At 46.8% G+C, this 72,089-nt stretch overlaps 1 protein-coding gene across 1 annotated transcript; it reads left to right on the forward strand.

Annotated features, from left to right (window-relative positions):
* Positions 1 to 5,651: 5,651 nt before the first annotated feature.
* On the forward strand, positions 5,652 to 35,629 carry LOC132573472 (uncharacterized; the record flags this gene model as incomplete). The annotated part of the gene is made up of 4 exons (XM_060240962.1): positions 5,652 to 5,757; positions 5,852 to 6,456; positions 8,337 to 8,459; positions 34,811 to 35,629. Coding segments are annotated over exons 1-4 (1,653 nt in total), but the record flags the coding sequence as incomplete, so codon positions are not given.
* Positions 35,630 to 72,089: the final 36,460 nt, after the last annotated feature.

A 72,089-nucleotide genomic window follows, 5' to 3' on the forward strand; every position in this document is an offset into this window, starting at 1 on the left:
GGGCGGGATATAAAATATTATTATTATTATTATTATTATTATTATTATTATTATTATTATTATTATTATTATTATTATTATTATTATTATTATTATTATTATTATTATTATTATTAAGAGGGGCATGTCAGCATGAACTGAGAAAAGTTGGACAAAAGCAGCTCTATGCTGTACATCTACTACCTCCCCTGCTAGGCAGAGTACCCCTACAGCTGACTGTTAAGATGGAAGTCATTGGACAGATGTTTGGCCCCTCTGGGAGCGGTAGGCACATGAGACAGGACACAACTCTTCTGTAACTAAGCTGTGCTGGGGAAAGGAGCTGGGAGAGAATGGTTGGTGAGCTGAGTGTTAATTTTACTTTTCCTAAACTGCTGGAGAGCATTAACTGAGGTTGCTGTGTGAGAAAACTATGTGAGCGCTTGGAGCCTGCTGGAGATGGATTTCTGACAGCTTCTGTGTGTCTTTTGTCTGTTTTGTCTGCTGAGAGAGAAGGGCCTCTTTGTGTGGATGTGGTTGCTGGCCTTGCCCTCTACTGTTGCTCTGACTGTGATGAGACAGAGGTGGCGGCTGTGAGCCTTTAAATTGCAAGGCTCCTACTCGCCTGCAACTGTTAACCTGGTGTCTGGCCTGAGGGCCCTGTAGAAAGGTGAGTGACTCCTCACTAGTAGTCTTAGAAGGCAGTTTGTCAGTATAGAGTTATCAGGGGCTGGGTACAGATGGACAGCTTGGGGTGGCAACCTCCTGGCTCAGAAAAAAAGCCGGCAGAGTCCAAGGCATCCCATGTGCCCCACTGTCAGAAGAGAAATGGGCTGCATGCGCACCAGAGGAGCCACTTCCCTGACACTCCTTTGGCATTCAGACAGGGCAGCACTTCGAAGATTTTTACGGCACCAGAGAGGAGCCAGATGATGACATAAGGGTGGAAGTGAGGTGGGAACCAAGATGTGCACATTTGAATGGGCAATTTAAATCTGGCTGTGGGGAGTTCCTGTGTTGGCCCAAATAGGCCGTCTCTATTCAGTCAGGGAGGTATAAGAAAATCAGTACTGATTTAGATTGGATAGGAAATTTGAAATGGATTGCAACAGCACGGCTGCTGAAGGAGCAGAGGCAATAACATGCAAAGTCTGTGGCATGTTTGTATTTTTACCTGAGGGTAGCAGCAAATACACTTGCAAGCAAGTGTGAGTTGGTAGTCCTGCTGGAGGAGAAGATGCAGGGACTTGAGGCATGCTTGTTCACACTCCAGTTTATAAGGGAAGGTGAAGATTTCATGGATAGAGCCCATGAAGTGCTCTTGAGACGGCAACAGGAGCAGAAGGAAAAGGTAACCTGCAGAAGCAGGATGATCAGGAGACACTCTGAGCCTCTGTTGCTAAGCAATCGGTTCGAGGATCTCTCCATAGATATTGATTCTGGACCACTGGAACAAGAGTGACTCTCCCTGTCAGACACTGGAGAATCTTAACACTGTGTTATGATAAATATTACTGAAATGCAATGTGTAGCTTGACATGACTAACTCCATTTTGAGCATTTACTACCAACCATGAAGCAGAGGCCTTGCATATCAAAGTAGAAACAGAGATGTTACTAACCCCTGCTGTGAATTCCTCTACATAGTACTAACAAAAACAACAGCCCTTTGAAGATAGCATGCCTCAAGGAGAGCCAGCAGGGCTCCTCCGTGAGAAGAGAACCACAAGAGATAAGGGAGAGGGAAGGTGTTACATGTATCTGAGAAGTGTGAGAATGTAGTATTGTTTAGAAACCCTTTTGATGTACACTGCTTAAAGCCTTGCTTTTCCTGCCAACTGGTATCAGTTCCAATGCTCCTTTGTCCAGAACCTTGAAATATCAAATAAACATCTTAACATTGTAACAAATGGAAGTCCGTTTACTTTGAACCTCCATCGTCTGACACTCCCAGCTTCCATAAAGCTTGACTTAACAGAAATTTCTCAGGCCCCCACGGATGAGAGGACTTGAGCTTTTCATCCCCAATATAGGAGAAGGTGTGTGCTGGTAACTGGAGACTCCCTACTCAGAGGGGTAGAACCCAAAGTGTGCTGACTGAATTTGCTGCCTTGAGAGGTATTCTGTCTACCAGGTACGCTCATCCAGGACATGAGTGAAAGAGTAGGAAGACTAACAGACTATTATCCTTTCTTAGTGATCCATGGGGAACAAATGATGCTACCTGGAACAGTCCAGAACATACTAAAAGAGACTATGGGGTGTCAAGTTCCGTGCAGTCCTCATTAACTCAACCTCTTTGATGTAAGCCAAGTAAGGCTTTATTTAAATGAGCATAATGTCCACAGTCAAGACATTCTTTGTTAGAACTGACCCCTCAGGAATTGGATGAGGAACTCCTACAACAGATTACAAAATTCTCAAAGAGACAGGACATAGTGGTCATAGGATATCTCAATAACCCGAATATTTGTTGGAAGTCCAATTCTGCTAAAAATGCAAGGTCAAATAAATTCCTGATGTGTCTTGCTGACAACTTCATTTTCCGGAAAGTAGACAGGGAAACAAGAGGATCTGCTATCTTGAACCTGATTTTCACCAACAGGGATGAACTTATTGACAAGGTGGAAGTTGTGGGCACCTGGGTAGTAGTGACCATGTGATTTCAGAATTTACATTGTCATAGTGACTATGTGATTTCAGAATTTACAGTTCCTACCTATATGCAGAACTTTACATTTATCACTGTTAAAATTCATTTTATTGGTTTAAGCCCAGTTTTCCAGCCTATCGAGATCATCCTGTTTCTGTCTTCTACTTTATTTGCAACCCCTCCCAATTAATATCATCTGCAAATTTAGTAAGCATTCCTTCTATTCCTTCATCCAAATCATTTATAAAGATGTTGACAAAAACAGGTCCCAGCCAGGACAGATCCTTGAGGCACTCCACTTCTCTCCAAGAGGATGAGGAACCATTCACAAGCACTCTTTGGGTGAGATCTGACATAAGAACATAAGAGAAGCCATGTTGGATCAGGTCAATAGCCCATTCAGTCCAACACTCTGTGTCACACAGTGGCCAAAAAACCCCAGTGTGTCCAGATCACACTGTGGCTAATAGCCACTGATGGACCTCTGCTCCATATTTTTATCTAACCCCCTCTTGAAGCTGGCTATGCTTGTAGCCGCCACCACCTCCTGTGGCAGTGAATTTCACATGTTAATCACTCTTTGGGTGAAGAAGTACTTCTATCCATTTTAACCTGACTGCTCAGCAATTTCAATGAATGCCCACGAGTTCTTGTATTGTGAGAAAGGGAGAAAAGGACTTCTTTCTCTGCTTTCTCCATCCCATGCCTAATCTTGTAAACCTCTATCATGTCACCCCGCAGTTGATGTTTCTCCAAGCTAAAAAGCCCCAAGTGTTTTAACCTTTATTCATAGGGAAAGTGTTCCAAACCTTTAATCATTCTAGTTGCCCTTTTCTGCACTTTTTCCAATGCTATAATATCCTTTTTGAGGTGCGGTGACCAGAATTGCACACAGTATTCCAAATGAGACCGCACCATCAATTTATGCAGTGGCATTATGATACTGGCTGATTTGTTTTCAGTTCCCTTCCTAATAATTCCCCGCATGGCGTTGGCCTTTTATTGCTGCAATCGCACACTGTCTTGACATTTTTAGTGAGTTATCTACTACGACCCCAAGATCTCTCCCTTGGTCAGTCTCTGCCAGTTCACATCCCATCAACTTGTATTTGTAGCTGGGTGTCAAGCATTGTATATTCATCTTCTGTTATAGTATTCAGAATTATCGATTTGTTACTAACCCTGAATTAAACCAAGGCACATCAAAGTAGCAACATCCACCTTTCTTCTCTCGCTTCTACTAACAAATGCAGGAATGTCCTCTTTGAAGATAAGACCTCCTGGAACTCATTCTCAGGCTCAGCCAGGCCTGAACCTGGGATGTGCTAGCCGCAAGAAAGATAAAGAACCTAGCGTGTGAATTTCACACGTGAATGTAGAATTGTTTATAGAACCTTTGATGTGCCATCTTAAAGCCTGTATTCTGCTGTTACAAAGTATCAGTTCCAATTTCTCCCAGCTTGGATGAGCCAATTATCAATAAACCAAACTTTGTTTCAAGATTCAAGGACTGGTTATTTTGAGATCTCATGCTTGACAATTTGGAACTGATCCTTTATTAAGAGTTCAGCTGACCTGGCAACTTTCAAGCCGAATAGCTGAAAGAGCACCAGTTAACAGAGAACCTACTGATCCATTCGAAGGAGTAGAGGTGCGGACCCCCCCCCCCCGGCACATCATTGGGACTCGGAGAGTTGGGGGGCGTGGGTCCCCTCTGCACGTACAACAATTGTTCATCACCCCTCAAAAGTGGGAACCGCGCACCTCCACAGCCCTGATGGATGAAGCACCAGCACGCCATGAAATCATCCTGTCGAGACCAGCACCAGGAGGCAAGGGCGGTGGGAACCCTGGGGAAAGATGGGAAGATTGCCCCCCGAGAGATGAGAATGAGTGGGGTGGACCCCAACCAGAGGACGGCCGTCTAACTGGGTCCGAGTCAGATAAGGAAGATGGAGGTAATCCGAAGGAGCCAGACGTCCTGGAAACCGTGAGAGGGAAGATGACTACCATGGCGAGGGAACTACGGGACGAGATCCAAGCCAATGCCACCTTCATGGCGCAAGAGATGCAGAGGCAAATCGATCGGCTGCTGAGGCACAACCCAGAGAGAGCACCGCTGGTTCCACTGGTTGCACCAGCACCAGGACCACAGGTACCGCCACCCGTACCGGCACCTCAAGCACCCCCAGTGGTGCCTGGGCAACCAGGAGGCCCCGCACCACTGCCGGGACCCCCGGCCCCTCGAGACTATGGGAGGGGCCGAGAGCTGGACGCCACCTTCGACGGTGACCCAGAGGAGATAGAGTATTTTACCATTCAAGCCAATAGCTACATGTACTATTGGGGAACACGTTCCCTGATGAATTCAGCCGAGTGTACTACCTTGGTTTGAAGTTGAAGGGGGCGGCCAGGAGGTGGTACGTAAGCCTGTACGAGACGAGGGGCCCCGAGCTTGACACCGTGACTGGGTTCCTGCAGGCACTGCTGACCCAGTACGAAGATCCCCTCCAGGCCATAACCACCTTACGCGTGATGCAACAAGGGGCAAAATCCGTGCGGGAGTATGCAGCTGATTTCAGGGCCCACTCGGCCAAAGTACGAGGTTGGAGCGAGATGATGAAGATCGAAGAGTTCCAGAGAGGGCTAAATGCGAGTCTACTGGACTGAGCCCTGCAGCAAGCCCGACCCACCACACTAGTGGGATGGGTACAGCTGGCAGGCGAGGTTGAGACAAATATGAAATGAGTGGCCCTCCAACGCCAACTGCAGCAAGGGGGAAAGGGGGGATGTGAGGCAGATGGGAAGAAGAGTATAACCCGGGGGGGACACCTAGAAACCCCCCCGGTGCGCAAATGCTTCCGATGAGGTGACCCAAACCCTTAGCGGCTAATTGCCCCCCTCCTTACTCCGAAGCTGACCACAGTGGGACCGAGGAAGGCTACAACTAGACCCAAAGAGTCGGTTCGAGGAAGCACCGCAAAGTCGACGGTGCTAGACGAGGATACTATAATCTTGGATGATTCACGTGAGGAGCCCTGGGGAACAGAGCCGGCGGAAAACGAGAGTGACCTGCACTGAGGGGTGCCGAGAGGCAGGTCGTGGATCTAACGGCACCATTGCAGGTGAGAGTAACTGGATCTTTATTCTTTGTACCGTTGACATTGCTGAACCAAAAGCTTAAACGCTTTATCCATGCAAGAGCTCTAATTGACTCAGGGTGCACGAGGGAAATTATCACCCCGAAATTAGTGGACGCTTTGGGGCCTCTACCCCATCCGATCCAATTCAAGCAAATGGATGAGTCCGTAACGAGGGGAGAGCCCTATGTAGAAGAGGCCCAGGGAGTGCCGGTGGGAATAGAAGATCATTGGGACATAGAAATGTTTGTGATTGCTCCGTCATCCTCCTTTGACGTAGTGTTGGGAGCCGGGTGGCTAGCTAAGCACCAACCGGATATACAATGGGGAAACCAAACAATAGACTTCACTGACAGGAGGTGTAAACACCATCACTGGTTGGGGAGCTGGGGGCCTAATCGTCCCCCCTGGAATGAGAAAATGTACGTGTCAGTGGAAGAGGTCCAATCCATTCCCAGAGAGTACAGAGACTTGCGTACAGTGTTCAGCGAGGAGGAGGAGGCGAATGAGCTTCCCCTGCATCAAAGCACTGACTGTGCGATTGAACTAATACCCGGACAGGAGTTGCCCAAAGCCAAACTATACTCCATGGGGTGGGCAGAGAAGGCAGAACTAAGAAAGTTCATAGACAAGAACCTCAAGAGAGGCTTCATTCGACCGGTCACCACCCCGCACGCTGCACCGGTGCTTTTCCGGAAAAAGAAGGACGGGAGCCTTAGGCTTTGCACTGATTTTCATGGGATAAATAGGATCTCAATGTCCAATGCGTACCCCATTCCCCTTATCAAAGATCTCCTGAGTACAGTGTCCGAAGGATCCATTTTCACAAAACTAGACCTGAGGGAAGCATACCTTAGAGTGCGGATCAAAGAGGGAGACGAATGGAAGGCCACGTTTAACACTCCAATGGGGCAGTTTGAGTACCTCGTGATGCCTTTTGGATTGCAGGGGGCTCCAGGGGTATTTATGAACATCAATGAGGTCCTGAGAGAATACCTGTACAAGGGGGTAGTGGTGCTACCTGAGCCTGCCTTTGGCGGGGGAGGGCGGGATATAAAAATAAATTTGACTTGACTTGACTACCCGGATGACATCATTATCTATTCGAAAAACATAGCTTCCCACGTACAGTTAGTGAGAAAGGTGCTTTCCACCTTGTACGAGCACAAGTTGTATGCTAAATTGTCCAAATGTGAGTTCCATTGAACCGAGCTTGATTACCTGGGATTCAGAGTTTCTGGGAAGGGACTCACCATGGATCCTGCTAAGATACAGGTGGTATTAGATTGGGAACCCCCAAGGACATGTAGACAGCTACAATCCTTCCTCGGGTAAGCAAATTTTTATAGGACTATCATTCAGGGGTTCGCCCAGGTGATGTTTCCCCTGATGGACCTACTTAAGACTAAAGGGAAGGGGCCTGAGGCAAAAAAAAAAATGGGGGTGAAGCTGGCATGGACACCAGCATGCCAGAAGGCGTTCAAGGAGCTTAAGCGATTGTTCACAAGTGAGCCGATATTGAGCCATCCCGATGAACTTAAGCCCTTCCTGGTTCAATGTGATGCCTCCGATGTAGCTGTAGGAGCCATACTAATGCAAAAGGACTCTGAGGGGAGATTGCGACCCTGTGCCTACATATCTAAAAAATTCTCACCAGAGCAACACAACTGGTCAGTGTGGGACAAGGAAGCGTTTGCAGTGACTTTTGCATTAAAAACATGGCGGTCCTGGCAGGAAGGAGCAAGGGTACCATTTGAAATCTGGACCAACCATAAAAACTTAGAAGCTTTGATCAACTGTAGGAAATTAACTGAGAAGCAGATCAGGTGGGCGGGGTTCTTTGCAAAGTTCGACTTCACCCTGAGACACATACCTGGGCAAAGAATTTCTTGGCTGATGCGCTATCCAGACTGCCCCAACATGAGAGTCAGAGGGAGGAAGTGGTGGACTCCATCATCCCTCCCAGCGCGGTGGCTGGCGCCATAACCACCCGGTCGGGGAAGAAAAAGAGTGCGCCAGAGCCGTGGGGGGGGGGGGGGAATAGACTAATAGAGGAAATGGAGCAAGAAGGTGCTGAAAAACCAGAAGGATTAACTAAAGGGACAGGGGGGGGGGGGTTGGTACCACGATGGAAAGCTATATGTGCCAAAAACACTGAGGTAAGAAATACTACAATACTGTCACAGTAGTAAGCTGTCTGGCCACTTTGGATATGTAAAGACGTTGCACTTGTTCAATAGGCAATTTTGGTAGCCTCAAATGAAAAAAGACATTTCAGAATTCGTAACCACCTGCCCAGTGTGCATAATGGCAAAAAGGCGGGGCGGAAACCCCCCCCCCCCCCGGTTTCCTTCAACCCACTCAAACCACAGAGCGCCCATGGTCGGTGGTATCTATGGACTTTAGAACTGCCTACTTCTCAGGGTAGGACAGTAATACTAGTGGTGGTGGATACTTTCTCAAAGCAAGCACATTTTATTCCGTGCAAAAAATTGCCTACAGCAAAGAAATTGGCATATTTATTTTTCCAACACATTGTTAAAGTCCACTCCTTCCCCGTTAAGGTCATTGGTGACTGCGGCCTGCAGTTCGTTGCCAACTTCTGGCGGGAGTTCTGCAAACTAATAGGCATGGAGCAAGGATTGAGTTCCGCCTATCACCCTCAAACAGAAGGACAGACGGAATGTGTAAATGCGCTCCTAGAACAATATTTACAATTTTATGTAAACTACCAACAGACCAATTGGGTGGAGCTACTACTGTTTGCTGAATATGGATACAATAATAGCCTCCATAGCTCAACCAAAGCATCTCCCTTTAAAATTGTGAATGGCTATGAGGGGAAGCCGTTCCCCATGTTACCCGGTGGCAGCGAGGACAAGCCCACTTCCTCTTGTCGGCAATGGTGGGAGACGTTGGGGAAGGGGTGGTCAGTTATTCAAGAGAATCTGGAAATGGCTAAACAGGACTATAAAGCACATTATGACAAAAAGCATACCCCGGAATGGGATTTTAAAGTGGGGGAAACTGTGTTCCTATCTACAAAGAACTTGCCATTGCCACAAACCTCCAGGAAACTGGCGTACAAATACCTGGGACCCTTCAAAATAAAGAGAGTGATAAATAAAGTGACAGTAGAGTTAGAGTTGCCAAAAGCGTTTAATAAAATTCACCCTGTTTTCCATTGCAGCCTTCTGCGGCGAGATCCGGGGGCTACGAATTGGCATCCTCACCCCCCGGAACCCAAACCTATTCAAGTGAAGGGTCAGAGTCATCATGAGGTGCAGGAGGTGTTGGATGCAAGAGTAAAAAGGGGTGTGTGTTGTACTTCCTAGTATGCTAGAAGTATTTTTCCCCCAGTTGCGATGAATGGGTGAAAGCATCCGACCTCCGAGCTCCGTTGCTTCTCAAAAGATTTTACCTACTGCACCCAGACAAACCCCGAGCAAGAGCTTAGGGGGGGCAATATGTCAAGCATTGTATATTCATCTTCTGTTATAGTATTCAGAATTATCGATTTGTTACTAACCCTGAATTAAACCAAGGCATATCAAAGTAGCAATTCCCACCATTTTTCTCTCGCTTCTACTAACAAATGCAAGAATGTCCTCTTTGCAGATAAGACCTTCTGGGACTCGTTCTCAGGCTCAGCCAGACCTGAACCCAGGATGTGCTAGCTGCAAAATAGATAAGGTGCCATCTTAAAGCCTGTATTCTGCTGTTACAAAGTATGAGTTCCAATTTCTCCTAGCTCAGATGAGCCACATGGATTATCAATAAACCAAACTTTGTTTCAAGATTCAAGGACTGGTTATTTTGAGATCTCATGCTTGACACTGGGATTCTTGGCCCCAATGTGCATTACTGTGCACTTGGCCACATTGAACCTCATCTGCCGCATTGATGCCCACTCATCCAGCCTCAACAGATCCCTTTGGAGTTCCTCACAATCCTCTCTGGTTCTCACCACCCTGAACAATTTAGTGTCATCCGCAAACTTGGCCACTTCACTGCTTACTCCCAATTCCAAATCATTTATGAACAAGTTAAAGAGCATGGGACCCAGTACTGAGCCCTGCAGACCCCACTGCTTACCATCCTCCACAGCAAAGACTGCCCATTTATACTCACTCTCTGCTTCCTATTACTCAGCCAGTTTTTGATCCACAAGAAGACCTGTCCTTTTACTCCATGACTCTCGAGCTTACTAAGGAGCCTTTGATGAGGAACTTTATCAAAAGCTTTCCGGAAGTCAAGGTAAACAACATCTAATAGGTCCCCTTTGTCCACATGCTTGTTCACCCCCTCAAAGAACTGTAACAGGTTAGTGAGGCAAGATCTTCCCTTGCAGAACCCATGCTGAGTCTTCCTCAATAACTTGTGTTCATCAGTGTGCCTACTCATTCTCTTCTTGATAATGGTTTCTACCAAATTTCCCGGTATTGAAGTTAGACTGACTGGCCTGTAATTTCCCGGATCTCCTCTGGAACCCTTTTTAAAGATGGGGGTGACATTTGCTACCTTCCAGTCCTCAGGAACGGAGGCAGATTTCAATGAAAGATTACATATTTTTGTCAGGAGATCCATAAATTCAACTTTGAGTTCTTTCAGAACTCTTGGATGTATGCCATCCAGACCTGGTGACTTATTAGATTTTAATTCATCTATCAGTTGTAGGACCTCCTCTCTTGTCACCTCAATCTGACTCAGGTCTGTCAACCAGTCACAGATCCACTTAACAATAACAGGATCAAAACCACATTTTATGGATTTGTCAACAAGAATATGATGTGGAACCTTATCAAAAGCTTTATTGAAATCCAGATAAACAATGTCTACAGCGGTCCTACCATTCCAGTAACATTTAGCTCAACTTTCTGATTGGTCTCAGTGGAAGACACTCCAAGTTGCCCCACCGATGGCTGTCAAGAACAAGTCCTTAATCATTATAGTGCCCAGATCACATGAAGTGATGGTATCGCTTTACTCTGCTCTGGTAAGACCTCACCTGGAGTATTGTGTTCAGTTTTGGGCAACACATTTTAAGAAGGATATAGACAAGCTGGAACGGGTCCAGAAAGATGTCAAGGGGTCTGGAGACCAAGTCCTATGAAGAAAGGTTGAAGGAACAGGGCATGTTTAGCTGGAGAAGAGGCGGCTGAGAGATGATATGATCACCATTTTCAAGTACTTGAAGGGCTGTCATATAGAGGATGGTGTGGAATTGTTTCCTGTGGCCCCAAAAAGTAGAACTAGAACCAGTGGGCTGAAATTAAATCAAAAGAGTTTCCGGCTCAACATTAGGAAGAACTTCCTGACCGTTAGAGCGATTCCTCAGTGCAACAGGCTTCCTCGGAAGGTGGTGGGCTCTCCTTCCTTGGAGTTTTTAAACAGAGGCTAGATGGCCATCTGACAGCAATGGGGATCCTGTGTATTTAGGGGGAGGTATTTGTGAGTTTTCTGCATTGTGCAGGGGGTTGGACTAGATGACCCTGGAGGTACCTTCCAACTCTATGATTGTATGATTATAACAGAAGGTAGCACTGCTGTTTGTTTTGCTGGTATTATCATCTTTGCTTATTAATTATCCTTTATTCTTAGTTTGTTGTCATTGCATTTACAGAGTGCACCTGGGGGTTTTTTGGCCACTGTGTGACACAGAGTGTTGGACTGGATTGGCCACTGGCCTGATCCAACATGGCTTCTCTTATGTTCTTATTCCCCTCATCCAGCAAGGGAGTCACTTTCTCAAAAAAGGAAATCAAGTTAGTCTGACATGACTCATTCTTGAAAAACCCAAACTGGCTCTTAGTGATCACGGCCATTGTTCCAAGGACTGGCTGATGATTTGTTGTAAAATCTTCCCCGGTATAGATGGCAAGGTGATGGGTTGGTAGCAGTGTTTCCTCTCTGCTGTGTGCGTGAGCAGCCACTCATTACAGAGGAAGCTCCACTCAACGGGAATCTGGAGCCCCTCAGGGTCTTTCACTGCCCATTGCCCATTTAAAGACGACAACAGTTATAGTCTGCTCAGGATGTGAACTGCTCTGCTCAATAGAAGGGAAAATTAGAGGGAACATTTGTCCTCCTTTTCCCCCTTCTTGAAGAGGTCCTCCTTTTTCTTGAAAACAGAGACAACATTTGCCCACCTCCATCTTCTGGCCCCTCACCTGTTCTCCAAGAATTCTTAAAAAGAACAGCTGGAGGCTCAGAAATTACATCAACAAATGATATAGTACTGAATCAGGTCACTTAAAATATTTTCATTATTATTCTTCCCAACTACAGTACACATAAGGAATATTTTAAAAATGTAATTGTTGCTGGGAAGACTGTCTTGGGAGGAAGAGAAGTGAAGACATCATGAGACTTAGCATCTGGCCAATGCCTGTTGGTGACACCCTGCCCCCCCGCTGAGACACATGAGGCTGCTCTAGATCAGCTGACTGTATATGACTGTATTATGGGATTTGGAAATACTTTGATTAACAAGGTTCTGTACTAGTTAGAAAAGTAAATATTCAGCAAAGACTATTTGTGCAATAGAAAATAGTGCCCAGATGTGTGACATTGTACAAACTCAACTGAAACAGCAGCTTTTGAATGTTCTGGGCATAGATGTCTGGAAGTTGAGACTCCTTAAGATGTCCTTCAACATGGGGTCTCAAGATCCTTTCACATAGAAGATATCATACATTTTGCATTTCTTGTAATTCTTCTGGACACTTTCTGTCCATCTTCCTAATTGTGGTTGTGTTCATGCATATTAAAGAGCCCTGTGGTTCAGAGTGTTAAAGCTGCAGTACAGCAGTCCTAAGCTCTGCTCACGGCTTGAGTTCGATCCCCGGCGGTAGCCGGGTTTTCAGGTAGCCCGCTCGAGGTTGACTCAGCCTTCCATCCTTCTGAGGTCGGTAAAATGAGTCCCCAGCTTGCTGGGGGGGGAAGTACAGATGACTGGGGAAGGCAATGGCAAACCACCCCGTAAAAAGTCTGCCGTGAAAACATTGTGAAAGCAATGTCACCCCAGAGTCATGGGGTGCACAGGGGACCTTTCCTTTCCTTTCATGAATATTCCTAGATATGCCCTTGCAACTGTTCATTGCCCAGCATTTGCTTCTGAGTATTGCTACCTTAAGCTCAGCCATTGCTGAAGCATTTCCTTCTCCAACATGCATTTCTTTGCTCCAGCGGCCAGGTTCCTTTCAAGGGGAGAAAAGTTGGGTGGAAGTTTTTGTGTGAGGGGGTATCTCATTCATCTGGGCCTCCAGAAGGGAGGGAGCTTTTGTTTGGAAGGTATTCTTCTCTGTTTGCTTTCTAGCTGTTATTTTTGTTAGCAGGTGTATATTATTCCCCCTAGTAAGTTTGCACTGTACCATTTTTAAAGGTCTTGTTGGTACCCGACACTGCCTGCAATAAAGCCAACATGAGTGATTAATAGCAAAGTCTCTGCCATTTTATTATTAATAGCAGTGTGTTGACTCAATTAAATCCAGCCTGCTTTTTTTGGCAGGCCTCTGCAATTATACATATCATTATGGGCAGCAGCCCAAATGCATCCTGGGAAGAGACCAGAGCTCCACATTAACTTTTCCTGGCACACTCAGGACATTTTGGCAATTCTGCCATTTGCCTCTTACCCAGCCAAGATGCCAGCTCTCTTCAGGGTGGCAGAGGGGAGCTGGGAATGGGATGCAGGGAAATGGCTCCAGTTTTAATTCAGGCTCCTTCCCCAAATCTGGATGTACATTTGAACACACGAGCACATGAAGCTGCCTTAGACGGAATCAGACCTATTGGTCGATCAAGGTCAGTTTTGTCCGCTCAGACCAGCAGCAACTCCCCAGGATCTCAGGAGGCAAAAGAGGACTTTCCCATCACCTACTGCCTGGTCCTTGCAACTGGAGGACTGAACCCGGGACCTTCTGCATGACAAGCAGATGCTCTGCCACTGAGCCACTGCAGCCCCCTCTCCAAATTCTGGAGACTGCTCCACTGACAGAACAGGAGTAGGGCTTTGCCCAATGACAGGTCCAAAGTGCTGCCTTAAAACATCTCTTCAAAGCAATACCAAAAGTGACCAGGTAGATCGGCTGGCCATTACTAACGGCAAGTCAGTAGTTTTCCTCCCTCATATGTACAGGAACCATCCAAATGTTTACAGTATTTAAAAGTCAATTTGAACCTTGTGAATGCTGGTGCCTGAAAGACACTACAAATTTCAGGTGCTACTGACTGTCTCCAAGAAAGTTAAAATGGACATTGCCATCTGGAATGTTGCTACCAGAGGTGGAGCCACATACAACCAAGGCTGTAATGCTCATGCTGCATAATGGGCACTTCCATGGCAGGGCCTGTGTCACATGGGATGGTCTGTCTTCTGGCCTGTCTTGATGCAATATAGGCAACAATTCAAAGGGAAGGGCAATATGAAAGAAGAGGATTTGAGACAGGTCAAAACCAGCAGCCTGTTCCTCTGGGTGATCATTTTGACAAGACTGTAGTAAACAACACTGCTTCCCCTGATGAATGACTCTTCTGACTTGGAGGAGAACTTTATCCTTTATTCCCCAAATGGTGTCCTTGCTCAGAGAGCTTCCCACAGATATCATAGTAGTCACTGTCCCACTGTCCTATTTTACACATTTATTTATTTGGTATATGTTTACCCTATCCTTGTTGAAAGGTCAGTTTTGATCAGACATTCATTTTGATGGCAGAGATTCTACTCAGCCAAGAAATTTTCAGTTTGTTCCGTCTTTGCAAGTCTTCTATGATACTTGTCCATACTTTTTTACAGTTATCTTTGTATAGATTTTTATTTTGTCCAGATATTTTGCCCAGATATTTTACTGATATTATGGCAACAAGGTATCCAGTTAATTTCTGTATTTCTTCTTGTTCTTCATTGGTTGTATTTAATAAGATTATCTTGGTTTTCTTTTTGTCCAGTTTATATCCAGAATGGGTTCCAAAGCTGGTTATCTGTTCCACTGTGTATTTCAATCAGCTATATCACTGTTCACATCATCTGCTTAGCTTTTCATCTTATATCCCTTCTTATCTTCCTTTATTCCATTATCTTGTCTAATTTTATTGGCCATTGTAATTTTATTGGCCAATGGAATGCTAAAATGAATAACAGCAGTGATATCGGGCATCCTTGTCAAGTTCCACTTGCAATCTCAATTTTTCTTGATAAGGAACCATTCACTAAGATTCTGGCACATTGATGGGTATAAATACTTTTAATCCAATTTAAAAATTCATTTCCACAGTCCATGTTTTGTAAAACCTTTAGTAGGAATGGCCAAAACATGTTGTCAAAAGCTTTTTCAGCATCCAGAAACATAAAGGAATGAGTAATGACGTTTGACTAGAGCACAGCTTGTTTTGTGCTCTTTGCTTCTCAACACCAGGGCTCAAAGCCAGGCAGAGTTGATGAACTAAAACCCAACTCCCTCTTTTTTCAGAACATGGGGAGCTTCAGCGAAACTGTTTTGAAAGCATGGAAGATTTTAGGTCTCCTTTAAATTAATGGACTCAAGGTCTCCCAGCATCTGCATTGAGGCTCCCTACCATCAAGTGTGTCCTAAGAATGCTGGTTGGAAAACTGAGTGAGTCTACCTGCCCAATTACTTTTTGTAAATATTTTCAAATGGATCCCATTCAGAACATGATTTAAAAGTTTGTCTTACTAACTTTTATAAGAAACTGGAACTTTATTTTCTTGCTATCTCACTTCTTTAGCAGCCCTGGAGAATCCTAACCAGATTTACTGCTCCTTTCTAAAGGAAATACTTCCCTTCTATCAAGATAGCTCACTTTTTAACTTTTAAATTGGACTAAGTATTGTAAATATAACATTTAAAAGAATTAATTGGATATAAGTAATTATCTGGATCTTACCAGCTTCTTTGATGGTTGCTTCCTTTCCTCATGCTGTTCTACAGCTTCTGTTTTGTTTATCTTCTGAGTGAACCAAAATATTGTTGAACAAGCTTTGGGAGACTGCCACCATTTTTACTTTCTGCTGTTCAGTCTATAACTCCTGTCCTGTTTTTTGTTTCTGTCTTTTTTCCATCAATAAACTGGAATAAACCATCTGCACCTTTTTTCATCTTCCCCCCTCCCCGCCATGCACCATTTGGATTTTATGTTACTTCTTTATTTTGTGGCTATTTTCTGATATCAAATTGGACCCTATCCTAAAAAGATTATAACTTTCTGACAAGAACAACATCATATTAAAGGATACAAGATAAGTACTGATTCACAATCCTTTTCATATTGATTACTTCTGATATCATTTTGCCCCTTCTCACTTGGATTATACATAGTCAATAGAATATTGGCATGCTGAAGAATATGAAATAACTACTGATTTATAATCCTTCTCCATATTGATTACATCTTGTACCATCTATGGAATACGGTAACTTTTTTGTCACTTGAATAGCAATAACAAATGTTCAAATGTTCCCACCACAGTCTCCTGCACCAACCCAAAATTTAAATAGACAAGACTTTAAGCTCTTACTCCTATTTACTGAACAGCATATGCTTGGTAACATACCTGTCTAACAAAATACCTATCTTACCTTTTTTTTTTCAAACTAAGTTGGTCAAGAATTACTGTATATTGTTTTTAAATTTCTACTGAAGACTTGCATCCAATTGCCTGAAATAGCAACTGTAGGCTAAAATTTTGCTAATATTTGATACCAGGTTAATTATATAGTGAAGACAGAAATTGATTGAATATATGAAGTATATATATTATATGCTCCTATCCATTTATATTTTAAAGACTGCTAAGATTGTCTATATCTTATATTGTGTTATATTTTTAAACTGTAGAAGCTTGCATAAGATTATCATGTTATAACTATGTACATTTATGTAAACTTATGTAGTTTTATGGAAAGGCTGTATAAGGCATTTCAGTACAGAAGAAAACTAGCAAAGCTGAGAAAGATGGCATCTGGAACAAGGTTTACAAAAAAAAGAGAGATTAGTTGTAATGAAGATATTCAGATTATAACTAAGAAGTTAGAAAAATTCCTTTCCCAGCAAATTAAAACTTTAACAGCTGAATTTAAACAAGAAAACAGAGGATTATTAACTCAACTACAAGATATCAAGGAAGATATATATAAAAAATAAGAACTGAGTTTTCAACCAGACTGCAAGAGATAAACCAAAAGATTCAATAGCACAAAAAAGAGATTCTCGAAATCAAGACAAAGCAAAAAGAATTTGAAGGTAAACAGGACAAGTTTGAAGCAGCACAATAACATCGAGAACAACATCAAGGACTGAGGTTTTAGAAGTGAAACTCAGAACTAATAATCTATGATTTTGTGACATTCCAGAGTCATTTCATGATAGAAAATGGGTTCAGAAAATTAATAAAAGATTACTTAAAGGTGATTTTCCCGAAATTGAGCAAATCTTCAGTACTAACGCAAGATACTCTCTTTCACTACTAAAAAATCAAAAGACACAATTTTATCACAACACAGGAAGTTGCCACTTATAAATGAAGGTAAAGAAATACAAATTTTTCATGATCTTCCACAGGATACAATCAAGAAAAGGAAAGCATTTGGAAATTTGACACAAGCACTTCAACAGAAAAATATATGTTATCATTGGAAAATTTCATGTGCCTTAGAAATATTTTTGCCAAAGGTCGAAAAATAACAACAGCAGCAGAACAGGCAGAAGAACTCTTACAAGAACTGAAACCAGACCGTGATCAAAGCTCAGGCTCAGGCCCGGATCATCCTTCAAAGAGGGAAAGGCAAAGGGAAAAAGATGGGGGGGGGGGAGGAAGAAACAAAGATAAAATGGATGAGCTTAAAATAACCTCAGCAAATCTTAATGGACTAAATTCCCCATTTAAAGGATCAAGAATCTTCAACCAACTGAAAAAAATTCACTGTAGACACCTTGTGCATACAAGAAACTCACCTAAAGAAGAAGCAAGAATATCTCTTAAATTCCCCCCAAAAAAGGGGGGGGGTACAGTTTACACAGCTTCTGCCCAAACAAAAAAAAAGGCATGGCAATTTATATCAACAATTAAAGTTTAGAAATCCTTAAAGAATTATAAGATCAGAATGAAAGATACTTATTCTGAATATCAGACTTCCAGAAGGACAAACCTGGACAGTGATATAATTTAATTTAATTTACTTTAATTTTTAGATTTATATCCCGCCCTATCCCACAAGCAGGCTCAGGGCAGCTTACAACAATAAAACAACAGAGTTAAACTAATATAATAAAATCAGACATTACAAAATATTAATATTTGCCCCAATTGACAACAAAAGTAAATTCTATGAAAACTTTTATCAAATGTTATTAGATTTTTATGAAGGAGAAATTTAGATATTTGAAGATATCAAAGGAGTCCTCAATCCTAAAAAAGACAGATAAAAAAATATAAGCAGAAAATTACCAACAAATGTATTTAAATACATGGAGACGTTAGAATTGGAGGACATTTGGTGAACCTCCATCCAGAGGGAAGAAGACTTCACATTTTATTCAGACAAATATCAATCGTACTCAAGAACAGACATGTCCTGGTGGATATCCAAGACTAAAGTAGGAAAAGCAGAATTTCTACCAAAAACTCTAGTGGACCACAATCCAATAGAACTAACTTGGAAGAGTGGAAGCAGAAAAGAGATGGAGACTAAATGATAACCTCTTACTACAAGATGAAGTTAAACAAAAATGTAAGCAAGACCTAATAGAATATTTTAAATTTAACAATATTAATGATACAACAGTATCACCAATAAGGGAAGCCAGCATGGCCTACATTAGGGGAACCTTACTGGTGACAGCTGCAAGCAGGAAAGAAAAAAACACTAAGATTCTATGAAAAAATAACAAGACAAAATAAGGGCTTTGGAACAAGAACATGAAAATACTGGCAATAAAAACAAGTTGAGAGAGATCAAACATTTAAAAAAGCATCTGGATCTGCTAGAAGTCGAAGAAATGCAGGAAAAAAATAAAATATTTAAATTGGAGGCATTTTGAATTTGCAAACAAACCAGGAAGATGCTTAGCTTATAGTCTAAGAAAAGAAAGGGAAATGAGGAGAGAATACCAGGAATCAAAAAAGGAAGTCAAGTGTTCTATTTAGAACAAGGAATGATGGACCAAATAAAAACCATTTTTACAAACCTCTATAAAAAAGAACGTGCAAATGATGATCAACTGGAAAAATATCTACATGGGTCATCATTTTAAAAAATTATGCCAGAACATAGAAAAAAGTGATAACAGTACAGGAAATCAATTATGCTATTAAAAACCTAAAAAAAAGGATAAAGCTCCAGGTCCAGGTGGTCTTACAGCAATATCCTATAAAATCTTGTGAAGCTATTTTGACAATACCACTCCATAAGGTAATGAATGAGATCCAAGTGGCAGGGGGAGGAAGCTCTGTGTAGGAGGACAGTCTAATCATGGAGATGGCCACATCCCAGTTTGTTTCCGTGCATCCAAAAAGCCTGGCTTCTTGCTCCCAGCAAGTAGGGTTGCCAAGTCCCCAGCATTGCCTGGTGCAACTTGACTCTTGCTTTGTACCATAGAGTTTTCCCTCCCAAATGGCTAGAGCGTCCGGGAAAACAATAGAGTTTCCCCAGAAGCATCTAGAGTGGCCACCGTGTGATGTCGCCACCACGATGAAATCAGTTCCGGGTGATGTCATTGTGCTGACGATGTCAGGGGAGGTTCCCATCGCTGGCCTAATGTGCTTTGACGGGTTGGGAACCTCCCGGGTGGGGAACCCTTGCCTGGACCAGGTGTGTGGTCCACAACTGAGCTTACAGTCTTATTGTATCATGCATGGAACATCTGTGACTGTATCATACTTCTTTTCAGCAAACAGCTACACCAATGGACTGTATGTGCTGGTAGTAGGTGCAGGGTTTCCACCCCCCCCCCCCCCATTTTCCTCTAGTTTTCATTTCCATTGGCTTCAAAGGGAAGTACATTTCTGATTGAGCCTTTTTTTCCTTTCTTGCAATTGCAAGAATGGCAGGCCTCACCCACCCTTGCTGAATGACAGGAAGAGGAAAGAAAGACTTTCTGGTGTATTATAGGCATATCCCTAACAAGCTGGACTCGGATCCAGGTGGGCAACCGTGTTGGTCTGAAGCAGCAGAACAAAGCAAGAGTCAAGTTGCACCTTTAAGACCAACAAAGTTTGGACTCACTTTGTCCCTGGCCTGAAGCACACAGGGACTCCACTGCTCCCTCAGCAAGGACCCTGCTTGACTGTGACTGGCACAAGAGTGCAGGAGATAGCCCTTTGGCCTGTACCGAGGCCACATGTGTCCCTCCTGTGTCCCAGGACTGGGAGTGCAACCACACTCCTCTGTGAAGTGGTCACAAAAGATGAACTACCGCAACATGTCTTAGCAGTGGGACTCTTAAGGATGCTCTCGGCCAAAGAAGCAAGACGGATCTGCACAAAATTCTTGCAGAAAGTCCACAAGAGGAGCTGGGCTGCTGCCTGCATTTTAGTGTTCTGAGTTAATTGCAGTCTTGTACCCTGTCTCGACAAATAACTGGGTATCTAGCCAGGCTATAGGAAACACAAGGTTCCATGTCTTTCACCAATTGTCCAGCTACTCAAGTCTTTTTTTAAAAAACATTTTATGAAGATACAAAGCAAAACTGACGTTCCTGACTGGGCCTTCTTTCTAGCATCTTGCAGCACCTTGCTATGGCTCTTGCCATGGAGCGTTGTTTGCACTGGCTCGATCTTCAAACAATCCATTATGGTAGGAGGACGTTCTGCACTATCCTTCACAGCTTGGCCTGGCTCCACTGATGCACTCCATCTGGTTTATTTTGCTGGCAGGAGGCAGCCCACAGCTGTGGGACTCTTCATAATAAGGGCAGCAGGAATGCTCATCACAGGCTTTGTCTGCCATCCCGTTTTGCCTTTGTTTTCTCCTGCTGAAGGGCTGGAGACCCGGATTGCTTCTGTGGGAGCAGCTTCTGTCTTCCCTTTTGAAACTTACTGGTTTGCATTTCTTCACTAGAAGTAAGGAAATTGAGCTCTGGTGTTCCATATAAAGACCTTTTAAATGTAAAAAATTGTGTTCATCCATGATATTCCCTGGAATTTCTCAGTGGCAATATTGTGGGTGTCCACAGTGGCCTAGGTCAGAGGGGAAAGGACACACTTCACAGGGTCAGCTTCTCTAGTTAAAAACAGCTCAGATAGCAGGGCCGGAAAAGACACTGGGGAGCTCTGTAGGTCAGGATACGGAAGGAGGTAGCCCAAGAGACACATTCAGTAAAATGCAGCTTCCAGTACTCAGTTTCAGTGATGTATTAATGTAGAAGACCTCTCTAAGTAAATTGCACAGATTGGCTGTTGTAGCACGGTGGCTGTGAGTCTGATCTAGGTAGACACTTGTTCAGATTTTCTCTCTGCCACAAATTCACATGAGTGTTCTTAAGCAAGCCTTTCTTTTGGAATCCCTTATTAGCAATTTGGGGGTAATGCAGGTTTACCTTACAGGGTGTAAAGGTTATTGCGACAAGGTGTGTGAAACACTTTGAACACCGAAAGTACAGGAAAGCACTAAGTGTCACTTGCATACTTAAAGAGAACCCAGCTTCCATTCTGTGAAATTAGAAGTTGGATGCTGAAATGTCTTAAGTCCAAGATGGATGGTGATGATGACACGGACCACAGTTAGCTTTTGAATTAAAGTCCTGACTTCTCAAAAGCCCATTCAGGTAGGAAAACCAGCATTTGTGCAGCATTTTGTTGTGGCTCTTTGAGACCACATTTCAAGTGAACATGGACAACTCGGCAGACTTCACATTTTATTTTATTTATTTTATTTCATTCGATTTATATTCCGCCCTCCCCGCTGAAGCAGGCTCAGGGCGGCTCACAGCAATAAAATCACAATAAACAATTAAAATTTCACAACATTAATGCCTCATGAGGTGAATTCCTGATTGGAACATTTTGATGTTTTTGTTGAAAATTCATTCCAGGTCCCAGGCTAAAGGGGAGGCCAGGCCTTGGTCCCTGAGTGACAAAGGAGGGTGTGGCTGCTTTGCAATCGCACTGCTTGTGAACTGAATCTTCCCACTAGAGGAGAAGGCCTGTGCCTCCCAGGGCCCTGGTTGGACCATCAGCAGGAGCTTCTTGCCATGTGTGGAATCACTCATGATTCACCCCTTTTTTGCACCTGCGCAGTCAGAGGCCTTCTTTGAACTGACAGAGGATACACTTCCGGCTTTTGGGGCCTGTGCAGTCTTCATCACCTATCTTGAAGGGACTGCATGAACTGATCACAAAGTTAGTAATCTAGGACAAGTTGGAGTTCAAACTTTTAGACCAACAAAGTTTTATTCCGTGTGTGAACTTTCACATGCCAAGCACACATCCTCAGATAGAATGAAAGTAATCTAGGTTCATAGGTGGACACAGGGTAATGCTGTCAAAAGGTGTATAGAGACAGTAAGTTTCAACTCAAAAATCTTGAATGCTATTTGTTCCCCTTTTACTGATGTGCTTTTTGTCAGTTGAAGGTGGTAGAAAATGGGAGGGGGGCAGGGGAAAGGGTCACCTCCCAGAAGGCAGCCTGAAATCACATCAATGGACAGGTCTGAATATTTGGATGCAGGCAGGCAGTCTGTCAACGGACGGGCTCACAAACAGGATGCAAGTTGAACTAGAGAGTGACTGAGCATCCCGCTTCCCAGTAGATTGGGCAGTGCGGTGCAGTGGATATAGGTGGGGGAAATGTGAAGGCTCCTGACATCATCCCAGAGATTTAATTGAGGGGGAAAGGGTGGAACAGAAAACATTGCTCAGGAGCCTCAAGAAGAAAAGCACTAATGAAATGTATAGCTGGCATTATTAGCTAAATCCACACTGTCAAGAGGTTAATATCTATTTCAATGTTGAATTTTATATTTATATTGCAGTTATTAGAGGGTACAATAATTTGTCTCAGTGAGTAAAACAGACTATACATAAGGCAATAAATAAATAAAAATCATAAAAATTAATTTAAATTATATTAAAACTGAATGCCAAGAGAAATTGTAAGTCACCATATTTATTCTAAAAGTAACAGGAGAGCAACACCTTTATTAGCACCAAACAAAACATCCTGAAGTAATGAGCAAGCTTTGAAGCTCACCAGAACACTTTTTCAAGGGGGGGGGGATGTATTAGTAACATATGTAAACAAATAAAGGGGTGGGTGGAGGAAAACAAAGATTGTGTTTGGAATGAAGTAGCAAAAGAGCCTGAAAAAAGACTTATAAGACTTGATCAGGGAAAGTTAGAAAAAGATCATGGTTTGCAACAAAAGCGACTGGGAGCACAAGGTCCTAGCATCTCTCAAAATACAAGTGTTGTAGAATAGAATCATAGACAGTCTCCCATGGCTCTCATCTCTTTGTGCAGCTGTTGAAACAGGTCTCTTACTTCCATCTGCATCATCCCCAGCTTGAAGTGTGTGGAGGCCTCCTCTCTGGTCATCAGGAGACTCAGCCGGCTCTTCACCTCCTCCTCTGAGTGATGATCTTTGCTGGCCAGCCTCATCCATGATGGGTTTGCCAGCCCCATGCCCTGTTTGGAGCTGAGGTCTCCCTCACCGAGTAGCAACAGTTGTGCTCGCCAGGCCTTGGCCAGGTTCGACTGGCTTTTGGGGTCATTAATAGTTTTTCATCCCAAAGTAGAGTCCCTTTGTCCTTGCTGTGGTGCTGCTCCAGGATCTGCCATGGGACTTTAGGAATAGTTCCTGAGTCCAGTGGTGGTTTCACAGTGGGTCTGGGCTTTCCGGCCTGGTATCTGGGTTGACAGGATTCTCCCCCTTATCATATTCCTTTGCCCTGCTCATGGCATGGAGGTAATCCAAAACGGGAGCATTCCTGCAAGAGATCTGACACTAGTTTAGCTCCTGAGCAGTCTTCAATAATGAAGCCTCTTGTTGAGATTCAGAAAAGGTTTTATTGATAGACACATTACAGCAGGTATGACTCTCTCTGTCAGATCTGACTATGCCTGGGAGAGCCAGATCTATATATCCTCTCTCCGGGCCGTTAGGAGCCCTCCAAAATTCAGAGCAAAATGCCCATACAAAGCAGCAATAACAGTTTCTCACCCAGCCCCCCACTGTGTGCCACCAGGTGCCAAGACATTCTCTGCTATCATGTCCTTGAGTTCCATGTCCTATTAAGGTAGAATGTGTACTTCATGTGTTACAGATGATAGAGAAGGCAAACCAGGAAAAGCAACTCTGTGCATCCTTCTCCAACATTCCCATCAAAGTTACAGAGAACAGAGAGGCCTATAGCCCCAGCAAATACATGACAAGACCCTTTGACACTGTGAGGTGGGTGGGGCTGAGAGAGCTCTAACAGAAACTGCTCTTGAGAGGAACACCTGTGTGAGAACTTGTGACTGACTCAAGGTCACATCAGCAGGTGTGTGTGGAGGAGAAGGGAATCAAACCCAGCTCTTCCTGAGAAGAGTCTGCGTACTTAACCACTACACCAAACTGGCTCTCCTTGTTGCCCCTTAAAGACAGCCATCCTCCCCCCAGTGAGCATTTCTTTGAAGTCTAACCCCCCCCCCCCTCTTTGGCTAGGGCTTCTTTGATTTTCTCTCCCCAGGGGTTGAGTAGGGTTTTCTCAGATTCTCGTGCACTGCTACAAGTCCCTACTGCCTCTCCAAACTGGGCAGGTATAAACATTGTGTCCACAACCTCCTCCTTTTTGCTCTCGTGTTGAGGAACGTCAAACAATACTGGGACCATGGAGGTTAACAATCAGGAAATGAGAGAAAAGATACTCTCCGTGTTATAAAACAATATCAAAATATAATTACAATACTTTCCATTCACAACATAGCATTACAATGTAAATTTCAGTAACAAATTCAGTGACAAATACCATCCAAAGCACACAACTTCACTACTGTCCATAAGATGATATCAGGTTCTTTCGGAAACAATACAGTCTGACGATGCAAAACCGGTCCGTTCTCATTTCAGATCCTTATGATCCTTCCTCTGGGACCGTCTTATTAATTTTGAATGCAGTAGTCTGATGGTGCCTTATTTCTTTACTATACAGAGTTTTCCAGGCTTTCTCTAATTTCTCTAGTTTATTTGGTGTAGTGGTGAAGTGTGCAGACTCTTATCCAGGAGAACTGGGTTTGATTCCCTACTCCTCCACTTGCACCTACTGGAATGGCCTTGGGTCAGCCATAGCTCTCACAGAGTTGTCCTCTCAGAGTGGTAGAGCTCAAAGTGTGCCGACCAGACTTGTTGTCCTGAGAGGTCTGCTGTTTGCCGGATGCACACATCCAGGATGTGTTGTCAAACCTGGGAATAAGAACACTAAAGATTTTCAGAGAGTGGTGCATACGCTAGGTGACATTAACTTGCAGGCATGTATAGAAACTAAACCCTCAGGATGTATAAAGGATTCTGATGTCTCTACACTAATGGACAGAGTATGGGAAACAAACAGGAGGAACTAGAAGTCCTAACACAAGAAGGAGACTATGACATAATAGGCCTTACTGAAACTTGGTGGGATGACACTCACAATTGGAATATTAGGATTTAGGAGTACAACTTATTTAAAAGGGATAGACAAACGAGAAAAGGCAGAGGTGTAGCAGTATATGTGAAGGAGGTATATACTTGTTAGGAAATATGTGAATCTGAGCATGGCAGCTCAGTTGAGAGTCTCTGGGTAAAAATAAAAGGAGTAAGAAATAACAGTAATATTATGGTGGGGATTTACTATAGACCACCAAGCCAGGCAGAGGACTTGGATGAGATACTCCTATAACAGATTGCAAAGTTCTCCAAGAGAAGGGATACATTGATCATGGGAGATTTCAATTACCTAGACATCTGTTGGAAGTCCAACTCTGCTAAAAATGAAAGGTCAAATAAATTCCTGACTTGTCTTGCTGACAACTTCCTTTTCCAGAAAATGAAGAAGGAAACAAGGGGATCTGCTATTTTGGACTAGATTCTCACCAACAAGGAAAAATTGGTTGATGAGATGGAAATAGTGGGCACCCTGGGAAGTAGTGACCATGTGATTTTGGAATTTACAGCCTTGGAGAAGGGAAAAACTGTACATAGACATATAGGTTGGACTTCAGAAAGGCAAATTTTAATAAACTTAGAACTATGCCGGGTAAAATCCTATGGTCAGAGCAATGGTGGGGCAAATTAGAGAGCAGTTGGAAGGAGATTCAAGAGAACTTGGAAGTAGCGAAGGAGGCTTTTAAAAAGCAGTATGATAAATCCCATGTGCCCATTTGGGATTTCAAAGTGGGGGACTCTGTGTTTGTGTCAACAAAAAACCTTCCACTGAATCAGCCTTCAAAGAAGCTGGCTTATAGATTTCTGGGTCCTTTTAAAATCAAGAGGGTAAATAATAAAGTTACAGTAGAACTGGAGTTGCCCAAGATGTTTAGTAAAATACACCCTGTTTTTCATTGCAGTCTTTTGCGAAGAGATCTGGGTGGTACTCCTTGGCACCCTTGACCACCAGCTCCACAACCTATCCAGATTGGGAATCAGAGTCATCATGAAGTGCAAGAGATATTAGATTCAAAGATGAAACATGGAGTGTTGTATTATTTGATTAAGTGGAGACATTTCCCAGCCAGTGAAAATGAATAGGTAGCAGAAAAAGATGTTTTAGCCCGTGACTTGATGAACAAGTTTCATAAAGCATTCCCTCAGAAACCCCGAGGCTGATGTTAGGGGGAGCAGTATGTCAAGCATGGTGAAATTCCATTGATAATTGATTGTTATAGGGTCCTGCCTAACACTGGTCTGTGAAGTATCATGGAGAACCCAGCTTTGTTAGCTCTGTTATTCTTTCCCTCCCCCCTTCTTGCTTTATTGCCTGAAAAGTAGAAGTAGTGAGAACTGAAACTAACATGAGAAGAAGTAATCAGCACCTTCCCATACATTCCTGGAAGGGAGTGCGACACATCTGGGGAAAGCAAGGACAGAGTCCTGATAACACTATGAGAATGTAGACATTTATGATAGTTTATGTGTGAGAGCTACCCCACACCCCCATCCTTTGGAATCCTTTTGAAGTAAGCCTTAAAAGTATTGTATCAATGTATTTGCAGCATTACTCTCAGGAACCTGTTACACAATAAACGTAGTCTTTGTATCAACTTCGACTCGTCATTGAACGTGCATGCTTGACAGCAAGAGTCAACATGACTCTTGCTTGGTTCTGGGTTCAGTTTAAGGTACTGGCATAATAAAGTCCTTCATGGTAATAAAGTCCTTCATGGTAATAAAGTCCTTCGTTCCCCCTGTCTATGATCCCGTGGCGCAGAGTAGTAAAGCAGCAGTACTGCAATACTGTGGTCTGAACTCTCTGCTCACAACCTGAGTTTGATTCCGGCAGAAGCTGGATTCAGGTAGCCAGCCCGAGGTTGACTCAGCCTTCCATCCTTCCGAGGTTGGTAAAATGAGTACCCAGCTTGCTGGGGGAAAAGTGTAAAAGACTGGGGAAGGCAATGGCAAACCACCCCGTAAAAAGACTGCCGTGAAAACGTTGTGAAAGCAATGTCACCCCAGAGTCGGAAACGACTAGTGCTTGCACAGGGGACATTTCCTTTCCTTCCCCCTGTCTGCTGGACCTCCTTTCCCCTTTTGTCCCACTGTGCTCTGCTCACCTGTGCAGATCTTCTGGAGGGAGAGCCATGCAAATGCTCAGGAGCATCAGCGTACCTGACCATTCTTCATTATGGTTTGCATGGGGTGAAATGGCCTTCTTGACAAGGTCAGGGCGCTCATACCTTGGAATCAAATTGCTCGGAGACATTTCTAGGGGGAGGGATATTGTTATACATGTTAATGTTTGTGCAAAGATAATTAAAGTTTTAAAATTGTATTTATTATTAGTTTTTAATTTTTTAATTCTACCTTGTTTTTGTGAGGCAGGCAGGCTATGTATGAATGACTAAAAGCCCCACAAAACTCACAGTTATGACGAAGCAAGAAGGTTCCTTTTCTTCTCTGTCCCTTCCGTGTTTGCGCATGACATCAATGCCACAACCTGAGCATGCTGGGGTATGCTTGAGTGTGCAGAGAAGGGAATGCAGGAGGCATTTGTATATATGTTTGTATGTTTATCTGTATAGGGCATACTGGGTATTTACAAGCTGCTACTGTGGTTATAATATATATCATGGTTATGAATTGCTTCATTAACCTGTCAATCAGCACTCTGCATTCTCTCTCTCTCTCTCTCTCTCTCTCATCTATCTGCATTTCTCCCAGGGGGCTGGAGGAAGGTGAGGAGGCAGAAAAAGGCTTGGGTGGTTTTGTAAGGAGGGCCATTTAATATCACAGCCATACCCCTCTGACTGCTGGACCGGCTGGTTCTGGAGGTGGATTCAGGCTCCCCAAGGGCTTCACAGGGAATGGAGATGCTCCGTGGACAGAGTCATTTATCATGGAGCTGCTGGTCAGTGGTCCTGGAGGCCTGGCCGCAGGCTCCCTGGGTTGTTGGGCTGCTGCTTCTCCAGCGGAGAGATTTGCCTGCAGTGCATTTGCAGTTTGGAAGAGCTGCTGCTGGGCCAGGCCCCAATAAACCCCCCAAAAGTGCTGATCTTGCTGAACGCCACTGACAGTGATGGATCTGCTCTCCTCTTGCCTTTCTGTCGTGCTGCAAAACAGGAGGACAGAGAAAGAGGGAAGGAAGGGGAACAAAAGGCGGAGGAGATGAACTCTTTTGTCTGGGGCTCTGCAGTTTTACAAGGCAAGATAAAGCTGCTGATGGGCCCAGCTGGTCACCTCTCCAGTCTCTCCAGCATGATTTACTTCCCTAAGTGCCTGGGCAAACCGTTCTCTTCCTACCACGGGCAGGCAGGGCAGAGGGGCCTGTGGCAGAAGGGAGAAAGTGGCATCCTCCTCTTCAGGTGTGCCAGCAAGCTGCATCATGGGTACCCCTGGCACAGCCACTCAGCTGCGCAGGCCAGGAGAGAGCTCTGCCGAAACATTTTTCAAAAGAGCAGTGCAACCAGACCTGTCCTTATCAAAGATTTGCTCACAATTCATGATGAACTCAGACGGAGAACAACAACGACAGCACACCCCACCCCAGAGCATCATTTAAGACTGAAGCTGGGGGCATACAAGAGTTCTTAGGAAAGCTGCAAGCGGATGAGGGAGGCTTCTCTTCCCACTGTCCACACACACACACACACACACCACGCAGACACACACACACAATCCCTCCAGTGCAAGGTTTTCCAGGGTACTGAAACAATGACAGAAGTGGCAAAACCTGTCCTCAAAGGTGAAAGTTCACCTCAGGTATGTTAGATGGGGCTTGGAGATCTCCTGCAATTGGCTGCTCTGCAGAGGGTGCTCTACGCTGAAGAGGTCCCTCCTCTTGGGGTGGGGAAATTCCTGCAGATTTGGGGGGCAGAGTCTAGGGAGGGGGGGTGGGGAGGAACCTCAGTGGGCTAAAAGGCCATCTTCTCCAGAGGAACTGACCTCTGTCATCTCTGGGTTAGCCGTTGTAATCCTGGGAGAGCTCTGGACAGGGCAGGCCGTAGGCTGTCTGGCACCACAGGCAAGGCTAATTTCTAGTGCCCTCCTCTGCATTGATAATGTCTCCAAGTCACATGGGGGGCACCCAATTTGGTGCCCTCAGAAGGCTGGCGCTCTAGGAAGTTGCCTAGTTTGCCTAGTGGCAGGGCGGCTGGCAACACTATCAACAGCCAATAGATGCAAAAGCAGGAAAGGATTTAATTTAATTTACATTTGATTTTTCCATTTATACCCTGCCCTATCCCACAAGCCGGCTCCGGGCAGCTTACAACATTAAGCAGCAACATCCGCCAGGCTTTTGGCTGAGGCAGGCGGCCGTCCTCAGAACATCTCTAATCAGCCTCCTTGCACTGACTGCATCCTGGGTCTCAATCTGTGAATGATGTTTATACCACTGACGCCACCTATTTCACTTTTATTAAATGGGTTTAACTGTTTAATTCTTAACTGTTTTATTGTGTGATTTTAACTGTTTTATTGTGTTGCAATCTGCCCTGAGCCCATCTTGGGAAAGGGCAGACTATAAATTCGCAAAAATAAAAATAAAATAAATAAAATACCTTACAAAACATCAAACAAACTACATCCAACTAAATTAAAAACCAACCAGAGGTTGTAGGGTTTCCATCTTCCATCTGGCACCTGGAGATCTCCTGCTATTATAATTGATATCCAATTGATCAATATCAGTCCCCCTGGCTACTTTGTAGGGTGGATTATATGGCACTGTGCCTTGTGGAGGTCCCTCCTCAAATCTCCTCTGGCATCACCCCCAAATCTCCAGGAATTTCCCAAGCTGGAGGTGGCACCCCTAATCAAAGCCAAGTCCCAGGAGTCCTGAAAAGCGGGAGGCCAGCTGGAGGTTTCTGCCTACCTCTCGGGAGAGGTTGGGGAGACGGTGGATAACAGAAGTCCTATCTCGGTGGGTGGCTGTGTTGCTCTGAAGCAGCAGAACAAAGTTCAAGTCCAGTCAGGCATCTGAAGACCAACAGCTTTTAATTCAAGGTATGAGCTGTTGTGTGCCCACAAACTCCCTTCACTTGTGCTGGACACAGATTCCCATTCCTTGTGGACATTTGCTTGCCCTTAACAGCAATGAAGAGAGGGAGAAAGGGACCAAACTACCCTGGCCTCCCAGCTGGACTCACCGCTGGGGGAGGAGAATACCCTGCTTCCATGCACTGGTGGGAGGAAATTCTCCCACTCCCAAAGGGCGACATTATGCGTGATGCATCACCTGGAAATGATGGGGGGGGTGACACTCAGGATTTAGGGCAAAATTCTATGGTTTGAGGGTGATATTACCCAAAAAATGTCCCTGACATCACCAGCATGTTTATTATTATTATTTATTACGTTCAATTTCTATCCCGCTCTCTCCGCAAGTGGACTCAGGGCGGCTAACAATCAGTTCTATAGTACAATTTAAAAACCAGTAAAATACAATTTAAAACATTTTGTGGTGCTGTACAACTTTGATATGGTGGGATCTTTCTTTTTGCTGCTGTTGTTGTTGTTCAGTTGCACAGTCGAGTCCGACTCTTTGCGACCCCATGGACAAAGTCACGCCAGGCTCATATTCGTGTTTGTTACAACAGTAACGCTGTCCAGCCGTCTCAACTTTTGCCATCCCTTTCTTTTGCCTTCTGTCTTTCCTAGCATCAGGATCTTCTCCAGGGAGTGCTCCCGTCTAATTTGGCAGCCAAAGGATTGGAGCTTCAGTTTCAGAGTCTGACCTTCCAGGGAACAGTCTGGGTTGATTTCCCTTAGGACTGACTGATTTGATCTTCTTGCAGTCCAAGGGACTCTCAAGAGTCTTCTCCAGCACCATATCTCAAAAGCATCTATTCTTTTGCGCTTGACCTTCCTTATGGTCCAGCTCTCACAGTCATACATTACTACTGGGAATACCATGGCTTTGACTATATGGACTTTTGTTGGCAGGGTGATGTCTCTACTTTTTATTATACTGCCCAGGTTCGCCATAGCTGTCCTCCCAAGGAGCAAATGTCTTTTTAATTTCATGGCTACAGTCACCATCTTCATTGATCTTGGATCCCAGAAATGTGAAGTCTGTCACTACTTCCATGTCTTCCCCTTCTATTTGCCAAGGTGTGATAGGACCAGATTCCATATTAGTTTTTTTGATGTTGAGTTTCAAGCCTACTTTGTGCTCTCCTCTTTCACCCTCAACAAGAGGTTCTTTAGGGCCTCCACGCTTTCTGCCATTAGAGTAGTGTCATCTGCATATCTGAGGTTGTTGATGTTTTTCCCAGCAATCTTAATTCCGGTTTGTGCTTCATCCAGGCCAGCATTCCGCATGATGTACTCTGCATATAAATTAAATAAGCGGGTGACAATATACATTCTTGTCGAGCTCCTTTTCCTATTCTAAACCTTATACAGGTTTCTCAGGAGACATGTGAGGTGGTCTGGTACTCTCATCTCTTTAAGGACTTGCCACAGTTTGTTGTGATCCACACAATCAAAGGCATTAGCATAGTCAATGAAACAGAAACAGATGTATTTCTGATACTCCCGTGCTTTCTCCATAATCCAGCGAATGTTGGTAATTTGTTCTCTAGTTCCTCTACCTCTCTGAAACCCAGCTTGAACTTCTGGTAGTTCCCGATCTACATACTTCTGAAGCCTAGCTTGTAGGATCTTTAACATGACCTTGGTGGCATGTGAAATGAGCGCGATGGTGCGATAGTTTGAACATTCCTTGGCATTACCTTTCTTTGGGATTGGAATATAAACTGATCTTTTCCAATCCTGTGGCCACTGTTGCGTTTTCCAAATTTGTTGACATAATGTGTGCATCACTTTAACAGCATCATCTTTTAGTACTTTGAATAGCTCAATTGGGATACCATCATCTCCACTCGCTTTGTTGTTAGTAATGCTTTCTAAAGCCCATTTGACTTCACACTCCAGGATGTCTGGCTCAAGGTCAGTGATTTCACTGTCATGGTTGTCCGGGACATTGAAATCTTTCTGTGTATTCTTGCCACCTCTTCTTGATATCTTCTGCTTCTGTTAGGTCCCTACCATTTTTGTCCTTTATTATGGCCATCTTTGCACGAAACGTTCCCTTGATTTCTCCAATTTTCTTTAATAGATCTCTTGTCCTTCTTATTCTATTATTTTCCTCTATTGCTTTGCATTGTTCCTTCAGGAAGGCCTTCTTATCTCTCCTTGCTGTTCTCTGGAAATCTGCATTCAGTTGGGTGAATCTTTCCTTTTCACCTTTGCCTTTCGCTTTCCTTCTTTCCTTAGCTCTTTGTAAAGCCTCACCAAACAGCCACTTTGCTTTCTTGCATTTCTTTTTCTTTGGGATGGTGTTGATTGCTGCCTTCTGTACAATGTCACGAACCTCCGTCCATATGTCATGGGTGCTGGGGACCCTGTAGAGGAAGTTGAGCCTGCAGCAGAAACTGTGCCCCTGCCACCTGCACCAGTGCCCCTGCCTCCTGCTGGAGAAGATCCCAGCCCCCCTGCCTCGCCCTCTCGGGTGGCGCGTGTGCGTGACCGCCTCCGTCAGGACCTCAGGGATTGGAGGAGGGCGGCACGCTCACAAGCAAGACGCTCCCTGAGCCCTGAGTTTTGAGAGGATTCTGGCCCTTCTAAGAGCAAGGATGCTTGAGTTGCAACAGGATCCTGGCTGCCTCTCTGAGCCAGCAATTAGCCCAAATGGGCAACAGCCAGCAGAGGGCTATATAGCTGTAGGCTTTGGGAGGAGGCTTTGTGGAAGCAACTAGTCATCTACCTGACGTCCTAGCATCCACTTCGGCTTTTGACTTTGGACCTCCTGACCTTGGCTTGACTTCTGGACCCCCTGACTACGGCTTCTGAACCTCTGACCTACGATACCTGGACAACGATTTGGCTTTGGCACCTTGGACACTCTTGCTCACCGGTTACAGACCTTGGACTGCCCCTGGACTTCGCCTGGCCTGGCCCCAGCTCGTGACAGATTGCTTCCACCCACACAAACACCCATTCCACAGGATGGATGCTGAAGCAAGTGGAACCGCAGGACTACTGGCTGCCCTCCAAGCCCAGGTACAGCAGCTGATACAGGCAGTAGTGCACTTGCAGCAACAGCCTGCAGCCAGTGCTCCAGCCAAGTGCCCAGTTCCCCCACCTGACAGATTTGGGGGTGCTGTGGAAGAATTTCCTGCGTTCCTGGCACAGTGTCAGCTGTACTTTGAACTAAGAGCACGGGACTTCCCCAATGACAAGACGAAGGTGTGTTTTATCATTAGTCTGTTAAAGGGGCAGGCGGCCAAGTGGGCCACACCCCTACTGGTTGGGTCCTCTCCCCTACTGACTGATTACCAGGGGTTTGAGGCCCACCTGTCTGCTTCCTTCTCCAACCCAGTCCAAGCAGCCACAGCCAACCGGAAAATCAGGGCCCTGAAACAAGGCCAGTCCTCGGTGGCTCAGTATGCCACCGAATTCAAGCTCCTGGCCCAAGACTTGGCGTGGAATGAGGCTGCTCAGATGGACCAGTTTACCGAGGGGTTGGCAGAGGAAGTCCTGGACGAACTGGCCAGGGTGGAGCGGCCCCCCACGCTCCAGGAACTTATCACCCTCTGCCTCCGCATCGATGGCCGCCTGGAAAGTCGCCGCCAAGCCAAGACCCGAGGGCGCCAGCTCCCTGCGCCATGCCACTTGGCTCCTCTCCCATCCCCAGCTAGTACCAGAGACGAGGGTGAGCCTATGCAGCTTGGAGCTGCTCGACCCCACCTGACTCCAGAAGAAAAGGCCAGACGCCGCACGCAGAACCTGTGCCTCTACTGCGGCACGGCAGGCCACTATGCCTCTGGCTGCCCTGCTAAACATCGAATACCCAGACCTACATTGCCACCGCCGCCAAAAGGCCAGCCCCAGGCGTAAGTGGACCCTCCAGCCTGGGGCGACTAGCTGGGTCCTCCGAACAACAGGCTGATACCCCGGGCCCGTTCCTGCTACCAGTCAAACTCCATCTGCCCGATGGACGCTGGCTGTTCGTGTATGCCATGCTGGACTCAGGAGCGGCCCACTGTTTCGTAGATGCCGCCTTTGTAAAGCAGCACCAGATCCCAGTGCAGCCAAAAGAGATTCCGACGCTGGTGGAGGCAATTGACGGGCGCCTCCTCCGTTCTGGCCCCGTCACCCAGGAGACCTGTCCCATCACCTTCCACGTCCAGCAGCACCAAGAACAGCTGCAGTTTGATGTCGCCCGCATGCCTCGCTTCCCGCTTATTCTAGGCCTTTCCTGGCTGAAGCTGCACAACCCCATCGTGGACTGGGCTCAGCAAGAACTACGCTTCCGAGACCCATGCCCCCATCTGACTCCTCCCACCACTCTAGCAGCCGGCATCCCGAGTGGTGGTCCTCAGCTCCCTCAGAAGTATGCAGATTTCGCCGATGTCTTTGAAGAGACAGGAGCAGATCAGCTTCCCCCTCACCGACCCTATGACTGTGCCATTGATTTGGTACCTGGGGCACCACTCCCGGTGGGGCGTCTGTACCCAATGTCGGAGCCTGAGTTGGCAGCTTTGCGAGACTACCTGGACAAGAACCTGAAGCGCGGATTCATCCGACCCTCAACTTCTCCCCTGTCTGCTCCAGTCCTCTTCGTGAAGAAGAAAAGCGGGGAGCTCCGGCTGTGCAATGACTACCGGGCCCTGAACAAGATCACCATCCGCGACCGGTACCCTCTACCACTGATCCCTGAACTCTTGGATCGTTTAAAGGGGGCCCAAATCTACACCAAGCTGGACCTCCGCGGAGCGTACAATTTGGTGCGCATACGGCCTGGAGACGAATGGAAGACCGCGTTTGGGACCCGATACGGGCAGTACGAGCACCTGGTGATGCCCTTCGGATTGACCAACGCCCCCGCTGTCTTCCAGAGGTTCATGAATGATGTATTCCGGGACCTGCTCGACCGCTTCACGATCATATACCTGGATGACATTCTAATTTACTCCCGCAATCCTGCCCAGCATGCCGAGCACGTCCGCCAGGTGCTACAGCGCCTACGAGCCCATGGCCTCTACGCCAAGCTGGAGAAGTGCGACTTTGACCTGCGCTCCGTCGAGTTCCTTGGTCACATTGTGTCACCACAGGGAATCCTCATGGACCCGAAAAAGGTGGAAGCGGTCCTGACCTGGCAGGCCCCTCAGAATCGCAAAGACCTGCAGCGGTTCCTTGGTTTTGCCAACTACTATCGGCAATTCATCCCAGCCTATGCATCTCTGACAACACCCCTGACTCAACTACTCCGCCCCAAAGAACCTTTCCACTGGTCCCCAGAGGCCGATAACGCTTTCTCCACCCTGAAGACCCGCTTCGCCACCGGGCCACTCCTGAGATACCCCGACCCCCAGCTTCCCTTTATGGTGGAAGCTGATGCCTCCAACGTGGCCCTGGGAGCAGTGCTGTCCCAGCGCGAGGAGCCGTCCCAGCCACTCCAGCCCTGCGCCTATTACTCACGCCAGCTCACTGCGGCAGAGAGGAACTACACCATCTGGGAGAGGGAGTTGCTCGCGATCAAGGTGGCTTTTGAGGTTTGGAGACATTACCTTGAAGGGGCTCGCCACCCTGTCCAAGTGCTCACCGACCACCGGAACTTGGAGCATCTCCAGACCACCCGCCGTCTCAACCAGCGCCAGATCCGGTGGTCCCTATTCTTCTCCCGCTTTGACTTCAAGATCACCTACATCCCCCATACCCAGAACCGGAAAGCCGATGGGCTCTCGCGGAAACCGGAATACGCTCCTGCTTCGACTGAGACCGTGCCTGCTGCTCCCATCCTGCCACCCTCAGTGTTTGCAGCCACCTCCACTTCACCAGCACTCGTGGAGGACATTCGTGCTAGCCAGGCCAATGATCCCTGGGTCCAGCAACACCTCCAGGCACTCCAAGATGGCTCAACAGGAGAGTTCACGACTCGAGGCGGCCTCTTGCTACACCACGAACGCCTCTATGTGCCGCCCGGGCCCTTGCGGGCAGAAGTACTACGCATGACCCACGACGCGTTACCCGCTGGGCACTTTGGACAACATAAGACCACCCACTTGCTGACACGGGAATTCTGGTGGCCACGAGTTCGCTCCGATGTTGCCCGTTATGTCAGCTCCTGTGACGTCTGCCGACGGGCCAAAGACGTCCCAGCCAAACCCTCGGGGTTGTTACAGCCCTTGCCCACACCCTCAGGACCCTGGGATACCATCTCGATGGACTTCATCACGGAACTTCCACGATCCAAGGGTCAGACGTGCATCTTGGTGGTCGTCGACCTATTTACCAAGATGGCCCACTTCATTCCGTGCCTGAAACTTCCCACAGCTCAGGAGACAGCCCAGCTCTACCTGCAACACATCTTTCGTCTGCACGGATTCCCAGCCCACCTGATCTCAGACCGGGGCCCCCAGTTCTCCTCTCGGTTCTGGCAAGCCCTCCATTCCAGCCTGGGGACTCGAGTGCACCTGTCCTCAGCTTACCACCCACAGACAGATGGTCAGACAGAGCGCACCAATGCCACGCTAGAGCAATATCTCCGCTGTTACACCTGCTACTAGCAGGACGACTGGACCACTCTGTTGCCTCTAGCAGAATTTGCATACAACAACGCGGTCCATTCCTCCACCCAAATGACCCCGTTTGCTGCAACCTACGGGTACCACCCTCGGTTCTTCCCGGCGATCCTGCCACCCACGAATGTCCCCGCCGTTGAGGCCTACCTGCAAGAACTCCGCGCCAGCCAAGACTTGCTCCGAGAGCAGCTACAGCGGGCCAAGGAAGCCTATAAACTAGCTGCGGACCGGAAGAGGCAGGAAGGCCCCCCAATCCAGCCGGGGGATCAGGTGTGGCTCTCAACTCGCTACCTGCGCCGGCCTGGTCGGTCTCACAAGCTGGATGCGCGGTTCATTGGACCCTACCCTGTCTTAGAACAAATAAACCCCGTCGCCTTCAGGCTCCAGTTGCCACCCCACCTCCGCATTCACCCCGTGTTCCATCGCTCCCTCCTTGTTCCAGCTGCACGCCCTGACCCAGCTCGGCCTCCTTCTCCACCGCCACCACCACCAGTGTTGGTGGATGATGAAGAAGAATACGAGGTGCGCCAGATCCTGGACTCCCGGTACCATCGTGGAGGCCTCCAGTACCTTGTGGACTGGGAGGGATACGGCCCAGAAGACCAGTCTTGGGAGCCCGTGGACAATCTTCATGCCCCAGACTTGGTGCAACGGTTCCACAACGACCACCCCGAACTCCCAGGCCCCTCGACGGAGGGGGGCCCTGGGGGGGGATAGTGTCATGGGTGCTGGGGACCCTGTAGAGGAAGTTGAGCCTGCAGCAGAAACTGTGCCCCTGCCACCTGCACCAGTGCCCCTGCCTCCTGCTGGAGAAGATCCCAGCCCCCCTGCCTCACCCTCTCGGGTGGCGTGTGTGCGTGACCGCCTCCGTCAGGACCTCAGGGATCGGAGGAGGGCGGCACGCTCACAAGCAAGACGCTCCCTGAGCCCTGAGTTTTGAGAGGATTCTGGCCCTTCTGGCACTCGTCTCCCACTCGGTATCAGCTCTGCAGCATATGACGTCCTGCTTTGCAGAGGCTGCCAAGCTATTCGGCCTAGAAGTTAGTCTGAAGAAGACAGAAGTTCTCCACCAGCCTGCACCCCAGGAAGATTATCACCCTCCCTGCATCACTGTGGGTGAATCAGTTCTGAAGACAGTCCAGCAGTTCAGCTACCTGGGGTGCATCATCTCCTCAGATGCCAAGATCGACAAGGAGATTGACAACAGGCTGGCAAAGGCAAACCGTGCATTTGGCCGACTGCACAAAAGAGTGTGGAGCAACAAGCATCTGAAAAAAGGCACAAAGATCAATGTTTACAAAGCGGTTGTGATGACAACCCTCATCTATGGCTCCGAATCGTGGGTTTTATACCGTCATCACCTGCGACTCCTTGAGCGCTTTCATCAGCGCTGCCTTCGCACCATCCTCAACATCCACTGGAGTGACTTTGTGACCAACACTGAAGTCCTCAAGCGGGCAGAGGTTACCAGCATCGAGGCACTGCTGTTGAAGATGCAGCTGCGCTGGGCAGGGCATATTTCTAGGATGGAAAACCACCGCCTTCCCAAGATTGCCCTGTATGGCGAACTCTCCACCGGCCATCGAAATAGAGGGGCACCAAAGAAGAGGTACAAGGACCCCTTGAAGAAATCCCTTAGCACCTGTCACATCAACCATCACCAGTGGTCTGACCTAGCCTCAGATCGCAAAGCATGGAGGCACACCATCCACCAGGCTGTCTCTTCCTTTGAGAACACACGCATAGCTGGTCTTGAGGACAAAAGGAGATTGAGGAAGAATCGCACTGCTACAGGACCAACCCTAAATCAGACTTTTCCCTGCAGCTGCTGTGGCCGGACCTGCCTGTCCCACATTGGTCTTGTCAGCCACCAGCAAGCCTGCAGCAAACGTGGACTATTGCACCCTTCTTAAATCTTCGTTCGCGAAGCCAAGCCGAGAGAGAGAGAGGCCCTTCTAAGAGCAAGGATGCTTGAGTTGCAACAGGATCCTGGCTGCCTCTCTGAGCCAGCAATTAGCCCAAATGGGCAACAGCCAGCAGAGGGCTATATAGCTGTAGGCTTTGGGAGGAGGCTTTGTGGAAGCAACTAGTCATCTACCTGACGTCCTAGCATCCACTTCGGCTTTTGACTTTGGACCTCCTGACCTTGGCTTGACTTCTGGACCCCCTGACTACGGCTTCTGAACCTCTGACCTACGATACCTGGACAACGATTTGGCTTTGGCACCTTGGACACTCTTGCTCACCGGTTACAGACCTTGGACTGCCCCTGGACTTCGCCTGGCCTGGCCCCAGCTCGTGACACCATAGTTCTTCAGGCACTCCATCAACTCTAGTTCCTTAAACCTATTCTTCACCTCCACTGTATATTCATAAGGGATGTGATCAAGGTCAAACCTGAATGGCCTAATAGTTTCCCCAGTTTTCTTCAGTTTAAGTCTGAATTTTGCAATGAGTAGCTCATGATCTGAGCTGCAGTCAGCTCCAGGACTTGTTTTTGTTGACTGTAAGCAGCTTCTTTTGCTGTTAGTGATCCTATAATGTTCATAGCTCCTCAGTGGCAGTTCTATCCCGGTTAGATGTTGAAGGCCTGTCAGAACAATGCAGTTTTGCAGGCCCAGCAGAATTGAGAAAGATCCCGCAGGGCCCTTATGGCCTCTGGGAAGGCATTTCACATATCACTTCTGGGTGACATATGCACATTGCATAATGTCCCCGCCCACTCCCAAAATGTTCCCAACCCCCCTGCCGGCACAACAATTGGACCTGACAGCCCTACAGCTGGTTAATAGCGGTTCCAAGTTTGCAGACAACCTTGGTTGGGCCCTTTCCCCTTTGACCTTCAAGGCAGTGGCTTTTGGAGTCAAATAGGGACCCTATTTGCCTGTCTTGTAAAACAGCACTGATGGTTATTAACAAATTGATCATCATTAAATACAACATGCTAACTTCTAAAAGGAATGTATCGTGTACAATACATCATAGTATCTATCGGCAGCACTGGGGGTGGGGAGAGCAGTCCTTAAGCTATGCGTTGCTCTGAGCTCGGGTTAGCCTCCGCAGGAATGCCTCACAGCCTTTGTCCCCTTCCTCTCCACAAGCACACCTGGCCACCCACTTTCCCATTTCACAGAAGGAGAATGGGGGCCTCCAAAACACCCCACACCTGTTGGAGACTGAGGGGGCCTGCAGCCTCCTGCGTCTCAGTCTGACACCGGCGTGGAAGATGGGTGGCAGGGTCCCCCCCTGGTCAGCCGGCCAGCCAGTCGTCAGTCACATGGAGCTCTGCTTCAGGCAGCCTTGCTCACAACCCTTGACTCTGCAGGGCCCCTTAGTCAGGTAGGGGATGGGTTGCCAATCCCCAGGTGGCACCTGGACCTCTGGGAATTACAATCTGCTTTCCTGGAGAAGAAGAAGATATTGGATTTATATCCTACCCTATACTCTGAATCTGAGTCTCAGAGCGGTCACAATCTCTTCTACCTTCCCCCCCCACACACACACACACAACAACAGACACCCTGTGAGGTAGGTGGGGCTGAGAGAGCTCTGACAGAAACTGCTCTTGAGAGGAAGAGCTCTGTGAGAATTTGTGACTGACCCAAGGCTATTCCAGCAGCTGCAAGTGGAGGAGTGGGGAATCAAACCCGGTTCTCCCAGAAAAGAATCCGTGCACTTAACCACTACACTAAACTGGAGGAAATGGCTGCTGTGGCAGGTGGCCTCTATGGCCTTATACCTCATTGATATGCCTCCCCTTCCCCAGATTCCACCCCCAAAACCCCAGGAATTGGCAAGCCTTGCTTCACCACGTCCAGACTGGGGACTTTCATTATGATTCCCAGGAGGCCTCTCAGGTGGATGTCAGGAAAGAAACGCCCCCTCAGCCTCCCTCTCCAGGAAGAGCCCCTGGCTCCCATCTCCCCCCAAGTGCCCCTCCTCTCCCCCCGCCCCCCATCTCCCCAATGACTCCCACGAGCACGCAAGGGCCCATTTGCTCTGAGATATGAAACGCGCCTTGTTTCTTTATTGTGCTTTAATGAAACACTGTTTATTCTAGGCTTTTAATTCTTTCCATCTATTATGTTTAGACAACTCATTAACAATCATTTGTTATCATTAGACTTCAATTTTAAGCTCCTTTTCCCAGGGAGGCAACTCACTGCTTTTAAACCTATTTGCATCAGAAACCATTTCCAAGTCTCTTGGTGCCATTTGGAGCCCTGCCCCCTCCCCTCCCCTCCCCCCTTCTTCCAAAGCAGCATCCCCTAAGGCGGGGAGGGGGTGAACTACAGCCTCAGCACCGGAGGAGAAGGAAGGCAAACAAACCCCTTTGCTATTGGAAGAGTCCCTCCTGGCCTGCTCAGCACTCACGGCTGCCAACCTCCAGGTGGGGCCTGGCTTTGGGAGCAGAGGTCCACAAGGTCTGGAGGAAACACTCTGTCTGGGGCAGGGATGCTGTGTACGCTTGGTGCTTGGGGGGCAACAGTGGGAGGGCTTTTGAAGTTCTGGCCCCACCAGTGGACTTCCTGATGACCCCTGGGCTTTGGTCATTATGTGACACAATGTTGGCCTGGATGGGCCATTGACCTGATCCAACATGGCTTCTCTTATGTCTGGGGCAATGATGCAGTTTATTCTTGGTGCTTGGGGTAGCAGTAAGAGTAGAAGGGCTTCTAGTGTCCTGACCCCACTGATGGACCTCCTGATGGCCCCTGGGCTTTGGCCACTGTGTGGCAAGGAGTGTTGGCCTGGATGGGCCATTGGCCTGATCCAACATGGCTTCTCTTAGGTTCTTCTGGAATGACAAATGATCTCCAGACAGCAGAGGTCAGTTCCCCTTGAGTAAATGGCTGCTTTGGAGCATGGCCTTGTACCCAACTGAAGTCCCTCCTCTCCTTAGTCCAGGCCTTCTTTCTGGGGCTCCACCTCCACATCTACAGGAATCCCCCGACCCCACAGTTGGCAGCCCTGCAGCCTCCTAGTTACTCCTCTTTTCCACTTGAATGTAGGTAAGGGGGGGCACCCAAGTACAGCCTTTGAGGAGAGTGAGTGGGATTATTGATTAATTTAATCTATTTTTCTCCCGGCCACTCCTCCATGGGGCAGGTTGGAAATTCCCGGAGATTTGGGGGATTGATCCTGGAGAGGCTGAAAGGGACGGAGTGACTGGCTCAAGCCCCCCAGTGGGGCCAGAACTGGAACCCAGATTCCACAGACCCCAGCCTGACATGGACTGCTGCCCCAAGCTGGCGGGAATGAGGATTGCAGCTGGTTCCTGCCCCCTCTCCTCTTTAAAGAGCAGGTCCACAATCTGGGGGACCTCTTTGCTCAAGCACTACTGTCAGACATTGGAGAGTATTACTGTGTCATTATGCTGAATATATTCTGTAACTTGTTCCTTGACATGACTAACTCCATTTTGAACTCCTATTACTAACTATAAAGCAGAAGACCTTGCATATCAAACGGTCTTAGAAATGTTACTAACCCATGCTGTGAACTCCTCTGCATAACACTAACAAAGCAACAGCTCTTTGAAGATAGCGAGCCTCAAGGAGAGCCAGCAGGGCTCCTCCGTGAGAAAGGGAGCCGCAAGCGATAATAAGGAGGGAAAATGTTACTTGCAACATTAGAGTGTGAGAATGTAGGATTGTTTATGAATGCTTTGATGTAAGGCCTTAAAACCCATGTATGTTTCAATGTTCGCTATCAGTTCCAATGACTGCCTATTCAGAACTTTGAGATACCAAATAAATGCTACTACTTTTGCAACAAAAGATGGTCCGTTTACTTTGAGCTCCAACATCTGACAACTACGGATGGAGGTGGAGATGGCTGCCTCCTCTCTGCCGTGAGAGGCATCATTCGGCCATTCATGCTTTGAGGATGGACTGCTGCAGTGAATTGTGTCCAGGGCTGCCTAGGAAGGCAGTTCAGAAGTTGCAACTGACCCAACATAGTGCACCATGGTGCTTCTTGTCAGTTCCAGGAGCTCTGCAGTGGCTGTCAGTTTGCTTCTGAGTCCAATTCCAAGTGGCATTGCTGACTTACAAAGGCCTGCATTATCTAGGACTGGAGAAGCTGAGAGACTGCCTTTTTCTGCCCTCCCACTAAGATCATCCTTGGAGATCCTGTTGTGTGTGCGCCAGAAATGGGGCCTTGTCAGTAGTGGCCCCTGTATTCTATAACTCCTTCCCCAAATGGTTTGCCCGTTTCCAAGTTTACATCCTTTTGGGTTCCAGTCAAAGATGGCATTTTAGACTCCCTTCAGTTAGTTTTTCTAAAATGTCCATGTCTATTTTATTGCAGCTGTGTGTTGGAGTTCTGCAGAGTCTCAGTGCTGGCTTTTTGGTCTGATGAGGGCTCTCAGTGGGAGTCTTGGCTTTTAAACTTCATCACTGAAAGCTTTTCTATTCTGCCTTCTCACCCGGTTCAGGACCCCAGAGCTGGATTTCTATTCTGTGGCAAGCATCCTTTTATAGGCTCTTCTTTAGAGAGAAAATGTATTGCTTATATTGTTCTTAGGGGTTAGTGTTTCAACAGTTTCAATTGGCAGCTGTAATTATAATATGTTATCAATCGCCCTCATTACAATTTTGTAAAATGGTACACATTTTTCAATGAAGAAATATCCAAAACAGAAAACCAGTCCAAAAAGAAGATACACGGTGGTGCTCTGTTTTCATGTTGGACTTTTCAATTCATTTATTCCATTCCCACCCACCCCACTTTTCTTCCTTGTGGTGGGGACCCTGGGTGACTCACAACATTTCCCCTCCCTCCACATGATCCTCAGAACTGGCTGGACGGAGAGAGAGAGGTTGCTCCCCCCCCCCCCCAACTCACAAGGCTCTTCTGGGGCAGAGCCCAACATAGATTGAGGTGTGTTTAAGACCAAAGTCCCATACTCACTGGTCATGTGACAGAGGCCTTACTCAGTTCAGCGGCGTTTAGGGCAGTCAGATGTTTGCAGCAGTTTCTGATTTCTCCTCCTTCATGGCAGATATCTGAACCAATGACATGTTTGCCCTCTCCAGCTGTGGCTATGGTAACAGACACCCCAGGGCTAGGGAGACCCGATAGATTGCTTTCCAGGGCGGGTACTCAAGCGTGGTGCTTCTCCAGTCCAGGAGAGAGAAACCCCAAAGTCACCAGAGGCTGAGGCCAAGAGGCCTGGCGAGGGGGGGGGTCTCCCAGAATCACCAGAGATCTCCGGACATCAGAGATCAGCTTTATGGGGGAACTGGCTGCTTGGGAGGGTGGATTCTTTAACATGATACCTTCTGGGGTCCCTTCCCTCCGGAAACCCTGCCCTCCCAGGGCCCCAGCCCCAAATCTCTGGGGATTTTCTGACACAGAGTCAGCCACCCTAGAATCCCTCTGTTTGTGCTTATTTAAAGGATTTCCTCCCCGAGGCGCTACAATCATAATGTTAGTTTTCTGCTTATTTTAAATTTAGAATGTTTATCTTTTATGGTAAGCATCCTTTTAACCTATTTCCCTGCAGAAAAGGGAAAGATTTTTTTTTAAATCCCTTGCAAGAAATAATGATAATTGTTTATGTCTTGAGTTGGAGGTGAAGAGAATGAAAGGGGGGGGGGGGAGAACTAACGGCTGAGGTGGGGGGAGAGAACCGAAGGGGAAGATGATTTTCTATCAGCAAAACAGCAGGGACAAATCTGAGTTCATCTCATTGGAAATGTCTCCCTCATATGTGAGGAATGCCTGGAGCTAGTGCTGATCTCCAAGATTAAACCCTCTTCGTGCCAATTAGCCCTCTCCCTGCATCAGGCCACCGGACGGACGCTCCCCTGCATGGCTGGGGGGGGGGAGGGGGGAGAACAGAAGCTGCAGAGGCCGTTTAACTTTTCCATGCCCAAAGGGAAGGAAGCAGAGACTTTGCTTTGTGAGCGCATCCAGATGCATATCAGCATTGATCTAGGCCAGTTCTTTGCCAGATGATCCCTGAATCCCCCTTCCTGCTTCTTGTTCCTGGAGAGGCAACAGCCCATTGTGGTTTGCAGGTGTTTGGAGCCCCATCCCACCAAAGCTTCTGCTTCTCTGCAAGTCTTTAAGATATAAGAAGACACCCTCTCCCCCCCCCACCCTTTTTAAAAATTATCTTGCTTTCTGCAACTCTGTGATTGCCAAGGGCGCCGGCCCTCTGGGGGTACCAAATTGAAGAAGACTGCAGATTTATACCCCATCCTTCTCTCTGAATCAGAGTCTCAGAGCGGCTTACAATCTCCTTTATCTTCCTCCCCCACAACAGACACCTTGTGAGGTGTGTGAGGCTGAGAGGGCTCTCCCAGCAGCTGGCCTTTCAAGGACAACCTCTGCCAGAGCTATGGCTGACCCAAGACCATTCCAGCAGCTGCAAGTGGAGGAGTGGGGAATCAAACCTGGTTCTCCCAGATAAGAGTCCACACACTTAACCACTACACCAAACTGGCTCTCTTCCTCCCCCACAACAGACACCCTGTGAGGTGAGTGGGGCTGAGAGAGCTCTCCCAGCAGCTGCCCTTTCAAGGACCACTCTGCCAGAGCTATGGCTGACCCAAGGCCATTCCAGCAGGTGCAAGTGGAAGAGTGGGAAATCAAACCTGGTTCTCCCAGATAAGAGTCCCCGCACTTAACCAGTACACCAAACTGGCTCTCCCCTTGTGACTCGGTGACGATATCAGTGCAGGGAGGAGAGGGGGCAGAGATCAGCCTTGCCTAGGGTGCCAGACAGTTTAGGGCCAGCTCTGCTACCGAGATAGTTTCAGCTGGGCAGCCAGGTTGGTCTGCAGCAGCAGCAGAACAAAATTCAATCCAGGAGCACCTTAAAGATCAACACGCTTTTCCAGAGGAAACATGCATTTCTGGGGTTGAAAAATGCTGTCAAGTTTCAGCTGATGTATGGTGACTCTTCATCAGGTTTTCAAGGCCAGAGACCTTCAGAGGGGGCGTGCATCACAGCCCTGGACTTCCTCGGTGGTCTCCCATCCAAGTGCTGACCCTGATCGGCCCTGCTTAGCTTCCACGATCAGATGAGTCAGGTGGGTAGCCGCGTTGGTCTGAGGCAACAAAATGAAGTTGGAGTTCAGGAAAGAAAATAAGACTATAAATAAAATCATGGCAAATGGGAAAACAGTAGTGGATCAAGAAGGAATTAAAAGAGAATTCTTTAAATACTATGCAAATTTATTCAAGGGTGTGAATGTAAGTAAAGAAAAAGTGGAAGAGTATCTACGAAACATTCAGGTGGCACCTTTGACGGAACATATGAAAAAGATATTAAATGACCCAATAGAGAAAATTGAAATAGAAGCAGCAATAAAAGCAATGCAAGAGGGTAAAGCTCCAGGGCCAGATGGATTCACATCAAAATTTTACAAATCTCTCAAGGATGAATTAACACCCAAACTGTTGAAGTTGTTAAACACGATAAGAGAAGAAGGGAAAATCCCAAAGACCTGGAGGGAAGCTGTAATCTCTCTGATTCCTAAGGAAGATAAAGATAGCACAAACGTAAAAAATTATAGACCAATCTCATTGTTGAATAATGACTATAAGATCTATACAAGAATTTTAGCAGAGCGACTGAAACAATACCTGACCAACTTTATAAACAAAGACCAAGCGGGATTTCTTCCTAAAAGACAAATAAGGGACAATGTAAGAGCTGTTATTAATGTTGTGGAATACTATGAAAAGCACCCGGAAAAAGAAGTGGCCTTATTTTTTGTTGACGCAGAGAAAGCCTTCGACAACTTAAATTGGGACTTTATGTTTGCGGTAATGGAAAAAATTAATTTAGGGGAACAATTTATAAAAATGACAAGAGCAATATATACAGATCAGCATGCAAAATTGTGTATAAATGCAGACCTTACCAAAGAATTGAAAGTGAGTAAAGGAACAAGGCAAGGATGCCCGCTATCACCATTGTTGTTTATAATGACTCTTGAAATTTTGTTACAACAAATTCAAAAAGATGAAAAAATAGAAGGTCTAAAAATTAGAAGATTCTCTTATAAATATAAAGCTTTTGCAGATGATATAGTGTTCATAATGGAGAATCCGGTTCAAGTGTCACCACTGCTGTTAGCTAAGATAAAAGAATACGGAGAACTAGCAGGATTATACATAAATAAGGAGAAATCGAAATTCCTCTGTAAAAACATGCAACCAAATAAAACAAACGAACTACAAAAGGTGACAGGTTGTGAAGTCACAACCAAAGTTAGGTACCTTGGAATAGAGATAACAATGAAGAACATTGATTTATACAAAAACAATTATGAAAAACTGTGGTGTAAGATGGACAAAGATTTGATGAAATGGAATAAACTCAACTTGTCCTTACTGGGCAGGATAGCTGCAATCAAAATGAATATTTTGCCAAGGATAATGTATTTGTTTCAAACCATCCCGATTGTAAAAGAAGCAAAACAATTCAACAAATGGCAAAGGAAAATCTCTGATTTCATTTGGGCCGGAAAGAAACCAAGGATAAAGATGAAGATCTTAACGGATGCCAAAGAGAGAGGAGGTTTTCAACTTCCCGATCTAAGACTATACCACGATGCAGTTTGTTTGACATGGATAAAAGATTGGATAATGCTGTTAGATAAAAAACCTTTGTGGTTAGAAGCTCACGGAAATAGATTCGGCTGGCATGCATACATGTACTATGGGAAGAATAAAATGGATGGTTTTTTCTCTCACCACTATGTCAGAAATACATTACTAAATACTTGGATAAAATACAAGAAATACGGGGACGAGAGAAAACCATTATGGATAGTGCCAGCAGAAGTAATAAAAATAACAGCTGATTCTGAAGAAAAAAGAGAAATGTCATATAACCAACTGCTTAAGATTCAAGGAGACAAAATTGAATTAAAAACCTCAGAAGAGCTAAATAACAATTATGATTGGTTTCAAATGCAACAAATTAAAAGTTTGATGGAAAATGACATAAAATCAGAGGGGATTAGACGAGAACAAACAGAACTGGAAAGAGTCCTGTTAGGTGACAATGAAAAATTGATATCAAAAGTATATAAGTTATTATTGAAATGGTCTACAGAAGAAGAAGTAGTAAAGTCTCAAATGGTCAAATGGGCAATTAATGTGAATAGAGAAATACAAATGGAAACATGGGAGCACCTCTGGAAGAACTCAATGAAGATATCAACTTGTCAAAGCATTAAGGAGAACTGTTTTAAAATGATGTATAGGTGGTATATGACTCCGAAAAAATTGGCTAAGATAAGTAAGAAAATGTCGGATAGATGTTGGAAATGTAAAAAACATGAAGGTTCTTTCTTCCATATGTGGTGGACATGTGAAAGAGCGAAAGAATTCTGGAAGATGATACAACAAGAAATCACCAAAATTTTGGGCTATGATTTTAAGAAAATTGCAGAGACGTTTTTACTTGGATTACAATTAGAAAAATACCCAAAAGAAGACAGGACTTTAATTTGGTACCTGTTATCAGCTGCTAGGACTTTGTACGCGCAGCTTTGGAAGCAAGAAAAAATACCAGAGAAATGGGAATGGACCATGAAAGTTTTATCGTGGTGTGAAATGGACAAATTAACCAGAACACTAAGAGACTATGATTTAGAGATATTCAAAAGGGAGTGGAGAAAATTTAAAGGATATATGGAGAAAACTTGGAAAGTAAAGAAATATTGGACATTTTTTTAGTTGTAAGAATATATATACGGAACTTTGAGCAATCAGAAGTGCCTTTAGTATGGATTTGAACTTATAACCTCGGGGAAGTCAACATTGGAGGGAGGGGGGATGGAAATGTCATATGGGTTAATGTGAAAAAAAAAGAAAAAATTAAGAAATAGATAAGCTTTGTAACCATATGCTACCAATAAATTGTTTAAAACATAAAAATTCAATCCAGGAGCACCTTAAAGATCAACACGCTTTTCCAGAGGAAACATGCATTTCTGGGGTTGAAAAATGCTGTCAAGTTTCAGCTGATGTATGGTGACTCTTCATCAGGTTTTCAAGGCCAGAGACCTTCAGAGGGGGCGTGCATCACAGCCCTGGACTTCCTCGGTGGTCTCCCATCCAAGTGCTGACCCTGATCGGCCCTGCTTAGCTTCCACGATCAGATGAGTCAGGTGGGTAGCCGCGTTGGTCTGAGGCAACAAAATGAAGTTGGAGTTCAGGAGCACCTTTAAGACCGACAAAGGTTTATGCAAAAGGTAAGCTTCCATGTGCATGCACACTTCATCAGATGATGAAATGGGGTACAGTGAGCAGAGTTACATATAGCTGGTGGGCAGTGGTTAAGCATGCAAAACCAGCTATATGTAACTCTGGTCATTGTACCCCATTTCACTGTTTGATGAAGTGTGCATACATGAGCATCTAGCCACTATTTAAAAGCTTCCAAAGAAGGAGTACCCACCATCTCCTGGGGAAACCTGTTCCACTGAGGAACCGCTCTGTCAGGAAGTTCTTCTTAATGTACAGCCAAAATCTCTTCTGATTTAATTTCAACTAGTTGGTCCAACCTTCTAGGGCCATAGAAAACAACTCTGCACCATCCTCTATATGACAGCTCTTCACGTACTTGAAGATGGTGATCATATCACCTCTCAGTCAACTCCTCTCCAGGCTAAAGATACCCAGATCCTTCAGCCTTTCCTCATAGGACTTGGTCTCCAGACCCCTCACCATCTTCATTGCTCTTCTCTGGACATGTTCCAGTTTGTCTATATCCTTCTTAAATTCTGGTGATCAAAACGGAACACAATACTCTAGCTGAGGTCTAACCAGAGTAGAGCAATGTGATCACTTCACGTGATCTGGACACTATTCTTCTGTTGATACAGGCCAAAATTGAATTCTCCTTTATAGCTATCACATCATACTGCTCACTCATGTTCAGTGTACAGACCAGTAAGACCACTAGATCTTTTTCACACGCACTACTGCCAAGACAAGTCTCCCCAACCCTATAATGATGCATTGGATTTTTCCTACCTAAATCTGGAACTTTACATTTATCCCTGTTAAAATTCTTATAATTGGTTTTAGCCCAGTTTTCCAGTCTGTCAAGATCATCCTGTATCCTGTTTCTGTCTTCTACAGTACTTGCAACCCCTCCTAATTTAGTATCTTCTGCAAATTATATAAGCATTTCCTCTATTCCTTCATCCAAATCATTTATAAAGATATGAAACAAAACAGGTCCCAGGACAGATCCCTGAGGCACTCCACTAGTCACTCCTCTTGTTATGTGTTGGAACTGGAGATTGGCCTTAGGGCCAGCAGAGACTTGGCTGAGCTGGAGACCCTAAAACAAGAGCCACCTGGATTCAGGAAGGAGACCCATCAGGGATCATTAGGCCAGCTATTAACCTATAGTTGTGTGTAATGGGATGATGGTAATGGGATTCAGGAAGGAGGCCCATCAGGGATCGTTAGGCCAGCTATTAACCTATAGTTGTGTGTAATGGGATGATGGTAATGGGATTCAGGAAGGAGGCCCATCAGGGATCGTTAGGCCAGCTATTAACCTATAGTTGTGTGTAATGGGATGATGGAAATCGGTTTTTGGGTGGGGAGGTTTGCATGCATATTAGCAGGGCCATTGATCCTGCCAGACAGTTCAGTTCCTATCTCACTATGCTGAATCACTGAATAAAGAGCTGAACTCACTATCTCTTGGGCATCCTCATGCTTTGAACCCAGTACATTTTACTGGCGACGAGGATGGGATCCTGGTTAGCAAGGAGCCCCTGTCAAGCATGATATTTCTAGTTATTGAATCAATATGTATTATTGAACTCTCTTTCTTTTCCTCTATTCCTTTTTCTGCATAAGACTGCTTTTCAAAGCTTTCCCCCCCACACACCTAGTAATTCTAAAGGATTCAGAATATGCAAGTAACCTTGTCTTTGTAAGTAAATTGCCTCTCCCACCAGTTCCCATCCATACATCTTATCAGTAAGTCAATAATGTGTGGAACTAGGAGATGTTGTAGTGACCAAATGAATAGTTGATAGTACTCTTTGAACCTTCTCTGCAATTCACATCTGTATGCTATGCTTTTGAAGCTATCTACTATTGTGCCTTTGAAGTAGTCTTCCAGAGGGGCCTGAATGCGAGCGTGTTGGACCGAGCGCTACAACAAGCCTGCCCGACCACACTGATAGGGTGGGAGCAACTAGCCGGTGAGGTTGAGACCAACATGAAAAGAGTGGCCCTACAACGGCAGCAGCAGCAAGGGGGAAAGGGGGGATGTGAGTCTCAGTTAGGGCAAAAGCAGATGGGAAAGAGACCAACCCCACCGAGGGAGCTAACAAACCGGCTACCCTCGACGTTGTTTTCGATGTGGGGACCTGAATCACCTGGCCGCCAAATGCCCGGAACGGCCTCGAGGCCCCCCCCCTTGCTCTGAAGCCCAGCACACCAAAGCCAAAGAACAAAGGCCGCCCGAAGGACTCGGCGAAAGGGAGTATAGTAACTGCAACTTTAGTGGACGAAGATACCATCATCATAGATGAGCTGAGCAAAATGTCCTGGGAAGATGAACCGGCGGGAAACGGGGATGACCTGCACTGAGAGGTGCTGAGCAGCAGGCCGTGGAACTAACAGCACCACTAAGGGTGAGGATAACTGGATCTTTATTTTTTGTTCCTCTGACATTATTAAACCCCAGGTTATAACGATTTATTCATGCTCAGGCCCTAATTGATTCTGGGTGCACAAGAGAAATAATCACACCCAAGTTGGTGGAAGCCCTGGGCCTCCACAAAACTCAGTTGCTGCACTCCATACAATTTGAACAGATAGACAGGACTATAACAAGAGGGAGCCATGCATCAATCAGACTCAAGAAGTACCAGTGGGGATAGAGAACCACTGGGACACCGAACTCTTTGTGATAGCCCCCTCTTCGTCCTTTGACATTGTATTAGGGCTGGCGAAGCATGAGCCCGATATTAAATGGGGAGAACAGACTATAGACTTTACAGATAAGAAGTGTGATCACCATCACTGGGTCAAAACTTGGGGCACTAATCTACCACCTAGGAACGAAAAACTGTGCTTAACGATAGAAGAAGTTCGCTTGATCCCTAAGGAATACAGAGACTTGAGAAGAGTGTTCAGTGAAGTGGAAGCAAATGAACAAGGACCAGGAACCCAGATTCCTTGTGTTCCCAATAAGGTAAGTAGATTCTCCAGGTGAGGAGCCACATAAACAAACAGGGTTTAAAAGGGGACTGTATATTTTTAAAAAGCTATCATGAAGGTAGAATGCCAGCAGGGGGTTGGGGGCTTTCCAGTGTTTTGCACTGAGTGTCACATGTATGACTATCTGCCCACAGGACAGAAGTCTTGGGTGTGTGCTCGATGCAAGGAGCTCCTGGTCCTCAGGGAACGAGTTCGTACCCTTGAGGCTGAGGTGACTGAACTGGAGAAGCAGAGACGGTCAGTTAGGCACTTGGGGAAGACTCTCGGGGACGTATTAGATGAGCCCTGCTCCGAATGCGGCAGCCCCGTTGCTGCCAGGGAGCATGAGGGTTGAGAGGGAACAGGGCACCAGGCTGAAGATAAGGGGAATGTGCCCTCAGAAGGGACCTCTTCTTCAATTGGCGAGCGGAAATCCTTTCACGCCAAGGAACCATCCCTGGGCAGGGAGAGAGGGGGGGGGTCTTGGTAGTAGGTGATTCAATCCTTAGGCAAGTAGACAGCTGGGTGCCAAAACCACATACTGACTGTATGGTGATTTGCCTGCCTGGTGCAAAGGTAGCGGACATTATGCGTGTAGTAGATAGGTTAATAGACAGTGCTGGGGAGGAGCCAGTGGTTGTGGTGCATGTTGGCACCAACGATGTGGGGAAATACAGTCATGAGGTCCTGGAGGAAAATTTAGGCTGCTAGGCAGGAGACTTAAGGCCAGGACCTCCAAGGTAGCCTTCTCAGAAGTGCTACCTGTTCCACGTGCAGGGCTGGAAAGACAGGCACAAATTAGAAGTCTCAATGTGTGGATGAGATGATGGTATAAGGAGGAAGGGTTTAAGTTTGTTAGGCACTGGGATGCTTTCTGGAACAAGCGGGAGCTGTACAAAAGAGACAGTCCCCACTTGTCCCCAGATGGAACCAGGCTGCTGGCACTTAAAATCAAAAAGGTGGCAGAGCAGTTTTTAAACTAAATCTTGGGGGAAAGCTGACAGGAGACGAAATGTCTCTGGTTCCGGAGGACTCATCTCAAAGAGATGAAGGGTTACCTGTTATTTTTCTACTGGGTAATGGACCAGAGTAGACTGAGTACACTGAGATGGTGACAAACAGAATGGACTGCCTGCCAGAGTCTCGAGGCGGCAGGAGGAAGGTGGCGGCCCTAGCTTGCCTGGGAAATTATAGATGTCTGTGTACAAATGCTAGAAGTCTTCAAAGTAAAATTGGTGAGTTGGAATGTTTAGTGTTGGGAGAAAACATAGACATTGTGGGAATTTCAGAAACTTGGTGGAATGAGGAGAATCAGTGGGACATGGTGATTCCTGGATATAAGTTATATCGGGAGGATAGGGAAGGAAGGGTTGGAGGTGGGGTGGCTCTGTATGTCAGAGAGGGCATACAGTCCAGTAAGACTGAGGTCAGAGAATTAGATTCCTTTCTAGAAATGCTTTGGGTTGAAATAGAGGGGCCAAAAGGAAATTTAACTACGGGAGTTTGTTATCGCCCACCAAATCAAAAGATAGAGGACGACTATAATATGATGGAAGGCTGAAAGATAGTGGCTAGACGTAAAAACTGTGTCATCATGGGTGATTTTAACTACCCGCAGATTGTTTGGGTCAATATGTGCTCTGGTCAAGAGAAAGAGACTGAGTTTCTAGATGCTCTCAATGACTGTGCTATGGAGCAGATAGTCTCTGAACCTACCAGGGATGGGGAGATCCTGGATTTGGTCCTAAGTAATGCCCAAGACTTGGTGAGATATGTAAAAGTGATCGCACCGCATTGGAGCAGTGACCATAACGTTATTGATTTCACCATTTGTATAAATAGAGAGTTGCTCCAAAAGACCAGCACAACCACGTTTAACTTTAAAAGGGGTAAATTCTCTGAGATGAGGAAGCATGTGGAGATGAAACTGAAAGGAAAGGTAAATACAGTCAAAACCCTTGGGGAAGCTTGGAGGCTATTTAAAACTACAATCCTAGAAGCTCAGATAAGAACATAAGAGAAGCCATGTTGGATCAGGCCAACGGCCCATCCAGTCCAACACTCTGTGTCACACAGTGGCAAAAAAATTTATACACACACACACACTGTGGCTAATAGCCACTGATGGACCTGTGCTCCATATTTTTATCTAAACCCCTCTTGAAGGTGGCTCTACTTGTGGCCGCCACCACCTCCTGTGGCAGTGAATTCCACATGTTAATCACCGTTTGGGTGAAGAAGTACTTCCTTTTATCTGTTTTAACCTGTCTGCTCAGCAATTTCATCGAATGCCCACGAGTTCTTGTATTGTGAGAAAGGGAGAAAAGTACTTCTTTCTCTACTTTCTCCATCCCATGCACTATCTTGTAAACCTCTATCATGTCACCCTGCAGTCGACGTTTCTCCAAGCTAAAGAGTCCCAAGCGTTTCAACCTTTCTTCATAGGGAAAGCGCTCCAGCCCTTTAATGATTCTAGTTGCCCTTCTCTGGACTTTCTCCAATGCTATAATATCCTTTTTGAGGTGCGGCGACCAGAACTGCACACAGTACTCCAAATGAGACCGCACCATCGATTTATACAGGGGCATTATGATACTGGCTGATTTGTTTTCAATTCCCTTCCTAATAATTCCCAGCATGGCGTTGGCCTTTTTTATTGCAAACGCACACTGTCATTATACCACAAGTTAGGAAAAGGTACAAACAGGTATAAGAGAAGGCCTGCATGGTTAACAAACAAAGTAATGGAAGCTGTAAAAGGTAAGAAGGACTCCTTTAAGCAGTGGAAAGCTAGTCCAAGTGAGATTAATAAAAGGGAACACAGACAGTGGCAAATCAAATGCAGACTGTGATCAGGCAGGCAAAAAGGGCCTATGAGGAGCATATTGCAAAAAACATAAAGACCAACAATAAAAATTTCTTCAAATATATTAGAAGCAGAAAACCAGCCAGGGAGGCAGTGGGGCCCTTGGATGACCAAGGAGTCAAAGGATTACTGAAGGAGGATAGGGAAATGGCTGAGAAGCTGAATGCATTTTTTGCTTCCGTGTTCACTGTGGATGAGAAGTGTTTGCCTGCTCCAGAATCACTTATATTGGAAGAGGTGTTGAAAGACCTGAGTCGGATTGAGGTGACAAGAGAGGAGGTCCTACAACGGATAGATTACTTAAAATCTAATAAGTCACCAGGTCCGGATGGCATACATCCAAGAGTTCTGAAAGAACTCAAAGTTGAACTTGTGGATCTCCTGACAAAAAACTGTAAACTTTCATTGAAATCTGCCTCCGTTCCTGAGGACTGGAAGGTTGCAAATGTCACCCCCATCTTTAAAAAGGGTTCCAGAGGAGATCCGGGAAATTACAGGCCAGTCAGTCTGACTTCAATACCGGGAAAGTTGGTAGAAACCATTATCAAGGACAGAATGAGTAGGCACATTGATTAACACGAGTTATTGAGGAAGACTCAGCATGGGTTCTGCAAGGGAAGATCTTGCCTCACTAACCTGTTACATTTCTTTGAGGGGGTGAACAAACATGTGGACAAAGGAGACCCAATAGATGTTGTTTACCTTGACTTCCAGAAAGCTTTTGATAAAGTTCCTCATCAAAGGCTCCTTAGTAAGCTTGAGAGTCATGGAGTAAAAGGACAGGTCCTCTTGTGGATCAAAAACTGGCTAATTAATAGGAAGCAGAGCATGAGTATAAATGGGCAGTCTTCGCAGTGGAGGACGGTAAGCAGTGGGGTTCCACAGGGCTCGGTACTGGGTCCCATGCTCTTTAACTTGTTCATAAATGATTTGGAGTTGGGAGTAAGCAGTGAAGTGGCCAAGTTTGCAGATGAATTGGTAAATTGTTTAGGGTGGTGAGAACCAGAGAGGATTGTGAGGCACTCCAAAGGGATCTGTTGAGGCTGGGTGAGTGGGTGTCAATGTGGCAGATGAGGTTCAATGTGGCCAAGTGCAAAGTAATGCACATTGGGGCCAAGAATCCCGGCTACAAATACAAGTTGATGGGGTGTGAACTGGCAGAGACTGACCAAGAGAGAGATCTTGGGGCCGTGGTAGATAACTCACTGAAAATGTCATGACAGTGTGCGATTGCAATAAAAAAGGCCAACGCCATGCTGCGAATTATTAGGAAGGGAGTTGAAACCAAATCAGCCAGTATCATAATGCCCCTGTATAAATCGATGGTGCAGTCTCATTTGGAATACTGTGTACAATTCTGGTCACTGCACCTCAAAAAGGATATCATAGCATTGGAAAAGGTGCAGGAAAGGGCAACTAGAATAATTAAAGCTTTGGAACACTTTCCCTATGAAGTAAGGTTAAAACACTTGGGGCTCTTTAGCTTGGAGAAACGTCGACTACGGGGTGACATGATAGAGGTTTACAAGATTATGCATGGGATGGAGAAGGTAGAGAAAGAAGTACTTTTCTCCCTTTCTCACAATACAAGAACTCGTGCGCATTCAATGAAATTGCTGAGCAGTCGGGTTAGAACGGATAAAAGGAGGTACTTCACCCAAAAGGTGATTAACATGTGGAATTCACTGCCACAGGAGGTGGTGGCGGCTATAAGCATAGACAGCTTCAAGAGGAGGTTAGATAAAAATATGGAGCAGAGATCCATCAGTGGCTATTAGCCATAGTGTGTGTGTGTGTGTATATATATATATATATTGGCCACTGTGTGACACAGAGTGTTGGACTGGATGGGCCTTTGGCCTGATCCAACATGGCTTCTCTTATGTTCTTATGAACTTCCTCCCCACCGGGACACTGATTGCACCATAGAACTGATCTCCGGGCAGGAGCTCCACTGAGCCAAACTCTACTCGATGGGGTGGGCAGAGAAAGCCAAGTTACAGAAATTTTTAGACAAAAATTTAAAAAGAGGTTTTATCCAACCGGCTACGTCCCCGCACACAGCTCCTGTACTCTTCAGAAAGAAGAAGGACGGGGGGCTCCGGCTTTGCATGGATTTTCAAGGAATTAATGGGATTTCTACCTCGAATGCCTACCCCATACCCCTAATCAAAGATCTGTTAAGCACGCTGTCAGAGGGAAAATTTTTCACCAGGCTAGATTTGCGGGACACATACTTCAGAGTGCGCATAAAAGAGGGTGATGAATAGAAAACCGCCTTCAGTACCCCCATGGGTCAATTTGAATATCTGGTCATACCATTTGGATTACAAGGGGCCCCAGGAGTTTTTATTAACTTCATAAATGAAGTGTTACGCAAATATTTGTATAAATGGGTCGTGGTGTACCTGGACAATATAATTATTTATTCCAAAGACTTACAATCACATGTGAAGCTGGTGAGGGAAGTATTAAACACCCTATACGAAAACAAACTGTATGCCAAGCTGTCTAAGTGCGAATTCCACAAAACAGAGCTTGACTATTTGGGATTTAGGGTGTCTGGGAGAGGATTGGCGATGGACCCCGCCAAAATCCAGGCGGTATTATATTGGGAACCCCCGAGGACACGTAGACAGCTCCAGATATTCCTCGGGTTCACCAATTTTTACCATAATTTCATTCAGGGGTTCGTGCAAACGACGCTACCTCTGATGGACCTTCTCAAAATGAAAGGGAAAGGTCCTGAAGCTAAAAAACCAGGGGCAAAATTAGAATGGACAGCCAAATGCCAAGAGGCATTCAATAAACTGAAAAGACTGTTCACTAGCGAACCAATTCTCATTCACCCTAACAAATTGAAACCTTTTGTGGTTCAATGCGACGCCTCTGATGTCACTGTGGGAGCAATCCTGATGCAACCCGATGATGTGGGGCGGGGGGGTTAAAACCTTGTGTGTACATTTCCAAAAAGTTTGCCCAAGAGCAACGGAATTGGTCCATCTGGAATAAGGAGGCGTTCACAGTAACTTTTGCATTAAAAACCTGGTGATCTTGGTTAGAAGGAGCAAGGGTTCCTTTTGAGATTTGAACAGACCAAAAGAATTTAGAAGCCTTCATGGGGCGGAGGAAACTGACGGAGAAACAGATTCGTTGGGCAGGTTTCTTCGTCAAGTTTGATTTTACTTTGAAACACATTCCGGGCTCAAAGTGTCAAGCATGGGATTTCAAAATAACCAGTCCTTGGATTTTGAAACAAAGTTAGGTTTATTGATAATCCATGTGGCTCATTCCAGCTGAAGATTGGAACTGATACTTTGTAACACTAGAATACATGCTTTAAAATGGCACATCAAAGGTTCTATAAACAATCCTACATTCACGAGTGAAATTCACACACTGGGCTCCTTATCTATATTGCGACTAGTACATCCTCGGTTCAGGCCTGGCTGAGCCTGAGAACAATTCCCAGAAGGTCTTATCTTCAAAGAGGACATTCCCGCATCTGTTAGTAAAAACAAAAGAAGATAGGTGGGGGCTACTACTTTGATGTGAACATATTTAATTTTGGGTTAGTAACAATTCTACAATCTGGCTTCTATACTATAAAAGTAACAATTCTGAAATCCAGCTTAAAATGAATATACAGTAAATATACAATGCTTGACATACTGCCCCCCCCTAAGCTCTTGCTCAGGGTTTGTCTGGTAGTAGGTAAAATCTTTTGAGGAGAAGTGGGGCCCAGAGGTCGGAGCTTTCACCCATTCATCACAACTGGGAGGGAAATACTTCCAGCGCACTAGGAAGTGCAATAACCCTCTTTTCTCTTTCGCATCCAATATCTCCTGCACCTCATGATGACTCTGACCCTTCACTTGAATAGGTTTGGGCTCCGGTGGGCGGGGGTGCCAATGCGTAGCCCCCGGATCTCGCCGAAGAAGGCTGCAATGGAAAAGAGGATGAATTTTACTAAACAGTTTTGGTAATTCTAATTCTACTGTCACTTTGTTTATCACCCTCTTTATTTTAAAGGGCCCCAGGTATTTGTAAGCAAGTTTCCTGGAGGTTTATGGCAGTGGCAGGTTCTTTGTAGATAGGAACACAGTTTCGCCTACTTTAAAGTCCCATTCTGGGGTGTGCTTTTTGTAATAATGTGCTTTATAGTCCTGTTTGGCTGCATCCAGGTTTTCTTGAATTACAGTCCACCCCTTCCTCAGCGTCTCCCACCACTGCTGACAAGAGAAGAAGAAGAAGAAGAAGAAGAAGAAGAAGAAGAAGAAGAAGAAGAAGGAGGAGGAGGAGGAGGAGGAGGAGGAGGAGGAGGTATTGGATTTATATCCCACCCTCCACTCCGAAGAGTCTCAGAGTGGCTCACAATCTCCTTTACCTTCCTCCCCCACAACAGACACCCTGTGAGGTGGGTGGGGCTGGAGAGGGCTCTCACAGCAGCTGCCCTTTCAAGGACAACCTCTGCCAGAGCTATGGCTGACCCAAGGCCATGCTAGCAGGTGCAAGTGGAGGAGTGGGGAATCAAACCCGGTTCTCCCAGATAAGAGTCCACACACTTAACCACTACACCAAAGTGGCTCTGAAGGGGGTTTGGTTCCATTGTCCTCAAGCAACAGGGGGAATGGTTTCCCCTCATAACCGTTCACAATTTTAAACGGGGATGCTTTGGTTGAGCTATGGAGGCTATTATTGTATCCATATTCTGCAAATGGCAGTAGCTCCACCCAATTGGTCTGTTGATAGTTCACATAGCACTGTAAATACTGTTCTAGAAGCGCGTTTATGCGTTCCGTCTGCCCGTCCGTCTGGGGGTGATAGGAGCTCAACCCCTGTTCCATGCCTGTTAGTTTGCAGAACTCCCACCAGAAGTTGGCAGTGAACTGCGTGCCACGGTCGCTAATGACCTTATCAGGGAAGGAGTGGACTCTAAGAATGTGTTGGAAAAATAAGTACGCCAGTTTCTTTGCTGTGAGCAACTTTTTGCAAGGAATGAAGTGCGCTTGCTTTGAAAAAGTGTCCACTACTATCAGTATTATGGTCACACACTGGGCTCCTTATCTATATTGCGACTAGCAGATCCTGGGTTCAGGCCTGGCTGAGCCTGAGAACAATTCCCAGGAGGTCTTATCTTCAAAGAGGACATTCCTGCATCTGTTAGTAAAAGCAAAAGAAGAAAGGTGGGGGCTGCTACTTTGATGTGCCCATATTTAATTCTGGGTTAGTAACAATTCTACAATCTGGATTCTATACTATAAAAGTAACAGTTCTGAAATCCAGCTTCTATATAATATAAAATGAGTATACAATGCTTGACACAAAGAACTTTTTATCAGATGCATTATCTTGACTTCCCCAGCATAATAGCCGGAGGGAAGAAGTGATCGACTCCATCATCTCACCCCATCACTTAGTGGGGCGGTGACTACCCATTCCAAAGCTAAGAGAGAGAACTTTGAAGAGAAATTGGGGGGGGGGGGGGGAGAGAGAGACTGATTGCTGAAGTAGAGAAGGAAGGGGACCACAGACCGGATGGAGTTATTAAAGGAGACGGAGGATTCTGGTACAAAGAGGGGAAACTCTATGTATCTGCGAGCCTTAGAAAAGAAGTACTGCAATTTTGCCATAGTAGCAAACTGTCTGGACATTTTGGTTATGTGTAAAGGTTGCATTTGGTGAATCGGCAGTTTTGGTGGCCCTCCATGAAAAAGGACATTTCTAACTTTGTAGCTTCTTGCCCAGTGTGCATCATGGCCAAGAAAAGGGGAGGGAAACCCCCGGGACTATTACAGCCCTTAGAAACTTCTAACAGACCATGGTCAGTGGTCTCAATGGACTTTATAGTGGAACTCCCGGTGTCCCAAGGGAAAACAGTAATCTTGGTAGTGGTGGACACCTTTTTGAAACAGTCACATTTCATTCCATGTGCTCAACTGCTATGGCAAAGAGACTGGCCCACTTGTTTTTCCAACATGTAGTCAAATTACACTCATTCCCAGACAAGGTCATTAGTGACAGGGGGCCTCAGTTTGTTGCCAACTTCTGGTGGGAGTTTTGTAAATTAACAGGAATGGAGCAAGGTCTGAGCTCAGACCGACGGACAAACACAAAGAGTGAATGCGCTTCTAGAACAATATTTATGGTGTTTTGTGAATTACCAACAATCAAATTGGGTAGAGCTCCTTTCTTTCGCAGAGTATGGGTACAATAATAGTGTGCATAGCTCTACAAAAACCTCCCCTTTCCTGGTGGTGAATGGGTATGATGGAAAGCCTTTCCCGCTGTTACCGGGTGGGACTACCATGGACCTACCTTCCTCTTTTGAACATTGGTGGGGAAATCTAGGGATGGTGTGGAAAGCCATACAAGAAAACCTGGAAGCTGCTAAAGACACTTACAAAAAACATTATGACAAGAGTCATACTCCAGTGTGGGACTTTAAAGTAGGAGAAACGGTTTTCCTTTCCACTAAGAATTTGCCTTTGCCTCAACCATCCAAAAAACTAGCCTACAAGTTTCTTGGTCCATTTAAATTAAAGAGGGTTATCAACAAGGTGACAGTAGAACTGGAGTTCCCTAAAATGACAAAGTGGAAGAGATCCTACAGCTGCCCCGACCTACGCCCGACCGCAACGTCAGCTCATGCTGCTATCTCAACTCCCTGTGCCAGCTGCGGAGAGCTTCATGAGCAGAGGACCTGCCGTTTCCGAGATGCCCAATGCCAAAATTATGGTAAGGTCAGCCACATCGCCCAAGTCTGCCAAAGAGACCTGAAAGCGACCAACCACACACCAGGAGTCAACAGACGAAATGGAGCTCCACACCACATCACTCCAACCACTACAGGTACTGCATCTGCCCTTGAACACCCCAGATAAAATCAAGGTGATTGTTAAGTTAGAGGGAGCCCCTTGCCTGATGGAATTGGACACAGGATCCTCCATTTCAATTATTTCAGAGGAGACCCTCAGGAAAATCTGTCACAACGGATGGCCTTGCCTCCAGCCCGTGAGGTTCATCCTCAGAGACTTTTCACAGAACAATGTAGAATAAGGGGGTGGGGAAAGCTCCGGGTGCAGTACAGAAATTTTGACGGACTTTTGGACTTGCTGGTGGTGGGTGGCCGACGCACAAGTTTGCTGGGTCTGGCATGGTTCTCGCCTTTGGCGTTTGCAGTCACGGTAGTGCATAGCGTAACCCCCACAGTCTTGGGGAGGGTTTGCGATGAATTTCCATCCATCTTTGATGGTACCTTGGGCGGCCAGTGTCCCTAGATCTAGACCCCCAAGTGCGGCTGATCAGAATGAAGGCCAGGAGCATCCCTTTCGTGTGCAAACCTAAAATTGAGGCTTAACTAGACCGCCTAGTGGTCCAAGGGGTGCTAGAACCAGTGCCCAAAGCAACCTGGGAAACCCCTGTTGTCACCCCCATAAAGCCTAATGGAGATGTTCACATCTGTGCAGACTACAAGTGTACCCTGAACAAGGCACTACAAGACCACGCCTACCCAGTGCTGGTGGTTAGCCATGTTCTAGCTTCCCTTGCTGGCGTGAAAATCTTTGGCAATTTGAATCTGGCACAGGCATACCAACAACTGCCAGTTGATGAAGCCACCGTCGAGGTGCAAATGATTGTTACACACAGAGGGGCATTCAAGGTTAAGAGAATGCAGTTTGGGGTCAGCATGGCCCTGGGGATCTTCCAAAACTTAATGGACTCCCTCTTAAAAGGTATCCCCGGGGTCCAGCCCTTCTTTGATGATGTTCTGATCACCGCCCCGACGGAAGAGGACTTCATCAACCATCTCCGCGCCATCCTACAATGTTTCGACTCTGCTGGGCTAAAAGTGAAGCGGGAAAAGTGTCTCCTGGGAGTCCCGCAAGTCAAGTTCCTGAGATTCTTAGTCGACGCAGAGGGCATCCATCCGGCTCCTAGCAAAGTCAGCACCATAGTCGATGCCCCGGAACCCAAAACCAAACAGGAGCTACAAGCATTTTGGGGGCTCCTGAACTTTTATCATTCCTTCCTGCCCCTCAAAGCCATGTTCACGGAACCCCTTCACTGTCTCCTCGACCAGAATGCTCCTTGGGTCTGGGGTAAGAAGCAAGCCTCCACATTTCGGGCTGTCAAAGACCTGCTGACCTCCAACAAGGTCCTGGCACACTTTGATGAATCCTTGCCTGTCATCCTCACCTGCGACGCTTCCCCATATGGTGTTGGGGCGGTCCTCGGCCATCGCCTCTCGGACGGCAGGAAAGTACCAGTGGCTTATTATTACCGCACCCTGAATTTGGTCGAACGCAACTATGTGGAAATCGACAAGGAAGCACTGGCCATTGTTGCAGCAGTAAAAAAGTTCCACAACTACCTCTATGGGCAGCCGTACACCACTGCCAAAGACCACAAGCCCTTGCTGAGCCTACTCGCTCCCGACCAGCAAACCCCCCAGATACATTCGCCCCGGGTCCTGCTCTGGTCTATTTTTCTAGCAGGCTACCAATGCTCCCTGCAGCACAGGCCAGGAAAAGCAATGGGGCACGCTGACGGCCTCAGTCACCTGCCATTACCTGCCCAAGACCCGGACCCGGTCCACCAGATCCTACTCATCGAGGATCTCCCCAACCAACCATTGCAAGCTACTGACATTGCCTGCCACTTGGGTAAGGACCGCATCTTATCCTGCATCCTTGACTGGGTGGGGAGGGGGTGGCCTACCGGCCGGACAGACCCCAAATTTACAGCCTTTCCCTCATGCCGGGATGAACTCTCTTCCCACAAGAGAGTGTGAGAATGTAGGATTGTTTATGAATGCTTTGATGTAAGGCCTTAAAACCCATGTATGTTTCAATGCTTGCTATCAGTTCCAATGACTGCCTATCCAGAACTTTAAGATATCAAATAAACGCTACTACTTTTGCAACAAATGATGGTTCGTTTACTTTAAAGCTCCAACGTCTGACATTTTGGAACTGACAGCAGAAGACCGCGCCCCAAAGTAGTATCCCCAAACCGACTCCGGGGTGCCGGTGCTTCCGCTGTGGTGATCCCGGGCACTTAGCAGCCAACTGCCTGGATAAGCCACGTGCACCCCCCACGACCCCAAAGCCAGCAGCGGCCGGGCAAAAGAAATCGGGGAGCAAGACCAAAGAGCCCAGTTGGGGCAGCGTTGCTACTTCCATGGTGCTTGACGAGGAATCTATAATAACCGAGGATTCGGGAGAAGAATCGTGGGAGCCGGAGCTGGCAGAAAACGAGAGCGACCTGCACTGAGAGGTGCCTGATGGCAGGTCATGGATTTGGCGGCACCACTACGGGTGAGAATAACCGGGGCCCTAATCTTTGTACCAGTGACTTTGTTAAACCTGAAATTGAAGTGGTTCATGCACGCTTGAGCCTTAGTAGACTCGGGCTGCGCCCACAAGATCATCACCCCAAGGCTAGTGAACCTCCTGGGACTGACCAAGGTCCTGCTTCCCCACCCGATCCAATTCGAGCAGATGGACGGGACGGCCATGAGGGGGGAGCCGTGCACGGAGGAAACTCAGGGACTGCCAGTAGGGATCCAGGAGCACTGGGAGGTGGAGGCCTTTGTCATTGCCCCCTCCTCGTCTTTTGATGTGGGGTGGGGGTGGGATGGCTGGCTCACCACTAGCCGGACATACAATGGGAGGCACAGACAATAGACTTTACCGACCGGCGGTGCGCCCACCACCACTGGCAGGGGAAGTGGGGGCCAACGCCTCCCCCAGTGAATGAAAAGACATGTGTGTCGGTGGAAGAGGTCCGCTCCATCCCAAAAGAGAACCGGGACCTCCGCAGTGTGTTTAGCGAGGAGGAGGCTAACAAGATCCCACCATACCGAGACACCGATTGTGCAATTGAGCTGATACCAAGGCAGGAACTACCCAAAGCCAAACTGTACTCGATGGGGTGGGCTGAGAAAGATGAATTGCGGAAATTCATCGATAGGAATTTGAAGCGGGGGTTCATTAGGCCAGCAACTGCGCCCCATGCCGCACTGGTCCTCTTTCAGAAGAAGAAGGACGGGAGTCTGAGGCTTTGCACAGACTTTCGCGGAATAAACGGGATCTCCATGTCCAACGCCTACCCCATCCCCCTGATCAAAGACTTATTAAGCACAGTATCGGAGGGATCGATATTCACTAAACTAGACCTAAGGGACGCTTACGTTCGGGTCAGAATCAAGGAGGGGGATGAGTGGAAAATGGTCTTCATTACACCCATGGGACAGTTCGAATACCTAGTAATGCCTTTCGGCTTGCAGGGGGCCCCCGGGGTGTTCATGAATTTTATAAATGAAGTGTTGCGGGAATACCTGTACAAGGGGGTGGTGGTGTACCTGGATGACATCATTATCTATTCGAAAGATCTAAAGTCTCATGTGCCCCTGGTGCGAAAGGTGCTAACGACTCTGTATCAGCACAAGCTGTATGCAAAGTTATCGAAATTTGAGTTCCACCAGAGAGAACTCGACTACTTGGGGTTTCGGGTGTCCAGGAAGGGATTGGCAATGGACCCAGCCAAGATCCAGGCGGTTTTAGATTGGGAACCCCCGAGGACACGCAGACAGCTCCAATCCTTCCTCAGGTTCGCCAACTTTTATAGGGGGTTCATACAGGGGTTCGCCCAGGTCATGCTGCCCGTGACCGAGCTCCTGAAAACAAAGGGGAAGGGGCCAGAAGCCAAAAAAAAAATGGGGCGAAGCTACCGTGGACCTCTAGTTGCCAAGCAGCCTTTGATGAACTTAAGAGATTGTTCACTAGTGAACCCGTGTTGGCCCATCCAAACAAGCTGAAGCCCTTCGTGGTTCAATGCGACACCTCCGACATGGCCGTAGGAGCCATATTAATGCAGAAAGATGAGAAGGGAAGGCTCCGGCCCTGTGCCTACATCTCGCGCAAGTTCTCTAATGAGCAGCGCAACTGGTCGGTCTGGGACAAAGAGGCGTTCGCTGTAACATATGCTCTGAAAACTTGGAGATCCTGGCTAGAGGGGGCCAGGGTGCCGTTCGAAATCTGGACCAATCACAAGAACTTAGAAGCCCTAACGGGCCGGAGGAAACTGACCGCCAAACAAATTCGTTGGCGGGGTTCTTCGCCAGATTTGACTTTGTGCTCAAACACATTCCGGGCTCCAAGAACTTTCTAGCCGACGCTCTCTCACGCTTGCCCCAGCACGAGAGCCAGAGGGAGGAAGTCATAGACTCAATCATCCCTCCTTCCGCAGTAGCTTGGGGGGTCACTACCCGTTCCAAGAAGAAAACGGGGCAACCAGAACCGTGGGGGGGGGAACCGACTCATCGAAGAAACAGAAAAGGAAGAAGAGGGGAGGCCGGAGGGTATTCTGAAGGGAGAGGGGGGGATTTTGGTACCACGAGGGGAAATTCTATGTGCCAAAGTCCCTCTGAGCAGAGGTCCTACAGCATTGCCACTGCAGCAAATTGGCTAGCCACTTTGGCTATGTAAAAACCTTGCATTTAGTAAACCGCCAGTTCTGGTGGCCCCAAATGAAAAAAGACATTTCCGAGTTTGTGAGTTCATGCCCCATCTGTGTAATGGCTAAGCGGGGGGGGGGGAGGACCCTTGGGACTGCTACACCCAATCCCCACCACAAACTGGCCCTGGTCCGTAGTATCGATGGACTTTATAGTAGAACTCCCAGCCTCCCAGGAAAAAACAGTAGTGCTAGTGGTGGTGGACACCTTCTCTAAGCAGGCGCATTTCATTCCCTGAAACAACTACCAATAGCTAAGAAACTAGCCTACTTGTTTTTCCATCACGTGGTTAGGCTCCACTCATTCCCCGACAAGGTCATTAGCGACCGCGGGCCGCAGTTCGTTGCCAATTTCTGGCAGGAGTTTTGCAAAATGGCGGGAATAGAGCAGGGGCTGAGCTCCGACTACCACCCCCAGACGGACGGACAGATGGAGCGTGTAAACAGTCTTCTTGAGCAGTACCTAAGGTGCTACATAAACTATCAGCAGTCCAACTGGGTAGAGCTGCTCCCATTTGCAGAATACGTCTACAACAACAGCTTGCACAGTTCAACTAAAGCCTCGCCATTCTAGATAGTAAACGGCTATGAAGGGAAGCCGTTCCCGCTGTTGCCCAGTCCTGAGGGAACAGCGCCACCTAGCTCTTGTCAACAATGGTGGGGAAAAGTACAAAAGGGCTGGGCGGTCATCCAGGAAAATTTAGAAGTGGCAAAAAGGGACTATAAAGCCTATTTTGACAAAAAGTGCTCCCCCGAATGGGACTTCAAGGAAGGGGAGAGTGTGTTCTTCCCCACTAAAAATCTTCCTTTACCACAGACTTGCAAGAAGCTAGCATACAAATTCCTAGGTCCATTTAAAATCAAAAGGGTGATCAACAGAGTGACAGTAGAATTGGACCTTCCTAAGATGTTTAGTAAGATTCATCCTGTTTTTCATTGCAGTCTTCTTCGCAAGGATCCTGGAATTACGTCTTGGCACCCCCCCTCCAGAGCCCCCACCTATTCAAGTGAAGGGTCAGAGTCACCATGAGGTGCAGGAGGTGCTGGACTCTAGAGTCCAAAGGGGGGTGTTATACTATCTGGTGCGCTGGAAGTACTTCCCTACCAGTTGTGATGAATGGGTTAAATCAACTGACCTGACGGCCCCCTCGCTGTTGAAGAAATTTTACCTACTGCACCCAGACAAACCCCGAGCAAGAGCTTAGGGGGGGCAGTATGTCAGACATTGGAGAGCATCACTGCGTTTTTATGCTAAATGTATTCTGTAACCTGCTCCTTGACATGACTAACTCCATTTTGAATTCCTAATACTAACTGTGAAGCAGAAGACCTTGCATATCAAACGGTCTTAGAAATGTTACTAACCCATGCTGTGAACTCCTCTGCATAACACTAACAAAGCAATAGGCCTTTGAAGATAGCAAGTCTCAAGGAGAGCCAGCTGGGCTCCTCTGTGAGAAAGGGAGCCGCAAGCGATAAGAAGCAGAGAAAGTGTTACTTCTGACAGTGGAGTGTGAGAATGTAGGATTGTTTATGAATGCTTTGATGTAAGGCCTTAAAACCCATGTATGTTTCAATGCATGCTATCAGTTCCAATGACTGCCTGTCCAGAACTTTGAGATATCAAATAAACGCTACTACTTTTGCAACAAATGATGGTTCGTTTACTTTGAAACTCCAACGTCTGACAGGCATCTCTATCAGTTACTTTCCTGTAGAGTAGCTCTCTCGTCCCTCTCTCTAAGCATTGAGAGCCAGTTTGGTGTAGTAGTTATGTCAAGTATAAATCTCTGACAAGGATCCGTTTCAGGTTTACACTTTGCTGATTTCCCTAACAGTATTATCATTGCTGATGAAGAACCAATTATCCAAGACATATTCCTATTTACACTCGTATATTCATAACTGCATTGTCATGTGTATCTGAACCTATAGCTGTGCTAACACTCTATGCCTCTGCTTTGACAACTGGCTAGAACCCCATCCTCTGTCAATGGGGTCCCCATATGCAACAACAAATCTATTTCTGCTAAGATTGTTCGTATTCATAGAATCCTAGAGTTGGAAAGGACCTCCAGGGTCATCTAGTGCAACCCCCTGCACAATGCAGGAAACTCACAAGTACCTCCCTCTGCATCCAGTGGCCCCTGCTCCAAGCCCAGAAGACGGCAAAAAAACACCCTTTCCAAGACCCCTTGCCAAACTGGCCCAGAGAAACATTGCTGCCTGACCCCATAGTGGTGATCAGCATTTCCCTGGGTGCATCAAAAAGGGCCACGAGAACCAAGCACTGGTGCAACTCTTCCTGCCCTCCTTCCCATGACTTGCCTAACTTCACAGAATCAGCATTGTTTTCAGGTGGTCATCTTGCCTCTGCTTAAAAACCTCCAAGGGAAGTTTTCCTTCCATTATTTCTGCACGCTCCATGGTTTGTCACGTCTGGACATGTGTGTGCATGTGGTGTGTGTTAGGGTTGCCAGATCCTTCTTTGAGTTGGTGGTTCCCCTGATTTTGGGGGCTTCAATTCACTGATAGCCCCAACCTCCAAACAGTTCCTTCCTGCATCAACACTGACACAATGACATCATGCAGATGGGACATTTTGACCAAAATGCTAGTGCATCGCTGCACAATATGCCCAGGATGATGACAGCCCTTCTGTGTGATATCCTTGTGCTGATGACATCATGTGCAGTGACACTGCCATGCTTTCCCAACTCCCAGAAGACTCACTCCCACCCCCAGCTGGCTGGGTAAGTAGACTTGGCAACCCTAATATGTATATACTAGGAGTAAGGCCCGTTGTGAAGAAAAATACAACAGACTCTAGAAGGAGGCTCTGGGCTCTAGAAGGAGGCCTTGCTGGCTTCCCACCCACTCAAGTGAAGGCATTCACTCCACCTGACCTCAAGGAAAGCTGATTTCTGCCATCTGGAGAGCAGTTGTAAATCTGAGTGATTTCCAGTGGTTCCCCAGGAGGAAATGGCATTGTATCTGTCTGAGGCCCCATCCCTCCTCAAGCCCTACCCTCTCCAGGACCCACCCCTTAAATCTCCAGGAATTTCCTAACCTGGAATTGGCAACCCTATCTCCTTCTTTATCTACCCCTCTGACTTCAGGTTTACATTGCCTTCCCCCTCCCTGCAGCTTCTACATAGGAAAAGGACCAGCTTTCTCCACAATGGGGGGAGGAAACAAAAGCACTTTACATCATTCTCCTCTCCCCCCTTTAATCTGAACAACAACCCTGTGAGGCAGGTTTTAGGCTGGAAGTCTGTAGTCTGAAATCACCCAGTTAGCTTCCACAGCAAGAACCTGGGTCTGGCAGACCCCTCTCTGAAGTTCTAACTCATATGCCCTCCTCAAACTCCACTACGGACTCTCCAGGAATTTCCCATCAATCAACTTGGAAAAGTATCACTAAAGGCCTCTGGGTGAGTGCCCTTGCTGTCTTCCCACCCACCCAAGTGAAGGCATTCACTCTCCCCACCCCCCCCCACCCCACTTTAAGGAGAGCTGATTTCTGCCATGTGGACTCCAGACAACAGATCTCTCTCACCATCCTGGAGAAAATAACTCATCTGGAGGATGAACTGTATGGCATTATATTCCCCTGAGGCCTATCCCTTTCCTGACAAAAGCAACCTGGGTTGCGTAGGAACAGCCTCTGGCTAGCACTTCCCAGGGGGCAGCCATGGAATCTAAGGAAACACTTCCAGTGGGGGCCTGGCCTCTCTGGCTATTTGTGTGGCCTTTGGAGGCTGCGTGTGCTGGGAGGCCTCTCATGAGGTCGCAGTAGCTCTGCAGCCCTTTCTGAGGCCAGTTGACAGAGAGGAAACAGAGAAAAGTTAGAGATGTGGCTGTCTCTGAGGTAAGACTGCTTTGGGCAGTTTGTTCGACATTCCTGGGCCTCCAGTAGGTGGGGGGAGGGGAGTCAGCCAATGGAGGCCAGAGACGGTAGCCAATGTGTGATGGGTCATTAGTGTGTTCCTATAGTAAGTGCCAGAACTTAGGTTGGTTGCCTTTTACTGAAAGAATCAGATTTGCTGACTAGCAGCAGCCACTCAGGCAGGAGAGAGGGGTGGACTCAATCAATAGCATGCAAGTACTCTTGACTGATAGTTTGATGGACCAAAGGCTGATACCCCACAGTCCCACTGAGGTCCAACCAATCAGGATGGTCAGCTTTGCCACCACGACAGGAGAATTATTATTATTATTATAGATGTGTCCCGCCCAGCCCTGGCTGGGACTGAGCGGGCCCCCCCCCCCTGTGCTCACCAGCCATTCCCCCCGCTGCTGCCACCCAGGGAGCTCCCTGCACCACCGCAAACCCCTATTGCCGCCCCTTCACTTACCTGGGATGCTGAAGCCCCAGCAACACCCCCAACAGCACCCTGCAGCCAGCTCGCTCATCTCCGGGCTCGAGGAGATCTCCGGGCTCTACGCGGTGTGGAGCCTGAGAATGCAACACTACCTCAAGCGTGAAGGGCAATGGCTGTTCGTGAGTAACCCCCCTGCTGACTTATCTCCTGCCGAGACTGTGTTGTCGGATAAGGCACTGGCCAACATAGTGCTATCTATAGGAGATGACCAGCTGGTTTATGTGCGAGGGAAGGACACTCCCAAGGCTGCCTGGGACGCGTTGAGTGCGGTGCATGTTAGCACCACTGCTGGTTCCCTCATGGCCTTGACAAGGAGGATGTTCCGCACCGTTATGCCGGCTGGAGGGTGTGTGAAAGATCACATCAAACGGCTAACGGACTGTTTCGTTGAGCTGGAGGCAAGAGGCAAGACTGTAGCTCCAGACGACAGAGTGTACATTTTGCTGTCGTCGTTGCCACCTGAGTACACTCCCCTGATAACTTCTCTGGAGACGGTGGACGTAGCGACCCTGACCATGGAATACGTCTGTGCCCACCTGCTTGACTTCCAAGAGAGAATTGCGGCCGTGAGCTGTCCGGGGGTGTCGGCCGGGCAGCGTGCTGTTATCGGTGTGTCCGGGAAGACAGCCAAGAATGAGCCAGCTTCTGCTGCTGGCAGGCGTCCGAAGGAGGAGGAAGTGGAGCCGACTGCGTTTGCAGTCCGTCGCTGCTATGGATGCGGGTCGTCGCAGCACCTGCTCCGAGCTTGCCCTGAGAGGGAGAAGAGGCGGGGGCGTGTGCGGCGAGAGCGGAGGACCGCCAGCCCGTGTGAGGAAGCAACCCGGCTGGTCACGTCTGCAGTAGAGAGCACAGGGTCTGCTTGGATTTTAGACTCCGGGGCAACGAGCCATCTCTGCTGCGAGAAGGAGTTGTTGAAAAACATTGACAGTCCTGAGCATAAGTATGTGAGATTGGCTGATGGGACCACTGCCAATTCTGTTTGCTCAGGCAATGTGGAATTTCCTGCACTGAAATGTATGTTGCAAAATGTGTTGTATGTACCCTCACTGCAGTCTAACCTGTTGAGTGTTAGCACACTGTTTGACCAGGGATACCAGGTGAGATTTGAGAAAACCTGCTGCAA

This window comes from Heteronotia binoei, chromosome 6 (assembly GCF_032191835.1).
Source record: "Heteronotia binoei isolate CCM8104 ecotype False Entrance Well chromosome 6, APGP_CSIRO_Hbin_v1, whole genome shotgun sequence".
Lineage (NCBI taxonomy): Eukaryota > Metazoa > Chordata > Lepidosauria > Squamata > Gekkonidae > Heteronotia > Heteronotia binoei.